The 67,416-nt window shown below is 44.6% G+C and overlaps 2 protein-coding genes and 2 long non-coding RNA genes across 6 annotated transcripts; 2 read left to right on the top strand and 2 right to left on the bottom strand.

The window, feature by feature from the left end:
• Positions 1–13,109: 13,109 nt before the first annotated feature.
• LOC306925272 lies at positions 13,110–15,396 on the top strand. The gene is made up of 4 exons (XR_013790233.1): positions 13,110–13,318; positions 14,155–14,316; positions 14,520–14,620; positions 15,174–15,396. It is a non-coding gene; the product is annotated as an uncharacterized lncRNA (long non-coding RNA).
• Positions 15,397–17,660: 2,264 nt separating this feature from the next.
• rab13 (RAB13, member RAS oncogene family) lies at positions 17,661–38,127 on the bottom strand. Of its 3 annotated transcripts, none has more exons than XR_013790215.1 (9): positions 37,466–38,127; positions 32,805–32,865; positions 29,790–29,850; positions 29,344–29,421; positions 25,105–25,194; positions 23,905–23,970; positions 21,954–22,004; positions 18,912–21,190; positions 17,661–18,811 (listed from the first exon to the last, which is right to left on the bottom strand). XR_013790215.1 is itself a non-coding variant. In XM_079503489.1 (8 exons), the coding sequence occupies exons 1-8, from the start codon at positions 37,587–37,589 to the stop codon at positions 21,119–21,121; spliced, it is 603 nt and encodes a 200-aa protein (XP_079359615.1). In that variant the 5' UTR covers positions 37,590–38,127; the 3' UTR covers positions 17,661–21,118. The 3 variants fall into 3 exon arrangements, 1 of the variants encoding a protein (XP_079359615.1); XR_013790216.1 differs by having other exon boundaries at positions 17,661–18,777; positions 18,947–21,190; XM_079503489.1 differs by having other exon boundaries at positions 17,661–21,190.
• Positions 38,128–41,859: 3,732 nt separating this feature from the next.
• On the bottom strand, positions 41,860–44,757 carry LOC306924279 (coatomer subunit beta-like; the record flags this gene model as incomplete). Its single annotated transcript, XM_079502729.1, has 1 exon — positions 41,860–44,757. One exon carries the CDS (start codon positions 44,755–44,757, stop codon positions 41,860–41,862), a length of 2,898 nt encoding a protein of 965 aa, XP_079358855.1.
• Positions 44,758–46,001: 1,244 nt separating this feature from the next.
• On the top strand, positions 46,002–46,800 carry LOC306924601. The gene is made up of 3 exons (XR_013790188.1): positions 46,002–46,164; positions 46,275–46,345; positions 46,438–46,800. It is a non-coding gene; the product is annotated as an uncharacterized lncRNA (long non-coding RNA).
• Positions 46,801–67,416: the final 20,616 nt, after the last annotated feature.

Here is a 67,416-nt window from a genome sequence, read left to right as displayed (position 1 = left end):
TAGGGAAAGTGATAATGTGAGAGAGACAATACAGCTGTAAAAGATACAAAAATTCCAGCTGTAAAAAAAATAATATATCCTACAGGTATATAGTTGACGACTTGACTCTATCTCTCATGTCATGTCTATCAGATTCATGCCGTTTACATTTAACATATCAGCACTGTGTGTTTCAAGTTTCAATTCAAGGGTCCAATGTGTGGCCCTCCATTCACATATAATCAAGTCAGTATGGCCCCCTGGGGAAAACAATGCTGACGACCACTAACTTAAAACCCAGCGGACAGCATCCATATTCGGAGAAAAAAAGGTAGCAGATCGGCACGACGCGGTGAGCGTGTCGATCGGATGTACATTAGATCGAAAACAAACGAGACACTAGCATAGATCCCTGAGGGACACCGCTTAACAATGTGTGGCGTCTAAGTGGTTAAAGGTGGATGAAATCCTATGGACTGATTTAGTAGTATCAGTAGTAAAAACTACAGCAGGGTAAAAACATGGCAGCCTGCACGAGGCAGACCAAAGATCGTCAATTTAGGAAGATATACAGTCCTATTATGCGTGTCTTAAGTACCAGGTCTTATTACTTAACTTAAGACCTGGAGGCGTGATCAATGCCATTTGGCTATTCTGAGTGGCCAAACAGCATTGACCACGCCTCCAGGTCTTAAGTTAAGTCATAAGACCTGGTACTTAAGACACGCAAAATAGGGCCAGTATCTCTAACTGGAAAAGCAATTAGAACATCAGACTATAGGGTTTCATCATGAGATGATGTCAGAGAGAGAAGAGTTGACTCACCACCAAGGTCAGAGGTCGTCTCCAGGAAATGATCCCGACAATGCCGGATGCCACGACCTAGCAAACAGCAGCACACATTAATGTACACACACCAACACCACCTAGCAAACAGCATTAATGTACACACACCAACACCACCTAGCAATCAGCAGCACACATTAATGTACACACACACCAACACCACCTAGCAAACAGCAGCACACATTAATGTACACACACACCAACACCACCTAGCAATCAGCAGCACACATTAATGTACACACACACCAACACCACCTAGCAAACAGCAGCACACATTAATGTACACACACCGTCTTCTTTTATATTCCTGAACCGATTATATGACAAAGGTCTCAATTGTTCATAAATAATGTTTGTTATGAGCTGGTCCAGCCGGCTCCATTCACTGCCATGTACTCATGGAACTTCCGGTGCGAGATTTGGCTCCCATGAAAGTGTCCATGAAAGTGCCCAGTCACGTGACCATGACCTTTCCTTCTCTAAGCTTCCTTGATTAACCTTAGGAAGTATTAAGTTGTTTTTATCAGCCTATGCATTCCATGCATTCCATAGGGCTAGACCACGCATGGACATATGACATCATCAACCTGTGACGGGAGCAGTCCCTATGAAAGATTCTCTATTTATGAAATAAATAAAATATAAATGTTGTAATAGAGGGCAAGTATAATGTTTTAAGGCATATTTATCATGTGTCATGTGTCTTTAGTCATGTGTGTACAGATGTGTGGACAAACGTCCACACATCTGTACACACATGAACACACAGTGACACATCAACATAACCGAACAAACATCACTCGACCCACTGAAAGGCGGGTACGGCGTTCTCACTCCCAACTCGTAAAAGGTTGACACGTGCACCACGCAACACTTAAAACAAGGCATTGATGGCAGGTGTTCCACCATGGCCACTTGCTCAGCTACCGGCCTCGCTCAGGGGTGCCTCGCTCAGGGGTGCCTCGCTCAGGGGTGCCTCGCGGGGCTCGAGTCCGCTTCTTCCATTGACTCAGAGCTGTTCAAGTCGCTGTTCAAGTCACACATGTGTCTCATGATTGACCTGGGGGGGAGGAGGTGGCGAGACAGCTTCAATTCATTTTATATGGAAGTCACATGGTTTTGAAGAGGCTGACTTGGCTCTAGGCTGCGCTTCTTCCCTCCCCCCATAAGACAAGGCTGTCTCTTCAAAACCATGTGACTTCCATAGGAAATGTTATGTAGACAGCACTATAATTGCATTGTATGTAGTCATAGCACATCATAGTACATGTGTATAGCATAGTATAGTATATATGTATAGTTTATATGTATAGTTTCATTATATATTCCACTGTTACGTTCTTAGCTTGTTCTTAGCATGTTTCATGATAAATGCTTTTTTATGTGATGTATTCCCATGCTTTTTTGTTCTTGCTTAATGTAAATCGCTCTGGATTAAGAGCGTCTGCTAAATGCCTAAATTGTAAATTGTAAATTGTAGGAAATGAATGGAAGTTGTCTCGTCCCCTCTCTCTCCCCCCTCAGGTCAATCATGACTCAAGAGACAATTGTCTTCCATGTGTGAGTCCTAGAAATCATAACTTCATGCGTCCTCATCAGCGCATCAGGACATCCCTTGTCCGTTTTTGATGTCTGACGCAGGGGATCAAGTCCCGTCAAGCTGGTGCTGCGCGGTGAAATCTGTCTTGCGTGTTTGACGCAAACGGGTGTGAGACTGGACTGGCATCACGTGACTCGTAAGATCTTTTCCACTACGAAGGGTAACCAGGAAGGAACCATCCAGAACCTGAAACATTCCGGAACCTGTGAAGTTCTCTGATCGTGTTATTTTTGTTTATGTACATTTTTACCCCCCTGAAGCTATGTGCTTTGAGCTTGTAAATCGGATGTTTTCACTATTTTAGAAACATTTTGAAATTTTAGTTGTGCGGTTCTGGGTTCCCAGAACTCCTTCCTGAGCAGGGCTTATCTTTAAACCGAGCCGTAGCGCGTGGAAACGGTTCACTTTAGTTCTTGTAGTCGAAAAGACCCATGCATTAAACGCTGAAAAGTGACGTGGAAGCGGTATATAGCCCACCTGTCACGCCACTTTTCAACGTCACGTGACACATTTGCAGTCGAGTGAGTCAAACTCTTTTCGGGAGAGAGAGAGTTGGAACTTTTTTCTTTCTACTTACGAAGAAGCCGGCCCAGAACGGACAGGACTGCCGGACGCGGGCGGAGGAGGTGAAGGCCATGCTGGTGAAGGAGAAGGCCAGGACCATGGCTCCCAGGCCCAGGTGACACAGACCCAGGTACAGCAACAGCCGAGCTCCGCTCTGCCCGCGGCCCGACATCCCTCTCCGGCTGTCGGACCAGCCGCGTGACCCTGAGGCGGAGGCCACGCTGCTGGAGTCTGACGGCGAAGGCATGTCTCTGTGCGTGTGTGTGTGTATGTGTGTGTGTGTGTGTGTGTGTGTGTGTGTGTGTGTGTGTGTGTGTGTGTGTGTGTGTGTGCGCGTGTGCGTTGGCGGTGAAGGTGAAGGTGATGTTTTTGACTGGCGCACTCGGGTCAAGACCTGAGTAGATCCCCTGGCCTTCTGGCCGCGAGAGAATGAATGTTTACTTTCTAAAAAAAAACGTCCTTCAAGGCGTAAACTTCAGTCGGTGTTGTTGGAGGCCATCGACGTCTGAAGGTTCCAGGAGAGATGGATGGATGGATGGATGGATGGATGGATGGATGGATGGATGGTTGCAGCAGGAAGAGGCAGCGGGGCGCTTCTCAGAATCCGCTGCTCGTGCCAACCAAGCCGCTACCGCCGGTGCCGGTGCGCGCGGTGACCACCGCTAATGTCCACGCATCGCTGCCCCACAAACACCGGCTCAGCACAGTGGGTGAAACGGTCAATAATAGTAGCTATATTAACACACACACCCCCACAGAGAAACACACACTAACAGCTAACCCACACGGTACGCTATTCCGTTATCACATGATGTTAAGTAGACGCTATTCTAACTAGTGCACTTGTATGTAAATAATCATGTCGTGCTCTAATGTGTTTATTATGAACATCAGCTCATCTATGTTGTTGTCCTCGTCCAGTATAGCCTGCTACTACTACACACGTACAGGCCCTCTCTCTACAGCAGTCACCAGGTTACCTTTGAAACAGCAACTCTGCTCCACCGATGGAGGAATGAAATATAAAATGTGAAACATTTTAAAAACGGCAAACCGGGGGGGAATTATTTCCCGCAGGAGCAGCAGCAGCAGCCTCGGAACGAGCGTCTCCTCCTCTCCGGTCCTCCCATCTTCCTCCTCCTCCTCCCGACATCACCAACTCCTCCACCTCCACCTCCACTATCACTCCTCCTCCTCTCTCTCCGCCTCCGGTTCGTAGCATTGCGGTAACGGAGCCCCGGTGTGGTGTGTGTGAGATGCTCTGTGCGCAGGCAGGCAGGCAGGCAGGCAGGCAGCAGGGCCTGCTGTATGTATATATGATGGCTGCTACAGCATCATGATCCGCTCTGTGAAGCTGAAACAGGCACAGCCGTTCCGGTCTGCATCTCTCTCTTCTTCTTCTCTCTCTCTTCTACAGGATCGGGATGGATCATCATCATCATCACACACACACACACACACACACACACACACACACACACACACACACACACACACACACACACACACACACACACCGTCCGGATGTGATTTAAACCTCCGCAGCCACCGTCATCATCACCCTCATCATCACCACCAAATACCAATGGAACTATATAAATATTCTTTGTGTATTGTATGAATTATAATAGGATCAATTTCAAATGATCCGTTAATATTGATTCTAAATAAAACATGTTCCAGATATATTAATAGGCCTGGCTATATAAACCAGCTTTATTTTAGCTAGGGTTTTTTCCGTCAAAGCATCATCTCTCTTCATCATCAGATCAAACATCATCATCATCATCATCATCATATCACCGGAGGTTTTTGCGGTGGTCCCTCCTCGCTCACGCGCCTCCTCCTTCCTTCCTCCTCCCCGCAGTCACGCGGGCATCCCGTATAGCGCGCGTGCGTGCGACGTGTGTGCGTCAGTGCGTGTGTGTGTGAGAGAGAGAGAGAGAATGATGTTTTCCGCTCGTCACTAGCCTCGCTGTCGTCCTCCTCTGTTGTGCTTCTACGTCACATCATGAACATTACAGCTAACTAGCTGACGTTAAGGTGTTACACCGTCTACTGTCAGAGTAATCTAGTAAGAGAGTGGTGACACGCTTTGATCTCGCCGCAAAGCGGGTGCCTATGGGCGATAGTTCCAAACATTGCTCCTATGGCTGGAACTATTCCATTGAGATAGAATGAGCAGTTGAGCACTTCCGCATTCCATTGTTACAATGAGAGTCAACGGGAGTGACATTACTCTCTTACTAGATTACTCTGTCTACTGTGACCCTAGAATTTAGCATAGCAGTGGGCGTTGTTTTCTGGACCAATTGGGTCTTTGATTGATTGATTGAAAATGTTATTAACAGTTTGCAGAATTACAGTACATTTCAAGCACAAACTCAATACAAAGGCTGTTAACTGTGAGTGGACGACCCATTACGACGCATTACACTTGTTTACAACAGGGTCCACCATGTTCAATTCATCAAAACATTTAGAGACGTACAAATAGACACTTCTATATAGACAAAGAACAGTACAGGAATTCATCATAATAGAGGTAAAAGGGAAAATAAACATATACAGTGAGGGGAAAAGGGGTGGGGGGGGGGGGGGGGATTCAGATTTTACGGGGGCCAGTTTAGAATTGCAGCCATCCGTAGGTGCCCTTTGAGAGCGGTTTTGAAGGAGTCAAGGGATTCACATGTCTTAATGACTGTTGGTCAATTATGTTAAGCCTAGAATCATGACCATAAAACAACAAAAAGGTTTGAATAATTCATGATATGATTGCTATACTACATTTAATAAATACCCTTTAGCAGTTTTCATTTTTCTTTCTTCACAGAATCAAAGGTTTTATGGTCATGAATGATTCACCATCCTGGATGGCTTTGATTCTATAGGCTTAAAATAATTTATATAAATGCAAATCTCTATCTCAGACCAGTCCAGAAAACCACGCCCACTGCTATGCTAGTCTAGTCTATTAGCTCTTTCACGAGTAAGTAGGCCTAGGCTATGAGTATAATAAGTATGCTAAGCAAGTATAAGTAAGTAAGTATAAGTAAGTAAGTAAGTAAGTAAGTAGGTATAGGCCTAAAGTAAAGTAGGTCTAAAGAAATACATTAACAAACAAACAAGACGATAAACGCCTCAGGTAAATTCTGTCGGTAAATTCTGTCAGATATATGCAGGGGGAGATCAGCAATTCAGCATTCTATTTCCTCTCAAATGTTTTCAGATAGGGCCTATAGGCATAGTGAATACAGGCATGCATGCAGCCCAATGAGAAATACAGTGAGGTGAGGAAACAGAATACACATAGGCCTACATGGTGAATGAATTTGTGATTCATTATTATCCTATTGGCTTTTCATGTAATCACAGCATGCTTTGACATTGACAATAATACTCTTTTTCACTTCATTGGCACTTCAGGCTCCTTGTCAATGCAGTGTCATGGTGCAGTGAGCAAGGACCAGCTTGTAGAACAGATCATCCACTTTATAGTCCTGTACCTGGCCCGTAGACCCGCTCGCTCACCTGGCCTGTAGACTGTGTTCGCACCCGTGTGTGCGTGTGTGCGTGCGTGCGTGCGTGCGTGTGTGTGTTTTGGCTGTAAAAGCTGTAAAACGCTTCTTGGCAATAGCTATTATACTATTGGAAAACCTGTTTATTTCCCTGTAAGGATCGACCTCCTGGGCTCTGTGGCTCCCCGTATAGGATCTATCTCAGTGTAGTAAAATGAAAACCAGTGGTAAAATGAAACCAAATGGACCCTTACAGGTCCATTTGGTTTTATTGTTCGCTCTCAAGAGTTAAATTATTGTTAAACATCGGCATTACTTAATTTACAAGAAGTTTACACAATTAGAGAATGTAGAAGAATTGTTATTTTGATCAACTTCTGCCTGTTATCTCTCCTGGTACCAACATCAATAAAGCATGGAATTGTGGACAAGATTTTATCCAACGATAACAACATTCTTTAGTTTTGGGTCTGCAAGGCTAAATCTCAATGGTGGTCCGTGGCCCCAAAAACAATGGGCCGATATGAAAAAGGTTGAGAACCATGTACTGGTCTATCTATAAAGGTTAAATAACTAATTGAGCCCCCATGCCCCATCACAAAAAAGTGGGAAAGGTTTGTGAAAACCCCAAATCCATGCAGCTATATGGTTTCTGTGACTTTTTGGGTTGATGAATTCATAATTGATGTGTTTTTTTAACCTTTTAAACTTCCAAGATGGCTGCCAATTATCAGCTCTGAAAGGTACTGTAGGCCTACATTTTACAATGTTGTTGTAGAACTTGTAACCTTCATGTTAGGTAGCAGCTATAGGGGATCCCAAACTGTGGTGTGTGCACCCAATGTGGTGCACGAGCGCCCTAATCGCCCTCTAGTAATGCAATGGTTTTCAACACTTTTCATGTCAAGGTCCATTATTTATTCAGCATTTGAGCCACAGACCACCATTTGATGAGATGTAGCCTCTCAGACCCAGACTCAGATGATGATAATACTAATTGTTGTGTATCTCAGCAAATGGAGCATGCACATCCACTATACCTAAACGCCAGGTGCCGGGCCGAGTTGAATAAAGAAAAAAGATAAGGTCCACACACTGAAGTAAGGTCCAAAGCTTAAAAGATTTATTAATGTTCCTTACACCATAGTGGACACGACCATAGTGGACATGACGTTTCTAGCCTATAACAATTCTACTGACCTTTCAGCAATGCATCCTGGGAAGGCTGGGATAGGTGATAAAATATCACGGATCACAGAAGTGAACTTTTCAGGCCCGATAGGCCTATCTCAACTCCCTGTATCTCTGCAAGACATTACTCTATAAGCCATATCTCCAAAACTGGTGGCTCAAACTGAACAACCAATATGTCAATTTGTAAATTTGTTAAAAAAAAGGAAAACAAATCCACAATGACAGTCCTAATAAAAGTAGTGACATTTAAAGGTTAGATTTGGAATTAGAGTAAAGATTTATGTAACAGTCATCCACCAACAAATATCTGATCTATAAGCTCAATGTGCATCGCAGAGTCACTCGTTGTGAGCTTGTACATCTGCTATTCATTTTATTTTATTTTTTAGGCTTACAGTTAAATATGGCAAATAAATCATAATGGCTGTCCTAAAATGTTGATGTCTTCACAAGTATTAATACAAACGTGCGAGTGTGCGTGTGTGTGCGTGCGTGCGTGCGTGCGTGCGTGCGTGCGTGCGTGCGTGCGTGCGCGCGTGCGTGCGTACGTGACTGCGTGCCTGCGTGCGTGCGTGTGTACGTGCGTGCGGTCATCTTTAGAGCAGTGGTTCTCAAAGTGCGGCCTGTGGAACCCCAGGGGTCCTTCATGGGGTCCTTCAGAGGTCCTCAGAAAAACAAGGAACAGTTTAACCACTTTAGCCCTATTTATACCTACAAGCTTGTGAGCATTGTGTGCTATTTTCACTAATTTGTTTTTGTGAAATAGGGCTTCAGTGATTCATTCAAATTCAAAATGTCTTTGTGTAAGTTTGGGGAAAACACTGAATGTCTCTTGTCTTTTTGGTGTTGAAATGAAAATAGTGAGTGAACCTTTGAGCCACGTCAGCACCATGTCAGCCCCTGAGATGACACATGTAGGTTTATATCAACTTACACACTGTCAGCACAGATCATGTGTTGGTCCAACGCAGTCCTATACTCTTTGACCCCAACACATGATATGGCCATGATATGGCCTCACATGATATGGCTTTCTTTTACTCCTATTTTCTTTCACTTTCACTTTTTTTTATTTTTTATGAAATAGCTCTTCAGTGATTCATTCATAATCATAATGTAGGCTATTTGTGTCCGTTTGGGGAAAACACTGAAGGTCTCTTTTTGGTGTAGAAATGAAATAGTGAGTGAACCTTTGAGCCACATGGATCACCAGGTGCTCAGCCCCTGAGATTACAGATGTAGATTTATTACGTCAGATCAATGTCATATCAACATGTTTACAGTGTCAGCACTGATCATGTGTTTTGATTGATTGATTGACAATTGTATTAGCCAATAGAAAATGCAAACAGTACAGGGTACATTGGTCCAAAAGGATAGCACAGACACATTGGTCCAAAAGGATAGCACAGACAACAGACCATGCACATTGTTTCCTTTCGGGTCCCATGCATTCATTCACAAACACAACAATGACAATAATTGAGAAAAAAACATGATAACTACAGTATGTACAGGTCGAAATAGAAATAAATACATCGGAGGGGGGGGGGGGGGGGGGGTACAGGCAATCACCTTCTCTCCTTTTGGTGGACCAGCAGTGCTTGTAATATACACTGTATAGGCTCCAGTAAGGCCTGCCACTAACCCAACATCCGGGGAATCCCTCCCCGGAGTCTCTTTTCATCCTCCACTTCGCAGTTCCGTGGACCTCTAATATTAACCCCCAACTGACTGCCGAGTGCGACTGTGGACCAGGCCACTTCATGGAGCCCACCGGAAGTGTGACCGTGGACCCGGCCTCACAGTGCACGACCTGGACCAGATGTGGACCAGGCCCATCCATGGAGCCCACCCTGTCTATCTGTCTTCTATTCTTTCTTCCTATTCCCCCCCCCCCCCCCCCCCTCTCCCCCGACACGGTCGAGGCAGATGGCCGCCCACCCTAGAGTCGGGTTCTGCCTGACGTTTCTTCCTAAAGGGGAGTTTTTCGTTACCATTGTCGCAATATTGCTTGCTCTGGGTGGATCTTTGTTGGTTGTAAAGTGTCTAGAGACAACTTGTTGTAATTTGACACTTAAAATGTGTCTTAAAATAAAATTGAATTGAATTGAATTGAATTGAATTGAATTGAATTGAATTGAATTGAATTTTGATCCGCTGACAATGACAATGTTCATACTGGTTTTAAAGGAAGCCAGTGATTTGCTTGTTTTGAAGGAAGGGGGCAGTGCTGTGGAAAGTGAACTTACTAACCTGTTCTAACCTGTAGGTGGCAGTGTGGCACCAGATCATTATTTATACTCCAACACAATGGCCCTCTTTTACTCCTGGAATTAATTGAAAACTTGAGTTACTATACTTTTTAGGTTTTGATTATTATTACAAAAAAAACACACTTCAGCCCTATTACAGTATATATACTTTCTTTGGCTATTTGAAAATACACATAACATAGAAATTAGGGATGTTATTGATATAATATTGATACTAGGGATGTCCCGATCACATTTTTTTGCTCCCGATGCGATTCCGATCATTTGGTTTTGAGTTACTGCCGATACTGATTTTTCCCGATCCGATATTTATATTTTTATAGAACACTTGCATATGCCATATCACAATAGTACAATATCCAAAATCACAGACAATTTCCAGTCTAATATCATGTTATTGATATAATATTGATACTAGGATGTCCCGATCCTAATAGAAATGGTCGGAAATACCGGTACGCTCAAAATAAGAGTGTAAATTGCTACGCATCATTTTTTAAATGTTCAGCCAAGCTTGTAGATCGGCTGTTTTGCAATAAACCAAATATAAAATGTGTTTAAATTGTTCCTCGTTTTGCGGGGGACCCTCGATCGAGGGCCCCTGGGGGTCCGCAGACCCCACTTTGAGAACCACTGCTCTTAGCTCTTAACACATTGCTAACTCCACCTCCCCGAAAAGTGTGCGTTCCGTGAAGGAACCAATCAGTTGGCTCTTTAAACAATGCTTCTCCAAATCTCCACGCCTACATCCAATGAGAAACAGGAATACAATATATCCGACTGTCACTCCCCCCCCCCTGAACGATCCAATGAATGTTTAGGGTCTGAACGTCCAATAAATACAGGCTGTCGTGCATGTTGGCCTCACAGTCTGGGCTTCACAATGAAGGTTGCTTTGCTTCTTCTCCTGTTCTCCTGTCTTGCTGAGGCGGATGACATCCGCTCGGAGGTCAAAGCTCTGTTCCAAAAGTTTAAGAGCCAACTGGAAGGACAACATGCAGGTCAGTATGTTTACCTTTCAAACACTCCTCGTCTCATTTTAACCTCTTTTATTTGTAACACTTTTTTGAAGTTGCTCACTTTGGTTGCACAGGTTTTCTGGCTCAAACAAGTGCTCTGATATTCCTGCTGTTTGTGACCAGCAAATCCCATATATGTCCATCGGATTTGCCAGCAGATGTCACTGTTTCCACTGTTTTGGCTGTTTTCATTGCAGCTCAAAAGGTTTCAAAACCCCAGAGAAAATCCACTGAATGTTCAAAGTTCAGGTTTTGTGGGTGTAATTGAGGTCCTAAAACCTAAAAGAACAATTCAAAATAAATAATGTCATGAAATCTTTAAGAAGTTGTAAACGTACAACGTGGAATGTGTCTCAAACTTCCTCACCAGTGGTGAAAAGTAACTATAAAGCACTGAACTTGCATACAGAGTCTTTTCTACTTTTGTACTTTAAGTTGTATTTTGGCTAATACTATTTCTACATAGCAGTAGTACTACTTTTATTTAAAGGAGCATTCAGTGATTTGGGTGATTTGGAAAAAACCCCGGTCCACCCCGGTAACAAGATGTGCACGTATACACGCTCTACAGTGGGGGAAGTACAACAGACCAACAGCACGTGCACCAAGGCCCGCCCCACTCAATCATGATTGGAGGAAGGCCCCTCTCATCCTGATTGGATGAAGGCTTTGCCACCCAAAGCCCAAACCGAAACTAGGGTTTTTTGACTCCAGGGGCTCACTGGGGACAGGGAGGAACTCCTTTTATGGTCAGCACACTTTATAGTAGGGAGGATTATCCAAAAAATAAGAAAAAATAAGTGATATTTGAATTAAGTGAAATCACTGAATATACCTTTAAGTAAATCATGTACAGTAGGCCTAAGTACTTTTGTCCACCACTGAATTTCACATATCAGTTTTCTGTGTGATTGTACATATTATTTTCAGATATGGCTTCCAGACTGTCTGCGAGTGAAACCAGACTGTCTGCGAGTGAAACCAAGATGGAAGAGTTCCAGACCAGACTAAGTGAGAGTGAAACCGAGATGGAAGAGTTCCAGACCAGACTAAGTAAGAGTGAGAAGCTAGTGGAGGAACTGCAGCAATACAAAGCAGGTATTGAAGTCTATATCCCCCCCCCCCTATATTCAGCTATTAGTGTAGATTTTAGTCTTACACAAACATTAAATTCCCATTGACAATGCATGGATAATTTACGTCATACGGTAAGCCTATGTGTCTGAGCAAATTGGTATTTTTGTCCTACACAAAGATTCAATTCCCATTGACAATGAATGGACAATTTACGTCTGAGTCAAATCGGCTTAGTGTCTATATGTTTGTCCTACGCAAATAGGCATAGTGTCTATTTTACGTCATGATGTATACGATGATAAGAGTGCCCCTCTCTTCACAGTTCACGCGGGTGTGATTGTTTGGTGTATTACTCTGCTTTTGTAAAAAAAAAAAGGAAGTGGCGTTAAGAAGTGATGCACATAAGAAAAGAATAACTTCAACCAGATGCTTGACGTCATCATGGACAGAAGTAACGACTGTTTATTGTCAACATTGTTTGTCCTTTGTAGCCAACAACCTGATCCCTGAGTGAAACATGACCGACTACAACATCCTGATCCTGGAGAATAGCCAACTGAAAAGTGAAATAAAGCAGCTGAAGAGTCAGGCAGCAGGTGAGAGAAGTAAACCAGCTGAAGAGTCAGACAGCAGGTGAGAGAAGTAAAACAATCAGCTGAAGAGTCAGACAGCAGGTGAGAGAAGTAAAACAACCAGCTGAAGAGTCAGACAGCAGGTGAGAGAAGTAAACCAGCTGAAGAGTCAGACAGCAGGTGAGAGAAGTAAACCAGCTGAAGAGTCAGACAGCAGGTGAGAGAAGTAAAACAATCAGCTGAAGAGTCAGGCAGCAGGTGAGAGAAGTAAACCAGCTGAAGAGTCAGACAGCAGGTGAGAGAAGTAAAACAATCAGCTGAAGAGTCAGGCAGCAGGTGAGAGAAGTAAACCAGCTGAAGAGTCAGACAGCAGGTGAGAGAAGTAAAACAATCAGCTGAAGAGTCAGGCAGCAGGTGAGAGAAGTAAACCAGCTGAAGAGTCAGACAGCAGGTGAGAGAAGTAAACCAGCTGAAGAGTCAGACAGCAGGTGAGAGAAGTAAATCAGCTGAAGAGTCAGACAGCAGGTGAGAGAAGTAAATCAGCTGAAGAGTCAGGCAGCAGGTGAGAGAAGTAAACCAGCTGAAGAGTCAGACAGCAGGTGAGAGAAGTAAACCAGCTGAAGAGTCAGACAGCAGGTGAGAGAAGTAAACCAGCTGAAGAGTCAGACAGCAGGTGAGAGAAGTAAAACAAAAAATAACTTTTAACGGACCGTGGGGTCCGTGGCCAAATGATTATCACTTTGGGGGTCGTTTGACACAAACAAGTTTGAGAAATACTGATTTAAAAGACATTTGTAGGGAAGCCCGGGGGCACGGTGGCACAGTCGGTAGTGCTGTCGCCTCACAGCTAGAAGGTCCTGGGTTCGATTCCCGCTCGGGACGCTGTGGGTGCTGGCGGCGTGTTTCCTCCTCCGCGTCATCAGTGCCCATACCCGAGGCGAGGTTGGCGAAAGGGCCTTTCTGTGTGGAGTTTGCATGTTCTCCCCGTGTCCCCTAGGGTAGGTACCCTCACAAAAAACATGCAGTAATCCTGGTCTCTAAACTGCTTCCCCCTGGCCAGCCGGGGCGCCTGATGGAGGGGAAAGGAACTGGTTGGAATAACGTGTTCCTTCCACGCGCTACGTCCAACCAGGGAAACTCCCCCCTGTCAGGTGTAAAGGAGCAACTTGGACACTCAGGCATGAAGGAACCATGAGTTCAAGTCCGTTGCTCTCCCCATGTCCCCCATATATGGGGACTAGGTTGGCGGAGGGTGTGTAGAGCCCAGGATCACATTAGATAATTGACACAGGGGTGAAAAAATGGGTTACAAAATCGTGGGATAAAAAATTATAAAAAAAACAAGACATTTGTAGGGAAGCCCGGGTTCGAACTGCATGGCAACGTTGTGGTTGCCACCCGGCCACTCTACCGCTGACCCACCGCTGGTGTGTTAGAAATAGAATGTGTTAGAATTGATTATCAGTACATTGAAAATCCATCAGTAAATCTCCTGTTTGATGTTTTTAGACAAGTCGTGTCCCAGTGGACAAGTCGTGTCCCAGTGGATGGAAGACGTTTGGATGCAGCTGTTACTACAGACCTACTGGACCGAAAACATGGCAGCAAGGAAGAGAAGAATGTCTGAATCAAGGAGCTGATCTGGTGGTCATTAACAGCAGAGAAGAACAGGTTAGAGTGTGTGTGTGTGTGTGTGCGCGCGCGTGCGTGTGTGTGTGTGTGTGTGTGCGCGCGTGTGTGTGCATCATGCATGTGTCCAGGTGTCCATCATCCACATATTTACATGTGATCTAATTCTATACTGAAGAAGTGAATCTATTGAAATATGAAATTAGCCTAATGATCATTCAATCATGTACAAATCAAATCATCAGGTATTCCTCAAAGGATTGAGCCCTGGGAGTTATTCATGGATTGGTCTGACCAGGACTGAAGGCAGATGGACGTGGCTGGATGGAACGCCACTGACAACACAGTGAGACATTTCACATGTTTTTATATATTGTAATTCTATCAAAGTCACTGTACTGTATGTATGTCAGTGGTTCCCAAACCTTTTCATGTCAAGGACCCCCAAATTGACACTAATTAGCCCCGCGGACCCCCAATTGAAGAGTTATGCTAGGGACCCCCATGAGAGAAGATTTGTACGGCTCTAGCAGTGATTCTCAACCCGTTTAATTTTAAGGACATGCATATTAGTCTACAGACTCCCATTTAACGGCATTTCTATCTCTGGGACCGCCAATTTATATTGTAAAATCAATGTTAATTTAACTCTTGGGAGTGTACAAATGGAACCAAATGGACCCATTAGGGTCTATTTGGTTCAATTTGTACACTCTCAGAGTTACAGACCCATAAGGGTCCATTTGGTTCCAAACTATCATTTAGCTGGGGACCCTCTGGAACTCTCTCAAGGACCCTTGGGGGTCCCCGGGACCACACTTTGGGAACCACTGGTGTATGTGAGTGAGTGAGTGAGTGGATGGATGTGGTTCAATACAGTGTTGTTTATTGTCGTGCAGGTACTGGGGCAGTGGATATCCTTATAGCCATCAAGACTGGAACTGTGCAGGCTACCATCACATGACTGACCCTGGAACGTGGGGTGATGGCTTGTGTTCATTTACATTGGCCTCAATCTGTGAGTTTTCACTGCATTGATGAAACTGCAGCTGTAATTAGTGGGGCTGTACCGATGAGACATTTTGTCCGATATCGATATCCGATATACCGTAATGAATTGCTGTTATGGCCGATAACCGATGTCGATATGATCTCCTTCTGTATTCAAAATATATAATAATTTTGGCCATCCTGAAAAAAGCCTTATAAACACTGGATTTGAAAAAAAAGCAATGCCTCTTTTTTTTGAGTGGTGCAAACCACTCCAACAACCAGCTTTGTCTGTGTCTATGTATGTGTGTACCTGTACGTGTGTGTACTTGTACGTGGGACCCAAAAAAATGAGCATGGTTACTATGGTCACTGACATTACGTCAGACCACAGCTGATCAGGCTATATAAGACCTTTCACCACTCAGTTCACACGGGTGTGATTTCTTCAAAACTACGTTATTAAAATGTTGGCCCATATCACAACATAAACACTGTTATTAAAATGTTGGCCCATATCACAACATAAACACTGTTATTAAAATGTTGGCCCATATCACAACATAAACACTGTTATTAAAATGTTGGCCCATATCACAACATAAACACTGTTATTAAAATGTTGGCCCATATCACAACATAAACACCGTTTGTAAAATGTTGGCCCATATCACAACATAAACACCGTTATTAAAATGTTGGCCCATATCACAACATAAACACCGTTATTAAAATGTTGGCCCATATCACAACATAAACACAGTTATTAAAATGTTGGCCCATATCACAACATAAACAGCTTGAATGTAGTGTTTTTTATTAAAAAATGTTCCAACTTGTTGACTCTTTTGAAAGCTTCCCACAAAAGGCTTTTTCAGGCTATTTTTTAAATGTATTTTTCAACATAATTATTATAAAATAAAATATCTGCTAAAACCGATATATTATTTTACAGATAGGCCCTACCTATTACCTATATTGGTTTAAGGCCAATATCGGCCGATACCGATGTGTTGACCGGTGAATTTCCCATTCCTATAGTAATTAGTATTGGAAATGTTAAAAACTCTAACATTTTATTGAACAGAAGTAGGCCTACAACCACTTTAATACAAACCACCAACTATGATGCTTTAGCAATGTTGTTAATTTTGCTTTCACAACTTGAACCCTAGTGAACCTACTCTGACTGGGGGAGGTTTAATTCTTTAAAAGGGCTCTTTTGGCCAAAATTGGTGAAAATAGTGGATCTACGTAAAAGCTCTCAAGCTTGTAGATCTGCTATTTTCAGGGTGCGACCCTGCAGAGGAACGGGGAGGCGGGGCAGTCACGGGAAAGACTTGTTCGCATTCCAGATCAAGAGGCCCAAGAAAAAAAGGAATATAGCATGTTTGTTAAATAAGCCCCCCCCATGGCCCCACAGACCTAATGGAATGATGGTGAACATCGACTGAGAGGTTTTCAGTCGACTGAGACCCGTTCCGATCGATTAGTCGACTATTCGACTAATCGAGGTCAGCACTAAACAAAAGTAGTAAAAATAAGAGATCTACATGATCACATCACCATGTGAAGCGCGGTGTATAGATTGTATAGATCTGCTATTTTCACAATCTCTTGAAATGTAGTATTTGTTTTAATAGTAGGAATTAAAACTCTCCAGGGCGTGGCGGGGTGGTAAACGGACAGCCCCTCGGCCCCGTACCTGCATGGGGGTGTGTTACGACAGGGGTTCTCAACGTTTTTGGCCGGGGACCCCCGAAAATGCTTTGGCAACGTCTCGGGACCCCCGCCCCGCCCCCTCCCGACCCCCAATATAAATTGACTGCTACAATAACCTTAAACCATTTTGGGCGGGAACCCCTTTTGGTGTTTTAAGCATTGTTATAATTTAGCTATTTAAAAATAGCAGATCTACAAGCTCGTAGCGCGCCACCGAGTGGCGCGCTACGAGCTTGTAGGTCTGCTATTTTAAAAAAATCGTGATTTTTTTTAATAATTTGGGGACCCCCTAAAATAATTTGGCGACCCCCCGAGGGGTCGCGACCCACGGGTTGAGAACCCCTGTGTTACGAGACCACAGGGGAGCGGAGAGAAATCACCTGACCCAAACGACACAGAGAGATCAGCTCAGATCATTTACATCTCAATGTACCAGACAGACAGACAGACAGACAGACAGACAGACAGGCAGGCAGGCAGACAGACAGACAGACAGACAGACAGACAGCTTTAGATATAGGCAGTAATGATTTGTGTGTAATTTACTGTTGCAGTTCAAATTGAAATTTTAAATGTAAGCACACACACACGCACACACACACACACACACACACACACACACACACACACACACACACACACACACATTTTTTTTAAAACTTAATTCCTTTTATTCAGGAAGCAGCATACTGTAAACAAACTATACACATGACAGATGTATTACAGACGTGTTCCATACAGGTTGGTTCCATACGGCGCGCACGCACACACACACACACACACGCACACACACACACACACACACACACACACACACACACACACACACACACACACACACACACACACACACACACGGAATGTTTCAACGGGTCGTGAAAGAAAAGCAGAGTGAAACATATTATACACTGAATCCACTCAGAGGTTCTTCTGAATGGGATTATATATTAGATCAATCAAAGTAAAGAAAACGAAAAAAAAACGAAAAACGAAAAAGGATCATTATATTTCTTCTTCCTCTCGTATCTTTCCTCTCCTCCTCCTCCCCTCTCGTCTCCTCCGGTTCTCCTCCCTTCATATCGACTCCTCCCTCACCATCTCTCTCTCTCTCTCTCCTTGCTTCAATGCTGTCTTAAAGGGCAGATTCACACTTGAGTCCGTTCGATTCAAACTGTTCCCGAATACGATTGACTGGTCCCCGCTGGCCATGATTCATGAGGCTTTAGTTTAGACATACTATTGGTCCGACTGTCATTAGACCGACAACCCACCTCAAACCCTAACCTAACTCTAACCTCGAAGCACGGGAGCAGCGCATGTCCGACCGCATGTTGCTGACCGTTGTTTGTTTCAGCAGGTCGGTCCGTTGGTGTGTCTAATCTGCGAGTGCATCCCCATCAAACTGTATTCAATGCGTTCATGCATTGCATCGATCCGTATCCGAGTACACTTCAATCGGTCCCGAGATGCCCTCCATGCGTTCCCGGGAACGGTTGGGTGACCACGGTATACGCATCATTCACACCAACACAACATCTGCCAAGTGTGCATCCGGGACCATAGTGTGAATCTGCCCTTATATTATACTCTCTCAGCTCCATCCATCCAGCCATCCGTCCGTCATTCTCTCTCTCATGTTTTCATATTGCACTTATCGGTTCCTCTCTTCCACATTCTCAGTCCTCCACGCAGACAAACAACAACAACACACGCCTTCTTCTACCAACACAGGTCCTACTGGGAGGGTTTACCAGGACCTGTAGTACTGATGGTTTTATCTCCTACCAGGACCTCTAGTACTGATGGTGTTATCTCCTACCAGGACCTCTAGTACTGATGGTGTTATCTCCTACCAGGACCTCTAGTACTGATGGTTTTATCTCCTACCAGGACCTCTAGTACTGATGGTTATCTCCTACCAGGACCTGTAGTACTGATGGTTTTATCTACCTACCAGGACCTGTAGTACTGATGGTTTTATCTACCTACCAGGACCTCTAGTACTGATGGTTTTATCTCCTACCAGGACCTCTAGTACTGATGGTTATCTCCTACCAGGACCTGTAGTACTGATTGTTCTATCTACCTGCCAGGACCTCTAGTACTGATGGTTTTATCTACCTACCAGGACCTCTAGTACTGATGGTTTTATCTACCTACCAGGACCTCTAGTACTGCTGGGTTTTATCTGAAACTCTAATACTGGTCTTTTACCAGGACCTCTGATACTGCTATGCTGGGTTTTTATCTCCTACCAGGACCTCTAATACTGCTGGTTTTCTATCTTATCAGGACCTCTAGTAGTTTTAAATAAGTTGTAAATAAAGTAAATCACATTTTGCATCCATGGAATGTCTGGTGAATAGCTGGACTAACTGGACGAATCATTTCAATCGAGGGATCATTCGTTGTAGAACTAATGCAGCTTCTTCGACAGGGGGACTCGTGCAATGTGCAGCATGACACACACACACACACACACACACACACACACACACACACACACACACACACACACACACACACACACACACACACACACACACACACACACACACACACACACACACACACACACACACACACACACACACACACACACACACACACACACACACACACACACAGGATAAAGGACCACTTCACCACTTTCCAACCCATCTTCATATAATTGGTCCTCACTCCTCAATAATGATCACGATAAAATAGCACCATTTCTTTCTACTTGACACTTGTCTGTGTCTCATAGGAGGGCTGTGGGCAGTTCAGAAACCCGTCCACCATTGACATCATCGATGGGAATCCAAGCTAATATAGAACTGCAGGCGTTCTATTCCTGAAAAGTTGCAATGCGAATATATATACAGTATATACTTATTTTTTTGATCTGCCTAACGATTATGTCACTGGTGGACGGGTTTCTGATCTGCCCACAGCCCTCCTATGAGACACAGACAGAAACAAATGGCGGTATTTTATCGTGAACATTAGTGAGGACCAATTATACGAAGATAGGTTGAAAAGTGGTGAAGTGGTTCTTTAATGATAACTGCATTGTATGCAGTGACGTACATCAGCTATATAACATTTGAAAGGACCAAGTTCGCTGAATTCTTGGTTTGCGAGAACTTAGGGTTATTAGTACTATACCTCCTGAGCAGGGCCCAAAATGAGATTCTGGAGAACCTTTTTGAAACAAAGCCGTAGCGCATGGAAACAAACCCAGCAGAACCTGTTAGAATAGATGACATGGCACGGTACACTATAGTTCTTCTTGTAGTTGGAAAATAGCCATTTGACGAGTCAGAATGCTAACAGCTAGCAGTAGCTTTGAACTCAGAGCGCTAACAGCTAATGGTAGCTTTGAACTCAGAGGGCTAACAGCTAATGGTAGCTTTGAACTCAGAGCGCTAACAGCTAGCAGTAGCTTTGAAATCAGAGCGCTAACAGCCAACGGTAGATTTGAACGGAGGAATGTTTTCATCATGTTTGGTCATAAAAATGTAACACAGGTTCTCAAACGTTTTATTTTCAAGGACCCCCATAACTCAGAGAGCGTACAAATGGAACTAAATGGACCATTTGTACGCTTTCAGTAGTTCCAGACCTGTAAAGGGTCCATTTGGAAGCGCCTCACAGAACCCCGAGGGTCCCTGGACCCTACTTTGACAACCACCGATGTGACAAACGACATAATTTGTGGTCCTCTTGGCCTAGTGTTTCACAACTAGTGGGTCAGCACCCAAGAGAGGGACGCCAGACATCGGGAAAAGATCAAAATATGATGACAAAAAATTATAATAATATTAAAAAAAAAAAAAAAAAAACAGTGTAGAAAGAGGTTTACAGGCAGTTTTCAAACTGGTCCACAATAACCAACAATATTCTGGCTTCAGAATGACCCAAAACCATCGCGGAGAAGAAGTTAATATCAAAGGAGATGAGTATTTTTAGCGATAGATTCCATGGGGAATACAAAAATATGATTGAGTGAATCTCAATGGAATACTGGGTTTAAAACGTTTGTTTTGGTTTTGTCTGTGGCCAGCAGATGGAGCCAGAGCACGTAGTTTGTTTTTGTCATTAATACTGCGGTGTTGCTTTAAGGCGGTGTAGCGGTGTGTGTGTGTTTCTACAAGAGCACACAGTTCGACCTCTTCTTCACCGTGGCGCTCGTGATCTTCACCTCTCGACCCGTAGGGCCCTGTGGACGACACAAAGGGTTAAAAATACACCCTGTTGACGACACAAAGGGTTAAAATTACACCCTGTTGATGACACAAAGGGTTAAAATTACACCCTGTCGACGACACAAAGGGTTAAAATTACACCCTGATGATGACACAAAGGGTTAAAATTACACCCTGTCGATGACACAAATGGTTAAAATTACACCCTGTCGACGACACAAAGGGTTAAAATTACACCCTGATGATGACACAAAGGGTTAAAAATACACCCTGTTGACGACACAAAGGGTTAAAATTACACCCTGTCGATGACACAAAGGGTTAAAGTTACACCCTGTTGACGACACAAAGGGTTAAAATTACACCCTGTTGATGACACAAAGGGTTAAAATTACACCCTGTCGACGACACAAAGGGTTAAAATTACACCCTGTCGACGACACAAAGGGTTAAAATTACACCCTGTTGACGACACAAAGGGTTAAAATTACACCCTGTCGATGACACAAAGGGTTAAAATTACACCCTGTTGACGACACAAAGGGTTAAAATTACACCCTGTCGACGACACAAAGGGTTAAAGTTACACCCTGTCGACGACACAAAGGGTTAAAGTTACACCCTGTTGACGACACAAAGGGTTACAAAGTGGTTTAGCTCAGGAGATATTGGCTGCATAATGATGCAGAAACGAAAGTGAAATAATGGCCGATAGGAGTGTTGAACACAGGAAAACTACAAACATTAGAAGACAGGTCAAAGGTCACAGCGACTCACCGGCTTCTTACTGGACTTGTGTAGAATGTCTCTCGCCAGGGACAGGAAGGACTGTAGTCACATGCCATGGTAGAGAGACAGAGAGAGAGAGAGAGAGACAGAGAGAGAGAGAGAGAGAGAGAGAGAGAGAGAGAGAGAGAGAGAGAGAGAGACAGAGAGAGGGTGAGGCAGAGAGACTGGGTTAAAGTGAGTGTAGTTTGGACATAGATAAGACATTTAAATCTGGGTTTAATTGCATATATGAGTGTCAATGTGTCAGACAGACAGACAGACAGACAGACAGACAGACAGACAGACAGACAGACAGACAGACAGACAGACAGTCATGTCATTTTGTCGAGTCATGTGTGCTGACCATTCCTCTTATCTGTTCAACGCTCTTATATGAGCCGTGAACGATGTGATGTTTGAGATGTTTGTTCACACACAGGCTTTCTGTGTGGCGTAGAGGGGGCGACTTTTAATCCCCTGACCTGTGGCCCCTTTAACAAGGAGGAATGCATGCACTTTCCCTTTTAAAATGTACTTGGTGGGTGATTTGTCGCGCTTGTCACGTTAGTCACTTCAAACGACGGGGAGTGTTTGCTGTTAATCAGTCACGGACTAAGAATTAAACTCCAGTGCATTACATATTGTGATGTCACTCCTGTCTGATTGGACAGGATTATATTGTCCAATCAGAAAACGGACAGAAAATAAAAGGGTTTAGGTGACACGACAGTTCTCTGCCCTAGAACAACAGTGTGTTGCCAAGTTTGCCAAAAGCAAGTAGCAACCACACTAATACATGCTACCGTTAACCCATTTAGGCCTGATGTCGAAATTAAAAAAAAAAATCTAAATCATGACAATTTTCTGAAAATGTTTCTATATCAGTGGTGCTCAATATTTCATGTCAAGGACCCCAAAAATATTATGTATTTGGCCGCCGACCCCCCCCCCCCCCATCTCAAAATATGTTGTTTCAAGGACCCCCCAGAAGCAAATATTTGAGTTAAAAACTTTCACATTCAAAGATTTGCTCCACATTTTCACGATTTTTCAAAAATAGCTAAAGTATAAAACACCAAATGGGGTTCCCCGCCCTAAATGGGTTAATCAAGTAATCAAGGCTATTAGCATGACGTATGTTTGATGATTATGCCTCTTGAGACACACAGCTGCGTTGAATAAGAGCCGCTGTTGTTCTTCTGCAGGACTCAAGAGTTATATTATCTCTGCTGCCGATCAGTCTCTGAATAAATCAGTTTATTCTGGAAAATCAACGCCTGCACGCTCGTCTGCACTTCCCACTGCTAACCCGACAGACAGGCAGACAGGCAGGCAGTTAGACAGGCAGACAGACAGGCAGACAGACAGACAGACAGACAGACAGACAGACAGACAGACAGACAGACAGACAGACAGACAGACAGACAGACAGACAGACAGACAAATAGCAGACCTATAAGCTCGTAGCGCGCCATAGGTCTGCTATTTTTGAAAAATCGAAGAACCACTGACATAGAAACATAGCTTTTTCAGAAAACTGTCAGGATGTAGAAGACATTTGTGACTAGATTTGATCGAAGGACTGCCATTGGATCTTTTTGAATTTTCGTTTTTTCATGTCATATGAAAGCAGGGAATCATAGCTTCAAATTGACATATTGGTTGTTCAGTTTGACCCACCAGTTTTGGAGATATGGCTTATAGAAAAATGTCTTGCAAGAGTAGTGGAAAAAAGACCAAGCAGAGAAAATGGACTTCTAAGCTTTAGTTCAGTGATCTGTGACTTTAGGGGGCGCTGTTTTCCCTTCATTTCTCCATTAGTCAACCAGCAGTGTTGCCATGTCTGCTTATTATAATTAGTTGGCCTTGTTTCTAAAGAAAAATAATGCATAGGCCTACTGTACGATTACAGCTAAACTAATTAAGAATAGGCGATTATGTAATAATTGTGACAGATCACCTCTTCCACATTGATGCTGGACTTTGCGCTGGTCTCAAAGAAGCGTATCCCATGATCCTTTGCGAGCTGTGAAGGAGAGAACACGCCAGTGATTATTATACAACATCCTGTTCCTTATCGCAGAAAAACCCCAGTGCTGATAGAGTGATAAGGTGTTTATGATACACTACACACACGCACGCACGCACGCACGCAGCCACGCACACACACACACACACACACGTCGCCAGACAACTATTCCACAATCTCTGAATGCCATATAGAGTCTGACTCTAGAACTACACCTCCAGAAATCCGAGTAACGGAAGCTGGCATTTCCGCTCACGATTTATTTGTATTTAAAAAAAAATATTTCCATTTCCGCTAAGCTTAGATGATTTTGATTTATATTAGGATAAATTTGTGGAAAGATTTTACTCATGATCAAAGCTTCCGTTGCTTGACCGGAAGCTTTTTAAATTTGTGGGAGCTTAACAGTCTGGCCGCACGAGACTACCTGATAATTTACATAACATAATTATGTTATGCTTTAGCTATTTAAAAATAGCAGATCTACAAGCTCATAGCGCGCCACTAGCTTGTAGGTCTGCTATTTTTTTTAAATCGTAAAAATGCGGCACAAATCTTTGAATATATATTCTTTCAGAAGACTTTTTTTTTAATTTATTTTTTACGTCAGGTCAAAATGGGTTAATCTGACTTTTAGCTGCTCTGCACTGACTTCTAGGATGATTTCAAATTAACTGAGCAAAAGGCCTAAGCAAGCTACATTGCTAAACTTGCCAGGTAGCCTACATGCCCTCAAAGTTGTGATCATCTGCTGCTGGTCTATTGGCAATATAACAGCCTTTATCATTTATGCCCCAAAGCAATGGAAGACAGTACCATTAGATAAAAGGGAAGACATGTCCCTAGACATTATACACAGGTTTAATGTTTATCTTTAGTTCAAAGTTTGTTAGTAAACGCAGTGAAAATAAAGGGAACATTCATAATGTGTTGTTTACGTCATATTGTCTCTTTATTGTTAATGGCGTTTAATGTTTGTGTTGGCACCGTTTGTTTCAGACTGTGGTTGTACTGGTCAGAACTTTGGGCCAGTGTGTTGCTCAAGGGCGCCTCTAGAGTCAGACATGTGTCCCTGCGGCCTCTAATGTGAACATTAAATCAAAATGAACCAGAATGGCTCTGTCACCTTACCTTCTCTCCTGTGTCCTTTGAAACCTTCCTCTTGGCTTCGATGTCACACTTGTTGCCTAGCAACATCCGACTGACACCCGCTGATGCATTCTGGGAAGAGAGGAGAGAGGATTGTAGTAAAGTGTTTAGAAAGTGTTTTAACCCATTTAGGCCTGAAATTTAGAAAATGTCTTCTAAATCATGACAATTTTCTGAAAAACCTCATCAGTGGTTCTCAATATTTCATGTAAAGGACCCCAAAAATGATATGTTATTGGCCGCTGACCCCCATCTGAAAATATGTTGTTCCAGGGACCCCCCCCAGAAGCAAAGATTTGAGTTAAAAACGTTATATAATGAATATAATTTTCACGATTTTTCAAAAATAGCAGATCTACAAGCTCATAGCGCGGCACTCGGTGCCGCGCTATGAGCTTGTAGATCTGCTATTTTTCAATAGCTAAAGTACCTAACGTAACATAACAATGCTTAAAACAGCAAAAGTGGTTCCCGTCCAGAATGGGTTGAAAGAGTGTGCATGCCGGGATCAGAGACTGTAGACATGTTATAACCAAGACCCCGGAAACCGAGAGAGAACAACGGACAACATGCTGGTCCTGGTTGATCATAATAGGTACTGCAGGGCATTACGTATCCAACGAGTGAAAATGGTTTCGTCCGAGACATTATACGGACATTCTGCATAATGATTACGTTCTAGTTTTGGGTACTTAAAGTACATTTTGAGACCAAAACCTTTGTACTTTTACGCAACTACATTTTGAATTCCGGACGTTTTCTACATTGACACTTTTACTTAAGTAAAACATGCGAGTACTTTTTTCCCCACCACCCGTGTTATACAATTTATAATGGGTCGCACACACCAAGACTTCAGTTGAACAGGTCCCTGTTCAAAAATGAAATAAATGTTTTGAACTGAAGTCTTGGTGTATGCGACTGCAACCCACTACCGTTATTTTGATATGTTTTGAACGGGTAGCGCCACCTACAGTCAGAGCGCTGTGGTCACATGAAGAGGAATACAATTTGTAATGCCATCTAAGCATTCAGCAGATGCTCTTATAGAGCAACTTACAAAGAGTCAGACAAAGTAAGCCTGGACAAACAACACAGTAAACAGTCACAAACACACGTGGAGTGCAAAGAGACAACAATCTGGTGCTTCAAAGTAACCGGCATACCAGGTAAACACCAAACCCATCCGTCTAAAAGAAAACCCACACGCTGTCTAAATAACATTCTTAACGCTTGAGGTCACGAAGAAACCAAATGTAAATGACAAAAACCATCGGAACAAAGTCACCAACGTACAGGCGCTGTATGTCTGCAAAGCAAACTAGCGACCGTCGAATGAAGGCAACAAGAGGGGATGTGAGGAGAGAGGAGTGCTAGGGCAGGGTGAGGAGAGAGGAGTGCTAGGGCAGGGTGAGGAGAGAGGAGTGCTAGGGCAGGGTGAGGAGAGAGGAGTGCTAGGGCAGGGTGAGGAGAGAGGAGTGCTAGGGCAGTGGTTCTCTGGGGACCCCCCCCCCCCCCCCCCCCCCACGCTGACAAGAGGGGATGTGAGGAGAGAGGAGTGCTAGGGCAGTGGTGCTCAAGCTTTTCAGGCCGTGACCCCCCGAAATAATTTGAACTGGGGACCCCCCCCCCACCACCCTGACAAGCACTTGGAAATGTAGGAGTTACATTGCATGTATAGTTTGACTCGGTTCCACAATCTACCCTCCAGAAGAACGTGATTACAGTATACGATCGCATAATTTACCGCATAATCAGCCAAATTAAGGTGTAGCCGTAGATTGTGCAGGGTTTATATTTCTTTCAAAAAGGCTGCATAATTGTGCAAACTTCCCGCATATTTCACCGCATAAAATCACAAAAAAAAACCACATATTTCACAACTGCCCATGCTTTTTTTTCTGGAGGGTCTAACTATGGCTAATATGATATCCAGATAGCAACATTAGGATTTATTTTTCTTTTTTTACACACACAACATGCTTCCTCATTTTTGTTTTGTTGGAGTGAAATGCAAACACAATTCTTCTCTCGATTTGATTTAGTGTGTGGCGCATGTGTTTGTGTGTGCGTGCGTGCATGAGGAACAGAGGGAGAGGGCAGAAAGAGAAGTCAGTTCAGATTTGATGCTACCGAGAGAGATCTGCCAGAGTTAAATTGGCCATTTGTTTCTGTTTAATTCCATATACACATGATATTTCAGCATCCTAAAATTCGTCTAACAATGGAACAGTTACAAGTTTTTTGTTCAAAGGTTAAAGCTCTATATTCTCATATAGCAATCATTGGTATATCAGTGTTTCTTCCGTAGCAGACCTACAGCAAAATCAGGAGAAAGTATACATTCATCAGCTTCAATCTTTATGATGTTCCAGTTCCATTTTTGTGTGCTCACTTCTTTGTGTCATTACTAACAATTTCACTTGTTCAATCTGTATCCTGGGCACAAATTAAATGCATTTAATTTGTGCCCAAGACGTCCTTAGAATTATCCCATGGTGTGACCAAGACGTCAGTACACAAAAAAATAAAAAATAATATATAAATAATTATATATATATATATTTATTTTTTCCAAAACTTTTTTTTTCTTTTGCGAAATCGGATGGGCACTCCACGTCACTAATGTTTAAAGAATACAAGGGCACACAATGTGTGGAGAGACATGGAGACTCCTGAACAAACACACACAGCAATGAGTACTATCAGAATATATACAGTAGAGCTACTTAACACTTCTTTTAACCAAAGAAAATACCTTAACCCTACTATACCTTTAAGGCTGTGGTTCTCAAAGTGTGGTCCAGGGACCCAAAAGTGGTTATAAGAATCAAAATAGGTTGAACCACTTTAACCTTACAGTACAACCTTAAAGATCGAAATAGCCGATCTACAAGCTCACACCGTTTTGCATGGTTCTCAAAGTGGGGTCCCAGGGGAGCTTGCCCAAATGGAGCCTTACGGGTCTATAACTCCAAGAGTGTACAAATGAAACCAAAATGGACACTTATACAGTAGGTCTCTAACTCAAGAGTGTAAAATCGTTGTACGCTCTCAGAGTTATCATGGGGGGGGGGGGGGGCCATGGTCTTAATGGCTGCAAAAACTGAGGGTCCTTGAAATGAGAAGGTTTGAGAATCATTGATGTAAAACAACAACAACAACACATGACTGGTTAGTGACAGTAAGCAGCATCATGTGACTGTAGAACCTGTCAGCTTTGTCACGTGACTGATCTGTCAGCTTTGTCACGTGACTGATCTGTCAGCTTTGTCACGTGACTGATCTGTCAGCTTTGTCACGTGACTGATCTGTCAGCTTTGTCACGTGACTGATCTGTCAGCTTTGTCACGTGACCTGTCAGGTTTGTCATGACGTCACCCAAGGCAAATGGGCCCAATTCCAAAGTCTTCCCTGCACCCTCAAGCCCAGGCCAGGCCTGCACCCTCAAGCCCAGGCCAGGCCTGCACCCTCACTACTGTAAGTGCTTGAGGGTGAGAGGCTGTGAGGGCTCCAATGACATAACGTTTTATTCACGGTCAGTACAGACAAGCCCTCGCAGACTTCACGTGAACGAGCGTCTATAAGTCGGAAAGGGAGGGGATTGGAATTGGGCCATAGTAGAAGAGCAAGACAACAGCTGAACTTTAGAACAGTTGTTCTCTAACTTTTTCATGTCAAGGACCCCTAAATTAATTTTGGCCGCGGACCCCCATCTGAAAAGATTGTGTGCCCCAAAGACCCCATACAAGATTTGTGGTGTTAAAAATATAAAAAAACAGTCTAACATTTTCATGAATGTCAACATTTTTTGACAATAGCTGATGGGCCCTGGGGGTCCCCGGACCCCAGTTTGAGAACCTCTGCTTTAGACCACATACCACCATAACTCTGAAAGTCCATTTGTACACTCTCAGAGTTACAGCCACATCGGTGTCCATTTGGTTCCTATTCCTAACTATCCATCGTTTATCTGGGGACCCAGCCCTGGAACCCACTCAAGGACCCCTGAGGGGTCCCCGGACCCTACTTTGAGAAGCACTGCTTTAGGAGACGGGACGCAGGTTGGAGTCTATTCATTCCAGTGGGAGAAGTGAACGTGAACCATTCTTGAGCCTCACCATGGTCACTCTTCACTGGTCACACGATCTCACGACATCAAACCAACTTAATAAACAATATTTACACACATCATGCGACCTGTCAGGTTGTCTGTCTCACCTCTTTGATGCTCTTCATCCAGTTCTGAATGTTCTCATACGACTTCTCATCTGTGATGTCATACACCAGGATGATTCCCTACACAGTGTGTACACACACACACACACACACACACACACACACACACACACACACACACACACACACACACACACACACACACACACACACACACACACACACACACACACACACACACACACACACACACACACACACACACACACACACACAGACATTTAGATGGCATTTTATGTAGACATGCTGTAGCTTTACTGTACAGATCATCTACTCATTCTACTGTTAGACAGATGCTAGGTTCTTAGCTTCCTTATGATTCTTTATGACAATTTTTGATGTATTTGATGTATTACCTTGTGTTGTTCTTGCTTACTGTAAATCGCTCTGAATTTTGTGTGTGTGTGTGTGTGTGTGTGTGGTCTCACCATGGCTCCTCTGTAGTACGCTGTGGTAATGGTCTTAAACCTCTCCTGTCCTGCTGTGTCCCTGCACACGCACGCACACACGCACACGCACACACACAAGAGAACAAGAGAAGAAGTGAACGTGAACACATGTTTGTATCCTGAACCATTCTTGAGCCCCACCATCGTCAGTCTTCACTGGCCACACAATCTAACGACATCAAACCAAACCATCATGTGACCTGTCAGGTTGTCTGTCTCACCTCTTTGATGCTCTTCATCCAGTTCTGAATGGACAAGGTTTCCACCAGACAGCAATGTTGTTAAACAGTGCAATTAATATATGCTATAGACCAGTGGTTTTGCGTGCGTGCGTGCATGTGCGTGCGTGCATGTGCGTGCGTGCGTGCAACGTGTACATTATGTGGTGCACGGACAATGCAGACCGTCGTAAACAACAGGGAGGTTCCTCTTTCCTCAGGAAAACATTTCAACAACAAAAAGGCAGAGAAAGCAACAAGTCAAATGTACCCAGAGTTGAGGAGCAATAGGGATATTTCGCGCTAATTCGTCTAAAAGCGCCAAATGTTGCACAGACGTAGCCCAGGGCGTGCTCTGATGATTTAGTTATAGGGCGCCCGAGCCGGCGACCTTTGGGGTCACCATTGACTACCTATATAAGCAGAGGCAACATTTTCATGCTTTAAAAACCCATTTTGACCCGAGATCAGATTCTAAAAAATGTCTTCTACATCCTGACAGTTTTCTGAAAAAGCTATGTTTCTATGTCAGTCGTTCTTCGATTTCTCAAAAATAGCAGACCTATAAGCTCGTAGCGCGCCACTCGGTGGCGTGCTATGAGCTTGTAGATCTGCTATTTTAATAGCTAAAGCATAACATAATGCTAACACCAAAAGGGGTTCCCGCCCAGAATGGGTTAAGTATCATGTGACGTGTCAAACTAGGGCGTTTTCATGATTCTGAATCCATTTCCAAGCATTAGTTTTGCATGAAGAACACTCCTGGTATTGGCTACATTCAGCCATAGCCACTTGCCCAAATGTGCTGACCTCATCACATTTGTGTGTTGACGGCTATGGCCGTTTTTTAGCCCAAGGAGTGTTTTTCATGCAAGACTAAAGGTCCCCACACACCGAGCGCGTTTTTCAGATTTTTAGCGGCGTTTCTCCATCGGTTTTCCGAAAATCGCGTCCAGTGTGCAACCACCTTTATGCTTGGAATGGATTCAGAATGCAACCACCTTTATGCTTGGAATGGATTCAGAATGCAACCACCTTTATGCTTGGAATGGATTCAGAATGCAACCACCTTTATGCTTGGAATGGATTCAGAATGCAACCACCTTTATGCTTGGAATGGATTCAGAATGCAACCACCTTTATGCTTGGAATGGATTCAGAATGCAACCACCTTTATGCTTGGAATGGATTCAGAATGCAACCACCTTTATGCTTGGATCTACAAGCTCATAGCGCGCCACCGAGTGGCACGCTACAAGCTTGTAGGTCTGCTATTTTTGAAAAATCGAAGAAGGCCATATGGATTTGGCCGCTGTGGCGACCCCGAAGGTCGCCTGGCTCGGGCGCCCTAGTTAAATCATTAGAGCATGCCATGGGCTACATACTGTATGATTAGAGCATGCCATGGGCTACATACTGTATGATTAGAGCATGCCATGGGCTACATACTGTATGATTAGAGCATCCCATGGGCTACATACTGTATGATTAGAGCATGCCATGGGCTACATACTGTATGATTAGAGCATGCCATGGGCTACATACTGTATGATTAGAGCATGCCATGGGCTACATACTGTATGATTAGAGCATGCCATGGGCTACATACTGTATGATTAGAGCATGCCATGGGCTACATACTGTATGATTAGAGCATGCCATGGGCTACATACTGTATGATTAGAGCATGCCATGGGCTACATACTGTATGATTAGAGCATGCCATGGGCTACATACTGTATGATTAGAGCATGCCATGGGCTACATACTGTATGATTAGAGCATGCCATGGGCTACATACTGTATTATTAGAGCATGCCATGGGCTACATACTGTATGATTAGAGCATGCCATGGGCTACATACTGTATGATTAGAGCATGCCATGGGCTACATACTGTATGATTAGAGCATGCCATGGGCTACATACTGTATGATTAGAGCATGCCATGGGCTACATACTGTATGATTAGAGCATGCCATGGGCTACATACTGTATGATTAGAGCATGCCATGGGCTACATACTGTATTATTAGAGCATGCCATGGGCTACATACTGTATTATTAGAGCATTCCATGGGCTACATACTGTATGGCTCGGGCGCCCTAGCTAAATCATTAGAGCATGCCATGGGCTACATACTGTATGATTAGAGCATGCCATGGGCTACATACTGTATGATTAGAGCATGCCATGGGCTACATACATACTGTATGTGCAAAATGTGGCACTTTTAGACAAAGATGCAAAATGATATTATACTATATAATATATATCTGATTGACATTTATACCACCTAAATGGTATGAGACGGTTTCTCCAGAAAGGGTAAATTGCCGATCACAGATGGAGTGAATATCGGCCGATCACAGATGGAGTGAATATCGGCCGATCACAGATGGAGTGAATATCGGCCGATCACAGATGGAGTGAATATCGGCCGATCACAGATGGAGTGAATATCGGCCGATCACAGATGGAGTGAATATCGGCCGATCACAGATGGAGTGAATATCGGCCGATCGATCGGAGCATCTCTAGCCCATTTAGGCCTGACCTCAACATTTTTAAAAGAATCTTCTAAATCCTCCAGTTTTCTGAAATAAATATTTTCACGATTTTTCAAAAATAGCAGATCTACAAGCTCATAGCGCGCCACTCGGTGGCGCGCTATGAGTCAGGATGTAGAAGACAGTTTTAGAACCTGATCTCAGGTCAAAATGGGTTAAAACAGCAAACAAAACAAGGGTCCATTCCTCGCCTGCCTTTTCTTACCAGACTTGTAGTTTGATTTTCTTGCCGTCGACGTCGATGGTCTTAACTTTAAAGTCGATGCCTGGGAGGGGGGGGGGGGGGGGGGGGAGAGATGGTGAGAGGGGGGGCAAGCAGGAAGGAAGGAAGGGCAAACAATGACGTAAGTCCCTCAGATATGAGCTTAATGACACACACACACACTCTCTCTCTCTCTCTCTCTCTCACCCCCCAGCATATATGGGTCACGCCAATTGAAAACACAAGACAAATTCCGATGTCATTTCATTGTAATGTTGACTTCCCTGTCTGTCTGTCTGTCTGTCTGTCTGTCTGTCTGAACAGTTGAATACAGTACAGACTGTAAAAATCACACTCATGTGAAGTGAGGCAGAGCCATACAGAGTTACGCCATTTGAGGGGTCAGAAAACTGAGGGCTCGAGCGCTGTCCATGCAGCCTGGAGAGGGACAAGCTGGAGTTTGAAATACATTGTTTACAACTGTTTTAAAGTATTGCACAGTCAGTGACAACTAAAGTCTCTGTAATATTTTTGTTGCACCATTACTAAACCAGTGAGACGCCCTGAGGGCCTATTATCTAAAATAAAGGGATTTAAGATCATTAAAGCTGGGCTGTTGCCAGAGTCTAGTGCATTCTGCCAACTTCCGGTCCAGGACTTTGTCACTCTTCGCAATGCTCTTCGCCAACAGAAGTCTATGTAGAAGAGCCGCCATTGGACTGGCCCCATGACGTGACCAATAGAAGTCTATGTAGAAGAGCCGCCATTGGACTGGCCCCATGAAGTGGCCAATAGAAGTCTATGTAGAAGAGCCGCCATTGGACTGGCCCCATGACGTGACCAATAGAAGTCTATGTAGAAGAGCCGCCATTGGACTGAAGCCCCATGAAGTGACCAATAGAAGTCTATGTAGAAGAGCCGCCATTGGACTGGCCCCATGAAGTGACCAATAGAAGTCTATGTAGAAGAGCCGCCATTGGACTGGCCCCATGAAGTGACCAATAGAAGTCTATGTAGAAGAGCCGCCATTGGACTGGCCCCATGAAGTGACCAATAGAAGTCTATGTAGAAGAGCCGCCATTGGACTGAAGCCCCATGAAGTGACCAATAGAAGTCTATGTAGAAGAGCCTCCATTGGACTGGCCCCATGAAGTGACCAATAGAAGTCTATGTAGAAGAGCCGCCATTGGACTGAAGCCCCATGAAGTGACCAATAGAAGTCTATGTAGAAGAGCCTCCATTGGACTGGCCCCATGAAGTGACCAATAGAAGTCTATGTAGAAGAGCCGCCATTGGACTGGCCCCATGAAGTGAACGGACATGTCGTAACTCTGTCGTACTTCAATGGCTCTGAAGTGAGGGGCGCTCTAATCATCATACATCACATTCCGTGCTCAGCCAATCAAATCATCACAAACGTCATTCGGACCAATCACTTTTGGCGTCCTCACTTTTTATCCTCAATACGTACTTTGCTCAGCCAATCAAATCATCGTGTTTGTGTTCACACAAAGAGTCAAAGCTGGGCATAGGAGGGGCTAGTGGTGCCCCACAAAAATGACATGTACTGTACACAACCTGTGTCTACTGTTTTGTTCTGGGCTCAGTTTCCTGCAACACAGACAGACAGACAAACTGAGAGAGAGAGAGAGACAGAGCGAGAGCAAGACAGAGAGAGAATGAAAGTGAAGGGGGCAGACAGAGAACGAGAGAAACAAATAGAGAGAGGGAGAGAGAGAGAGAGAGAGAGAGAGAGAGAGAAGGGGCGAGGGGGAGATAGGGGGAGAGAGAGAGGAATGAGGGTGGGTGGAACTTGTACAGACAAGAGGAATGAGATGAGATGTGACAGAGAGATGAAGTGAGCATGAAGAGAGTGGAGAACAAACGCACGCTTTATACGAAACACGGCAAGCGAAACGCCACAACGAAGAAGACAACGAGAGAGATACGAAGAGAAGAGAACGAAAAAGTACATATTCAAAATACATGAAACACGCGAGAGAGAGCTCATCAGAGAGAGCTCTTCAGACCAGCTGCCTGCCTGCCAGGGACATGGAATGATGTTACTTCTTCTGTTGTTGGAATTCTGAACATTTTGATTGGTCATTAGAATGATGATGTCACGTTGTGTGCATTCCGGAGTTCTACGTTCCAACAGACAGACAGACAGACAGACAGACAGACAGGCAGACAGGCAGGCAGGCAGGCAGGCAGGCAGGCAGGCATATGGCAACTACAGTATGAGCAAAACTCTTTTACTTGTAAATCTGTGATGTAACAATAATAGCTGATTCTGATCGGGCCGAAACCTCTCACTATTTCATCTTTTTTTTTTTTTTGTGGAAATGATCAGTACTAACAGTGTCACCATCAGCTATTCATTTTGATTTTGGTGTGTGTAACCCACATTTTGTCCTAACACAAACATTAAAAGCCATTGACAATGAATGGAGCATTTTGAGTGTCTGTGTAAAAACACAAACATCGCATAAACACAAACATTGAAGACGAAGGTGAGGACGCAAATTCTGATTGGCCAGAATGAGATGATGCATGCATGATGATGTGCGATGATAGAAGCGCCCCTCACTTCACACGGGTGTGATTTGTATCATTTTTTTTAAAGTGAAAGTGGTGCATGTCTGTGGGTTTTCTTGAACCAACAAATGACAAATTTAAACAAGAGCTTGTGGCTAAAACAGCAACAACATTGGGTCCATTCATTGGAACACATGGTTAGGCGATTTCTTCACATTCATTTCCTGAACCATATATTTGTCCGAGGCAGTGTTGTTTTTGGCAGCAAATTTCTATTTTAGTTTAGTCATCGTCTTTGGAAATAATGAAACTTCATTTAGTTTTAGTCACATTTTAGTCACCTGGAATGTTTTAGTGTTAGTGTAGTTTTAGTCGACTAAATGTCAAGCGATTTTAGTCGACTAAATCTACAGTTGATTTAGTCAACTAAAATGCATTTGTGGGCCTTGATGCCGTCGTAATGGCAGATTTTACACTTGCTGAAAATAGCCGATCTACAAGCTCACAATGCGTCGTGCTGCTATTTTCAGCATGCAACCAAGTGTAAAATGACTACTGGATCTCTTGTCCATTAGTCCCTTCCTAACATTTTAGTCTAGTTTTTATTTGTTGACGAAATTGTCAATATATTTATTCTTAGTTTTAGTCATCATAGCTTAGTGTCGTTCATCAGTGAAAAAGGTAGGGGACGAACATTTTTCGTCTTAGTTTTAGTCGACGAAATCAACACTGGTCCGAGGACAAGTAAATGTTCTATATGTGTTATTTTCCACCTAGACAATGATATGTTCTATGTTAGAATAGACATAGACAAGCACAAATAGAACACATCCTGTTAGGTTCTGTATATGACAGCACATAGAAGTTAGAATAGACATATAGATATATAGCCATGCACAAATAGAACACATCCTGTTAGGTTCTGTATATGACAGCACATAGAATGTGATGATAGGTATACTGTAGGTCTTAGGTGTCTGTCTGTCACTCTATGTTCTACAAACTCTATGCTCACATTCAGTCAAGAATAAGTGTCAACTGGCCAAAACACTGTTGTTATGAAATGTAACATAATGGCCTATAATACGGCACATTCCTCACATTCCTCATACATTTATAAAAGGTACATGTTTCTGTACGTAACTACAGTATAATTTAACCTCTGGTGTAAAAATATAATAATGTATAATATAATGTGTAAAGGCCAGTCATTCTCAAACTTTTCTGTCCTTAACACAAATCAATTTGAGGGTCATCGGACAGATTTATAGGCTACCTATCGATTTGGGGGTCCCCAAATCGATAGGTAGCCTATAAATCTGTCCGACGACCCCCTCATCTGAAAATGTTTTGTGTCAGGGACCCCTACAACAGAGGACGTGTTTACAAAAAATACAAAATACAAAAATCTAAAAATTATTCAACGATTTTCCAAAAATGTTCAAAAATAGCATAGGCTACAAGCTTGTAAATCTGCTATTTTTTAATAGACAACGAAGTATAAATAAAGTGGTTAAAATGATTGTGATGCAGTGTTAAGCAGGGGCTTCCAGGGTGGGACCTCCCCATGGACCCCTGGGGGGGGGGGGGACCCCACTTTGAGAACCAATATGGGCTACCTTATAATTATCAACCATATTATGGTTGATAATGATTCAACCAGTGGTCCGGGGACCACCAGTGGTCCTGGAGGGGGTTCCTTCCAGGTGGTCCCCTATAGCAAAATGATGGAGAGTTGGTAACCAAATGGACTTTATTTAATTAGATCTTTAACTCTTGAGAGTGTAAAATGAAATCAAATTGGCTTCATTTTAGCTCTCAGGAGACAGGAGTTACATTATTGTTAAACATCAGCATTACTTAATTTACGAAGTCTACACAATTAGAGAATGTAGAAGAATTGTTATTCTGATCAACGTTGGCCTCCTAGCATGAAATTGTGGACAGAATCCTCTCAACAATAAGACAATTATTCTTTAGTTTTGGGTCTGAGAGGCTAAATGTCATCAAATGGTAAGTAAGGTCAACGTGGCCCAAATGCCGAATAAATAATGGGCCTTTGAATGAAAAGGGCTGAAAGCCTCTGCTATACGTGTACAGTGTGTAGTTCTAGTGTCCATACATACCTATGGTAGAGATATACGTGGAGTTGAAGTTGTCCTCTGCTAAGCGGATAATGAGACAAGTCTTCCCCACTCCGCTGTCTCCGATCAGCAGCAACTTGAACAGAAAGTCGTACTTTTTCGCCATAGTTTAAAAAAAAAATAGTTTAGTTTGTTCTGCTGTTGTTGAAGCAACTTTTAAAACGTCCAAAACAAGAACAGCGGTAATTTATTTCTTTGCAAGTTGTGTGTGTTCCTGGAGTGGAGGAGGAGGAGGCAGATGATTACTGTATGTCCTGTTCAAATCTGCTTTTTTTTAGTGTTGTTTTGAAAACCTCACAGACTTGTTTGTTTGTTCCAAAAAAACAAGTTTTTTTTCTCTCCCCTTTTCTCCTGTGTTGTGTTGTTTTCTTCTCTTTTCCTGTACTGTCACCACCCGGGGGTTAAACTCCCAATAAATTCCTCTCGATGTGTATCTTCTCTTCTTTCTGATGTTTTTTTTCCTGCTCGGTCTGTTTTTCTGCTTCTTATTTTCTTAGTTTCGGGAGAAAGAAAACATATCCACTTGCAGTAAAAAAAAAAATCCAAAAGTCGCTTAAACCCGATGTAGACAAACATCCACTTTTGTGCCCCGTTCTTCTCCTCCTAGTCCTGCCTGTCCTGTCCTAGTGCTGCTGAAATCACTATGTCCATTATTCCATGAGAGAGAGAGCTAGAGAGAGAGAGAGAGAGAGAGAGACTGCATAACGCTACAAAGTTTTATTTTGGTCAAACACTGCCATCTAGTGTTCACACTGGATAGAAACAAACTTTAGTTTCAACGTCATCATTATGTAGGCCTAACTATCCGCTGTTGGAGACAAAACAAACATTAAACTCTGTCCATTGTCAATGGCGTTTTTAATGTTTGTCTAGACAAGACAAAGTAGAGTAGATCGATTTCAACATGTTTTCATATAGTTCAAAATGGTGGATCGAGATCTAAGGGTCACAGGTCATATCGGTCCCCCATACCACCTGTGTTTCCTACCGTATGTGTATTGAAGTTTTATTGCTGGCGGTCAAACATGAGCTATGCTGTTCAAAGTTAGCATTTTCAATTGATCGCTATAGTGCCACCCTTTGGCTAATATTGTGAGTTTCCTGTCTAAGCAAGTTGACATATAGTCCTCTATACCCTATCGCCGCATTTAATAAAAAAATCACACCCGTGTGAACTGAGTGGTGTAAGGTTTTATATAGCATGATCAGCTGTGGTCTGACGTAATGTCTGACGTAATGAAGGTATTATATAGCCTGATCAGCTCTGATCTGACGTAATGAAATCACACCCGGATGTGATTTCACAACTGGCTTTTTTTGTGCAGAAAAAATGACCATGGTTGCTACGGTCATCCAGTTCACCCGGGTGTGATTTAATTACGTCAGAAATTATTTTGAACATAGCAACCATGCTCATTTTTTTCTGCACACAAAAGCCAGTTGTAGGAGTGGTTTACACCACTCAAAAACGACGGTTTGGCCTGGAGCGCCGATAGACGAAAACTAAGAATTGTTTATATTATTAAAAATCACACCCGTGTGAAATGAGGGGCGCTCTTGTCATCGTACATCAATTTATGTTAGCGCTCCCACCAACATGTGATTGGTTAGCTGATTTGCTCGTTTTCATATGACATAAGTAAGTTATCCCTTCATTGTCAATGACGTTTAATGTTTTGATGTTTAATTTACGTTTATTTTTGAGACGTGTGGGGACAAGATTTAGCGGACAGTTGACCTGAATTCCCCTTTCATTTAGCGGACAGTTGACCTGAATTCCCCTTTCATTTAGCGGACAGTTGACCTGAATTCCCCTTTCATTTAGCGGACAGTTGACCTGAATTCCCCTTTCATTTAGCGGACAGTTGACCTGAATTCCCCTTTCATTTAGCGGACAGTTGACCTGAATTCCCCTTTCATTTAGCGGACAGTTGACCTGAATTCCCCTTTCATTTAGCGGACAGTTGACCTGAATTCCCCTTTCATTTAGCGGACAGTTGACCTGAATTCCCCTTTCATTTAGCGGACAGTTGACCTGAATTCCCCTTTCATTTAGCGGACAGTTGACCTGAATTCCCCTTTCATTTAGCGGACAGTTGACCTGAATTCCCCTTTCATTTAGCGGACAGTTGACCTGAATTCCCCTTTCATTTGGCGGACAGTTGACCTGAATTCCCCTTTCATTTAGCGGACAGTTGACCTGAATTCCCCTTTCATTTAGCGGACAGTTGACCTGAATTCCCCTTTCATTTAGCGGACAGTTGACCTGAATTCCCCTTTCATTTAGCGGACAGTTGACCTGAATTCCCCTTTCATTTTCAACGGCAAATCTTGAGACGTGTGGGCCCTGGGGACAGAAGCTGTTTATAGAAGGGGCGCTAGTAGTAGATCTAAAGGTCTGATGTCAATAGTCAGAGCATGAGGAGACGCATATGTGTATTAAAGTTTTATTGCTGGCGGTCAAACGGTCGGTCCAGACTCCACTGCAGCAGGGTCCAGACTCCACACAATAATGAATGGAAATGTGATTTCAATGGGGAGTAAATCTTTGACATCACTTTTTTTTACATCATAAGAGTGGATAGAGCTCTAATCATATAATTAATTCATTGGGAGATCTAAAGGTCAGAGGTCCTTTGACGAATGACTGTGGGCTTCAGTTCTCGGCCATGACCCTCTCTCTACTATATTGTAGAGTTTCGTGGAAAACGACAGCACAGAAATGCCAAAAATGGCGGAATCAGAAAAAAACCTTACAAAAACAATAAGGGGTCTTTTCCCTTCGGAATTCATCCCGTAAAATAGTCCATACCCGTCGGGTAATATGACATACCAATCCCTACTATGACATACCAATCCCTACATCTCTCCCCCCCCCCCCCCCCCCCTCTGCCACTTATACTGTATATAACGGGTGTTCCCCAGTGGAGAAAGCCTCCGTATTAGCAACGATCCATCCATCTGGAGATAAATATTCTATGACTAAAAGTTAAGGATAAACGAAAAATTTCTGGCAGTGGGTGGTAATTCGTCTAAAAGCACCACATTTTGAACATACTGTATGTAGTCCAGGGCATGCTCTAATGATTTAGCTAGGGCGCCCGAGCCAGGAGACCTTCGGGGTCGCCACAGCGGCCAAATCCATATGGCCACCATTAACAGCCTATATACAGTAAGGCAACATTTTCTAATTTTCATTATGCTTTAAGTATCATGTGACATGTCAAACTATTCCATTCCAAGCATTAGTTTTGCACAAAAAACACTCCTTGGGCTAAATTCGGCCATAGCAACTTGCCCAAATGTGACGATGTGCTGACCTCATCACATCTGTGATGACGGCTATGGACGTTTTTAGCCCAAGGAGTTTTTTTCATGCAAAACTAATGCTTAATGGAATCAGAATCATGACAACCCCCTAGTTTGACACGTCACATGTTACTTAAAGCATAATGAAATTTAGAAAATGTTGCCTTTATAGGTTGTTAATGGTGGCCATATGGATTTGGCCGCTGCTGGCGTGCCCTACCTAAATCATTAGAGCATGCCCTGGACTACATCTGTGCAAAGTGTGGCGCTTTTAGACGAATTAGTGTGAAACATCCCTCAATAAATGATGCCTTAAAGTGAGGAAGGCACTTGAACGCATGGCATGATCAGTGTATATAGAACTCCAACTTCCCCCGTCAAATCAAACTCAGCTATATATATATGTATATATATATGTATATCTATGCAACGGTATAGAGTCTGTTCTCCTATACTGCAGTGAATGCTGGACCCTGAAGCCAACCCTGCAGAAGTCTCTAGGTGGGTGCTACACCAGAATGTTAGGTACAGTAGGCCTATACTTAACATCAGCAACTTAGCAAGAGTACGAATGTTACCAACAAGAATCTGTATGATGGAATGTCAAGGGTGAGTGAGGAAAATAGCAGCCAGGAGAATGAGACTAGCAGGACACTGCATGCCAAAAACACCAAGAGCTGCCAGCCAGCAGGTTGGTGCTGTGGGAACCTGCAGTCCCATACACTAACACATGTGGACGTATACTCAACAAAGATGCAGGAGAGCAAAGCACAGACAAACCGGCCAGATGTATGGAGAGCCTGGATTGACTGGGCTGGGTGGGAGAGGGTGGGCAAGCTGCCTGTGTGTATCATGTATGTGTGTGTGTTGTACAGGTCCCTCTTGAAAATGATGCTTGCAAGGGGCTATTCCTTCAATACAATCTGAAATCTGAAGCGACGGCTCGTCTGAGGGAGAAATGAGTCAACAATGACAATAATAATGTGTGGTTGTCCGTCTTGTCAGAAAAAGCCGAGGAAGGCCTGGCCAGTGTTTCTCGTTACGCCGTTTGGGGAAGCATTGTGCCATCAAACCGCCACCTTCTTCTGGGAGAAGCTGATCTTGTCGCCCAGACTCAGGGCCATCGCCTTGTTTTTGGCTCTGATGCGAATGTGGCCCCTGACGGGAGCCTCGGGCCCCGTCGGGTGCTGGCGGAGGGGCTTCTCGATGCTGACATTAGCCAGGACGTCCTCTCCGAAGACGGAGCGCATGTACAGGTTGGCCGCCATGAAGCCGCACGCCGGGGCCTCGTCGGGGGGGGTCAGGCAGTGCATGTTGCTCACGGCCAGGACGTGGCCGAGGTAGGCCTTCATGTCAGTGAGCTCCGTGTCCACCGTCACCTTGTTCTCCCACTCAAACTCCGCCCACATGCGTCGGAACTGGCCGTCCGTGCAGGAGGCGGCGGGCTGCACGTGGTCCGTGATGTCGATGCGCACCTCGCTCAGCACGATGCACTTCCTGTCGCCGCTGGCCCCCGACGCTCCCCCCGACACGTCGTAGACCACGTTGCCGAAGATGACCCGGCCGCTCTCGGTGGACACCACCTTCAGGCCGGCCTTGACCTCGGCGAAGCCGTGCGGGCCGAGCGTCAGCGGAGCGGGCGCCTCCACCAGCTTCAGGTCGCCCGAGGCGGCCAGCTCCAGGGTGACGTTCTGCAGGGTGTCGCTGGTCCGGTTGACCAGCAGCACGTCCAGCACCACGTCGTAGCGCTCCGCGTGCACGTAGGCCTCGGCGTACACGGGGTCCGAGAAGCCCGTCAGCTGGGTCACCGTGCTGAGCTTGTTGGAGGAGGCCTCAGTCGTCCGGCCGGCATCATGGCCGCCCACGGCTGCCGACAGAGCCAGCTCGAACTGGTCCTCCTCCGCGCGGGTCGCGTCGCCGTCCTTGGCGGTCAGCTGCGCGAAGCGGATCGGCTCGTCGACCTGCACGGTCGCGTCGCGGCGCCCCTTCTCGGACTCTTTGGCTGGCGACAGCCTCTTCTCCTCCTCCAGTCTGGCGCTGAGCACGCGCGACAGGGACTCTCGGCACTCCGTGTTGAAGATGCGCTTCATGAGCGGCGAGCCCTCGGACAGCACGCGGAGGCACAGCGAGATGCGCTCGGCGTCGTCCTCCGTGATCGGCTTTCGGGGCAAGGCGGACCTGCCCAGGCGAAGCACGGCAGCCATGACCAGCATGGCTTCCGCCACGAAGGAGTTCTGTGTCTTCCTGTCCGGTACGATGGCGACGTATCGCAACGCCACTTTGGTCAGCATGGTCGCCAGCGACGCGGCCACGTAGAAGTCACCGTCCATGAGGAACGCTCTGAGCGGAGGCGTGTCCCGTTCCCTGGAAGGCGGTGAGGAGCAGAGTGCGCTCTGTGTCGCGTACGTGCCCATCTCCGTCAACAGCTTCTGAGCTGTGCTCGCCGTCCCTCCTCCTCCAGCCTCTTCCTTTGTCGCGCCGTCGACCACGGGGATCTCTCCCAACGACCTAGACACTTCTCCCATCGCACGTTGGATATCCTCCGCCGTGCTGCAGTACTCCCCCAGGATCCACAGCGCTCCCCTGTAGGTCTTGGCGCTTCTGATGCTGTGGAAAACCTCCAGCATGGTCCTGACGACCAGCGGCCTCAGGTGGTCCAGCCTCTGCGCGGCCTCTCGCACAAACTCCAGCACGTCCGCCGCGGCCGCCTCGTCGTCGGAGTCGCCCAGCAACGCCATCAGCACGGGAAGGACGAGGGCGGCCATGTCCGGGAAGCGCACGGCGCAGGAGTGCAGCGTCCGCACCAGCAGCCGCCGGTACTCGTCCGCGGCGTCCTCCGCGTACTCCGTCGCGCGGCGCCTGGTCTTGGTGACCTCCTTCGTCAGCACGCTCACCAGCTCCTCTGCGTTGCGGGACGAGACGAGGTCCAGGGTCAGCCGCAGCGTCTTCTTCCTCACCTCCAGGTCGGAGGAGGTGCTCAGCACACGTAGGATGTCCATCACCAGGTCTTGGAGCACGCGCTCGTGAGCGGGCCGCTCCTTCAGCGCGACCAGGCGGTCGAGGACGATCAGCTTGACGTTGTTGTCGCTCTCCTTGACAATCAGGTCGACGTAGCACTGGGCGGCGGCCCTGATGGCCGTGGGCGCGCCCGACAGCGTGACCAGCGTCCCAGCGGCCTCGTAGCGGACGGCCGGGCTGGACGACTGCAGCAGGCCGTAGACGCAGCGGATGAAGCGGGCTCGCTCCGACGGCTCGGCGTGGCACACCTTGTGGATCAGCTCCACCACCGCCATCTGGAGGACGTCGGCGAACGCTGGCACCTGGTCCACGCACGTGCTCAGGTAGTCCGTGGCCCGGCGCTGGTCGGCACGGATCAGCATCACGAAGGCGTTCCTCTTGCAGCCGGCGTCCTTCTCGTTGACGAGGAAGTCGCGGACGAGCTCCCGGGCGTCCGGGATGAGGTGCTCCTGGCGCCTGCTGATGGCGTCCACGGCCAGGACGGCGTTGCGGCGGACGTAGCTGTGCGGGTGCTCCAGGCAGGCGCGGATGGCCGGCACTAGGGGCTCCAGGAGGTCGGGCTCCCGCAGCTTGCTCAGGAAGCGCAACGCCGAGCCTCGCACAAAGTGGTTGGGGTGCTGCAGGTCCTTGCGGTAGGCGTCGCACACCAGGATCATCTCCTGGAGGGGCTCGCCGTCCGCCCCGGTCCTCGGAGCCACCTCCCAGAAGAGCAGCAGCAGCTTCTTGATGCCGTGGTCCTGCAGGGGCAGGACGAAGCGGATCACGCTCATGATCAGCCCGGGGAGCTTCTCGCCGTTCAGCATCCGGACGATGGCCTTCTTCAGGGCCTCCGTCTTGGCTTTGAGCTCGCCTCTCTCCAGGACGGATTTGAGGCTGGCCTCGGACGGGCAGTCGGAGTCGCTCGGAGCGTTGATGAGAGTGTAACAAACATGTTCTGCAGCCGTCATCGTGATGTTGTGGTTGTCGTTGAGGAGATGCTGTGTTGCCCGTCTCCGATGCTGAGCTATAAATGACTGGGCCCGTCATTTATACTGCTGCATGATGTCAGCATGATGTCAGTGGGCTTTGATGCCCATATTTGGCCATAAACCAGCCATATGCTCACGTGACATCAGCGATGAACCAGGGATCTCCATATATGGGCACCTCGACAGAATGCATTTCTAGTTGGCTCTTGTGATCAGAATAAGAACATATATACAGTAGTAAGAACAAAATCTAACATTTACCACCAAGGGTCTTGCCATGGACACATATTTGTCTGTGTAAAAAAGTTGTGTGAACTGAGTGGTGCAAGGTCTTATATAGCCTGATCAGCTGTGGTCTGACGTAATGTCAGTGACCATAGTAACCATGCTCATTTTTTTTTAAATCACACCTGTGTGAACTGAGTGACCATAGTAACCATGCTAATTTTTTTGGTACGAACACGGGTACACGGGTACAAAGCCAGTTGTTGGAGTGGTTTACAGTGTAAACCACAGGAAGTCATTTCCAGATTTTCTTTTTCTTTTTTTGAGTGGTGTAAACTTTACACCACTCAAAAAAAGAAAAAGAAAATCTGGGAATGACTTCCTTGAATATTTTTGCATTCAAAAGACTGATGGATTTAGTGGTTTGCAAGATTACCACAGACACACACGCAATTTTGAAGATATCTCACCAATATTTGAATTGGAGTTAGGCCTACATATGGGAAGGTAACTTCAAACCCCTCTGAATTAAAGCAAAGCATGCCAAAAGCAACCATGAATACCTTGAATTAGAAAAGCAGATCTAATATTCATAGTGCAGGATCTGGGGCAGGGATGACAAATCGGATTATTTCTATACTTTTTTGAGTGGTGTAAACCACTCCTACAACTGGCTTTGTTAGTTTACGTGTCTGTCTGTTCGTACCAAAAAATGAGCATGGTTGCTATGGTCACCCAGTTCACCCGGGTGTGATTTCAGCTTTGTTAGTTTACGTGTCTGTTCGTACCAAAAAAATTAGCATGGTTGCTATGGTCACCCAGTTCACACGGGTGTGACACAGTTGATCAGTCTATATAAGACCTTACACCACTCAGTTCACACGGGTGTGATTTTTTAATTACCGTTGTCAAACATGTTTGAAGCATCAAATGTTAGTTTAGCTGCCAGAATTATGTTTTTGGCAGTATTTTTGTTATTTCTTATTTTCTATTTTGCTATTTGGTTTGTTGGTCATGTATTTGTTGCGGAGTTTAATTTCGTCATTTCCGGTTTTATGACCATATATGGTGTCTAGTTATCATGCCTGACGAGCCTTGTAGGCTTCCGTCTGAAGTGGGCAGACGGAGGTTTGTTTGACAACAGCGTGTCACCATGTTAAGGTTCGTTTGTTTGTTTGTTTCTGTGTCAATATTTTCTGTTTGCTTGTCAAGATTTAAGTTGTGTGTTGTATTTGGTTATGAGTCTAATTTATCAATTTGTTTCTTTTCAGTCTGGGTTGCTTTTGATGTTATTGTGGGTTCACTCCTTCATTCCCTTTGATCCCTATGTGCAGCCAGTGAGGTGAATATTTGTTGTGTATTTTCGTATGTTTATGTGCTTTATGCTTCATTTATTGTTGTTCTGAATCTGATCACTGTTTGTCTCTTTGTCAGTTTTACGTTGGCTTTGGAGAAAGAAAGTTGCTCGAAATAAAGCCACCAGTACAAAGAAACAGCTGACTCGTTTTTAAGACATCACTGGGAGTGACAGTTAGGTTATCTCCTGTCCTGTATAAATTCAGAACTCGGACGTAAGGAAACTTTCACATACATTTGTGCCACCCAGTGGAACAGCCTGGACACTGCAACCAACCTGACTGGAGAGCTCTTAAAAACAGTGGACAAGTTGGACTGATGGAAAATGTTGTGTATTTTATGTAAAGTGTAAGGTATGTTTTGTTTTTATGTTGTGTTCTGATATGTGATGTCATTTGTTATGAAAAGTGTTCATTTAACATACTTAAATAAATAATAATACATCCGGTTTATATAGCAATTTTTCTAGGTACTCAAAGTCGCTTTACAGGACAAATAGAATAAAAACAACTTTATTAGGGAAAGAAACCTAGTTTTAAAGTTTAAATAGGTTATAAACTAAAACCTAAGAACGGTGCTTTGTATTGTTTTTATGCAAGGACCACAATAGGAATAAGTCCTGGAATGTGTTCTGTTTTATCCTCAATGGTTTTAAACCCATAGGCACTGGGTCCCATTTTTTTTGTATAATCAATAAATCAATCAATCAACCTTTATTTATATAGCACATTGACACAACCGAAATTGACCAAAGTGCTTCACAGTAGACAAAGTACAAGAACATAGTATAAGCACATGATAAAATAATTACATCGAGAAAGTACTAGAATAGCAGAAGAATACATAACTGTGGAAGCCAAACCACTGAGATAACATTTCTTATTGATATTTCATAATTCAGAATGAGTATTCAGTAAAATGTATAAAACATAAATGTTTGAAGATTGAATTGCTAAATGCATTGTTTATTTCATTATATGTACTACAAGTATATTGCCTATGCCTTTAAGAGGATCTTTGCATGGAGAGAACATTTTGTACCTGGTGTGCATTGAAATCAGGTGTAGCTTATACTGGTGATTAGGGAGCTGCTTTGATCAGAGTGACTGAGAGGCATGCAGTCAGTCAGTGGCAGAACAGTTTGGAGTTTGGAAGCACACAGTTTTCTTACCGTCGTCGTCATCACATCTCACAATGTAAACCTGTGGAACTTTCTTTTTGTGTTTTTTGAGAAGTAAACTTTGATGTACATTTTTACCACTGTTTGGATTGAATCATTTTACTACAAGAAGAGATTTGTTTTTGGGAATATTACAGTGAGTGAACGAGTAAGACACATGCTTCTAGTGGACAATTTTCAAGTGGATTTAAACCTCTACATTTAGTAAGAAAACTTGCTTGACAGTGGATAAGAAGCCTTTGAAGAGGTTTTATGGAACAAAAAGGAGCTTGCACTCGACGACACATGTAAGTGACAACTAAAGAAGACAATTGCTGTTAATTGTTTGTGAACAACTGAAACACAGCTAAAGAAGTGGAGTTGGATAATTTGCAAGTGAATTACAGTCTTGTCTGTGGTGCTTTGTGACTGTTGGTTAACAAGTGGAAAAGACTATAACTGTCTGAATTTTGGAACGACTAACTGAAGCAAATAATCATGGATGAGGATGTACATGAAAAACGGGTGATTAAACCAACACCTAAAGCAATGGAAGAAAACGTGAAAAAGAGAATGGGCTCAAGAAAAGCTAAATTGGGTCAACTTTCAGGGAAAAAGAAGGAAATGCAAGAATTAATGGATGATGATTCAAATGTGACAACTGTAAGTGAAGTATTGCTGCCTATGTACAGAAAGCTGCTATGTGAATTCACTGGAGTCAATGATAATGTCAAAGAAGCACTTTGCCAAGCGGGATGTGAGGATGATATGAGCAATGACCAAGAGAGCTGGTTTTTACCAAAGGCTAATTTGTACACAGACTACGTGCTGACTGTAGAGCAGTGGATAAATGCTGCCACTCTTCGCCAGGAAGAGGCTAGCAAGGCTAATGATGCTGTTTACCCAGAAGACAGTGTGTCAGTCACATCCAAAAAGTCTGGTAAATCTAAGTCCAGTGCTGCATCATCATCTGCAACTATACGTGCAAAGTTGGAAATGGAAAAAGCTGCACTGGCAGTAAAAGTAGCCACGTTTAAGCGCAAACAAGCTCTAGACGTGCAGGAATTGAAGCTCAAAACAGAAAGAGAGGAATTTGAGTTACACGCCCAGCTTGCTGTTAATGATGCACAATTGAATGTTTTGCAACAATATGAAGGCTCAAAGGTTTCAAGCAAATCCAAACGCAATGGAGTGAATGTGCCAACGTCTACTCCTATGAAGGGTAAAGTCAACCATGCTGATGGTAGTGTGGTCAGTGACGGCAGTCAGCGCAGCAGCCGCACTAGTGGAAGGAATGCAGGTAGCAATGTGGCACAAGTTGCCGGCATTTCAATGAATGATTCTGTGACAGATGCTCTGGTTACTGTCATGCAAAGACAAAATGACATTACTGAATGCCTAATGAAGCAACAAAAACATTCAACACTGCCACCACAGACCATTCCTATCTTTAAGGGAGACCCAATGGAGTATCATTCTTTCATGAAAGCGTTTGAACATGGTGTAGAGTCCAAGACTGAAAACAGCAAAGATCGGCTCTATTTTATGGAGCAACACACAAGTGGAAAACCCAGAGATTTAGTCCGCAGCTGTTTTCACATGAACCCAGATGAGGGTTACCGGGAAGCCAGGAGAATTCTGAAAGAGCGCTTTGGTGATAAATACAAAATCTCTGTGGCGTACATTGACAAGGCTTTGTCCTGGCCTAGCATTAAAGCAGATGACATCAATGCACTTGAATCATTTGCTCTCTTCTTAACAAGTTGCAGTAATGCAATGGCAGATCTGGATTATTTGGATGAAATGGAAAGTGCTGCCAGCATGCGAACAATCATCACAAAGCTGCCGTACAGGATGAGAGAGAAATTCAGAAGTGTTGCTTTGGACATTCAGCAAAAGCAAGACCGCAGGCCAAGATTCAAAGATGTCGTGACATTCATCAACAGGCAGGCTGAAATAGCTTCGCACCCTGTGTTTGGTGAACTGCTGAAGGATAAACCAAAAGTGCAGCTGCCAGATAAAAACGCAGACAAGCCAAGTGGCAGGAAAAGTTTCACTACTACAGCCACAGAAGTAAACACACAGAAAAGTGTTGCTGCTGGTACAAGTGAAAAGAAGAGAACACAAGGTAAAACAGACAAGGCGTTCAACAAACCTTGCATATTTTGTCAAGGAGACCATACAATGGAACAGTGCAAGAAACTGCAGAACATGCTGCATAAAGAGAAGCTGGAGTTCCTTAAAAGCAAAGGGCTTTGCTTCAGTTGTCTCTTATCTGGACACATGAGTAAAACTTGTGGAGAAAGGTTGAGCTGTCAGATCTGTTCAGCAACACACCCTACACTCCTACACATTAGGCAGAAAGACAAAGAACCTCCAAAAGAAGAGGCTCCGGCGGAGGCTCCAGCGGAGAAGCAATCATTTATCAGCGGATTTGTAGGCATGGAGGACACGTGCTCCCAAACTGGGGCCGGGTGCACTGATAGTATTCTCGCTATTGTTCCTGTGCAAGTAAAAGCAAAGAAAGGCAACAAAGTGCTGACTTGCTATGCATTCCTGGATCCTGGGAGTAATGCTTCCTTCTGCACTAACAAGCTCATGAATGACCTCAATCTGCAAGGAAGAAAGGTGAACATCCTTCTCACCACTATGGGAGAACAAAAGACAATCTCCTGCAATGCCGTAACAGATCTGGAAGTGAGTCATCTAGATGGAGATGACTTCATGGAGCTCACTGAAGTGTTTACACAAAAGGATATCCCTGTGAGCAAGGGCAATATCCCAACCCAGGAAGATGTTGATAAGTGGCCTCATCTGCGTGATGTGCAAATCCCATCAATTGAGGCAGACATAGGTCTATTGATTGGGACTGATGTTGCAAAGGCTTTGGAACCACATGAGGTAATCCGCAGTGTAAGGGATGGACCTTATGCAGTACGCACAGCTTTGGGATGGACCATAAACGGACCACTGCGTGAGAATACCCGAAGCCGGACAAAGACTGGATATCCACAGATCCTGACCAATCGGATCTCTGTCGCTAAACTGGAGGAATTGTGGACTCAGCAATTGAAGTATGATTTTCCTGAGACTGCTCAAGGAGAGCAGCTCGAAATGTCTAAGGAAGATCAGTTGTTTTTGGACAGAGTCTCTCAATCAACAAAACTGGAGAATGGCCACTATTCTATTGGCTTACCGTTGAAGAATACTGCGGTTAAAATGCCCAACAACAGAGCATTAGCAGAACAGCGTGTAATTAACATACAGAAGAAGCTTAAGAGGGATCAATCATTCCGAGATGACTATGTCAGATTCATGGAAGATATGATCAACAAGGGCTACGCTGTTAAAGTCCCAGATGAAGAGTTAAGCCGCTGTGATGGAAAGGTGTGGTTTATCCCACACCACGGCGTATACCACCCCAAGAAACACAAAATACGTGTGGTATTCGACTGTGGAGCTTCGTATCAGGGAACCACGCTTAACGAAGAACTGCTACAGGGACCAGACTTAACAAGCAGTCTGATTGGGGTCCTAACAAGGTTCCGCCAAGAACAGGTGGCTATCATGGCAGATGTGGAGGCTATGTTCCACCAGGTCAAAGTCCCTCCTGAAGATGCTGACCTTCTTAGGTTCTTGTGGTGGCCAGAAGGTGATGTCTCACAGCCACTGCAGGAGTACAGGATGGAGGTACACTTGTTTGGTGCCACTTCGTCGCCAAGCTGTGCTAACTATGCCTTGAGAAGATGTGCAGCAGACAACGGACACCTTTTTGATGCTGCTGTGGTGGATACAGTCTTGCATAATTTTTATGTTGATGACTGTCTTCGATCAGTTGCCTCTGAACAAGATGCAGTCAAGTTATATCATGACGTGAAGTCCATTTGTCAGAAAGGAGGCTTCAAGCTGACGAAGTGGATGAGTAACAACGTGGGAGTGTTGGAAAACATTCCACAAGAGGATCGGGCAAAGGAAGTCAAAGACCTCGACCTGGACCAGGATTCGCTTCCTGTTGAGAGAGTTCTAGGGGTACAGTGGTGTATCCAATCTGATCAGTTCAAGTTCCGAGTGAACATACAAGAGAAGCCCCTCACAAGAAGAGGAATCTTGTCAATGATGAGTTCTGTATACGACCCACTAGGGATGTTGGCAACAATCATACTACCTGCCAGATGCATCCTTCAAGAATTGTGTAGACTGAGAACCAGCTGGGATGATGCTGTGCCAGAACATCTTGCACAACAATGGTGCACGTGGGTGGACGAGCTTCAGCAACTCAGCAACTTTGGAGTGGATCGATGCTTCAGGCCACCAGAGTTTGGAGAAGTAGTGAAAGCTCAGCTGCATCATTTTTGCGATGCGAGCGAAACAGGCTATGGGACCGTCACATACCTAGTCCAACAGAACAAGAGCAATGAAATACATTGCGCATTCGTCTTGGGGAAGGCGAGAGTTGCCCCACTCAAACCTACGACTATCCCAAGATTGGAGCTGACAGCAGCGACTCTCGCTGTGAAAGTGGATCTCATGCTGAAAAGGGAACTGCAGCTCTCGCTGTCAGACTCTATGTTTTGGACAGACAGCACTGCGGTGCTCAAGTACATAGCCAATGAGAATACCAGATTCAAGACATTCGTGGCGAACAGGGTTTCCACAATCCTGCAAGCATCAAAAGTGCAGCAATGGAACTACATAAACACTCTACTGAATCCTGCTGATTACGCTTCCAGGGGTCAAAAGGTGAGCACCCTCATGAAGAACAAAGTCTGGATTGCAGGGCCTGATTTTCTCAGCAAACCAAGAGAAGAGTGGCCAGAGAAATGTGATCACCTTGAATGCCTTACAGCAGCTGATCCTGAAGTGAAGAAAGGCGTTGTGGTGAATGCTGTTACAGCAAAAGAAAGCACTGATGCGGTGCAACAGTTGATTGAATACTTCTCTTCATGGACACGTCTAAAAAAAGCAGTGGCATGGCTCAGCCGAGTCAGAAGTACCCTGAGAATCCTGTCACAAAAGAGAAAGGAATTGAATGGTATACACCAAGATCAACAATCAGTTAACAAGGAAATGTTGACCTACAAAAAGAGTCTCAAACAGACCTACCTTACTGTGGATGAAATGCGACAAGCTGAACTGATCGTCATCAGTCACTGTCAGCAGAAGAAGTTTCCGGAGGAAATAACTGCTCTTCAGAAGCATGAGCTTGTAAAAAGAAGTAGTCAGATCTTCAGACTAAATCCTGTTCTACAAGATGGCATCCTTCGTGTTGGAGGGAGGCTTAGTCGAGCAGCGATGCCAGCTGAGGCCAAGCACCCAGCAATCCTGCCTAAAGACCATCGTGTGGCTGATCTGATTCTTCAAGATGTTCATGAGAGGCTGGGACACAGTGGGCGTAATCACATCCTGTCTCATTTACGCCAACGATACTGGATTCCCAGCGCCTACTCATTGATCAGGAAAATACTGTCTCGATGTACAACCTGTCGTAGACAACATGGTGCATTGGGCAAACAGATGATGGCAGATTTGCCAAGGAACAGAGTCTTGCCAGACGACCCACCCTTTACCAGAACTGGAGTGGATCTGTTTGGGCCATTTGATGTTAAACGGGGAAGATCATCTGTTAAAAGGTACGGTGTTATCTTTACCTGCCTTGCCTGTCGTGCAGTCCATATAGAAATGGCAACTTCACTGGAAACAGATTCATTTATCAATGCTCTGCGTCGATTTATCGCAAGAAGAGGTCAGGTGAAGGAGATGCGATCAGACAATGGTACCAACCTGGTTGGAGCTGATCGTGAGCTCAGAAAAGCTATGCAGGAGTGGAATACTGCACAAATAGAGAACAGCTTGCTCCAAGATGACATCAAATGGATGTTCAATCCACCAACAGGGTCCCACCATGGTGGAGTGTGGGAGAGGATCATCCGCTCCATCAGAAAAATCATGAATGTTACTCTGAGGGAACAGAGCCTAGCTGATGAGGAAAGCCTACAAACATTCTTCTGTGAATGTGAAGCCATTCTGAACAGTAGGCCCATTACCACACCTTCAAATGACATGAATGATCTGGAAGCTCTCACCCCGCAGCACTTGCTGTTGCTGAAGACCAATCCCTACTTGCCACCAGGACTATTCCAAAGAGATGACCTGTACTCTCGTAAGCGATGGAAGCAAGTACAGTACATGAGTGATCTTTTCTGGAAACGCTGGACCAGGGAGTACTTGCCTGAACTCCAGAAACGTCAGAAGTGGTTCAGTCCTTCACGTAATTTTGTCTCAGGGGACGTAGTCCTGATTGCAGATGATTCAGCCCCTAGAGGTTCGTGGCTAATGGGAAGGATTGTCAAGACAGTAGAAGATGAGAATGGATTGGTCCGAAAGGTTCGGGTCAAGACGAAGACAAGTGAACTTGAGAGGCCTATAACTAAAGTCTGCCTACTCCAAGAAGCTGTGTGAAGCCCCCCACACATGCACAGACACACACAAGAACCCCCCCACACATTCTTTCTCTCTTTTTCTCTCTCTTTCTTTCTCTCTTGCTCTCACTCTCTTCTAGAATGTTGCTGGCCCTTGGATGGAGCAAAGAAGATGTTCGGCTGAAATCTTTATATTCTTAAGTTGTAATTGTTTCCAAGATAGAAAGCAATTAGGGGCCGGGTATGTGGAAGCCAAACCACTGAGATAACATTTCTTATTGATATTTCATAATTCAGAATGAGTATTCAGTAAAATGTATAAAACATAAATGTTTGAAGATTGAATTGCTAAATGCATTGTTTATTTCATTATATGTACTACAAGTATATTGCCTATGCCTTTAAGAGGATCTTTGCATGGAGAGAACATTTTGTACCTGGTGTGCATTGTAATCAGGTGTAGCTTATACTGGTGATTAGGGAGCTGCTTTGATCAGAGTGACTGAGAGGCATGCAGTCAGTCAGTGGCAGAACAGTTTGGAGTTTGGAAGCACACAGTTTTCTTACCGTCGTCGTCATCACATCTCACAATGTAAACCTGTGGAACTTTCTTTTTGTGTTTTTTGAGAAGTAAACTTTGATGTACATTTTTACCACTGTTTGGACTGAATCATTTTACTACAAGAAGAGATTTGTTTTTGGGAATATTACAGTGAGTGAACGAGTAAGACACATGCTTCTAGTGGACAATTTTCAAGTGGATTTAAACCTCTACAATAACCAAACAAATACGTATCTATCTAGATCAGGCAACATTAAAGGCGAGAGAGAAAAGGTGGGTTTTGAGAAGGGACTTACAAATCTCTACGGATTGGGCAGTTCTAATGACCCGGCCCGGGGATCAAACCCCGACCTCCCAGTCTCAGGGCGGACACTCTAACCACAAGGCCTCCCGTGGACACTGTAACCACAAGGCCTCCCGTGGACACTAACCACAAGGCCTCCCGTGGACACTCTAACCACAAGGCTTCCCGTGGACACTCTAACCACAAGGCCTCCCGTGGACACTGTAACCACAAGGCCTCCCGTGGACACTGTAAGCACAAGGCCTCCCGTGGACACTGTAACCACAAGGCCTCCTGTGGACACTGTAACCACAAGGCCTCCCGTGGACACTGTAACCACAAGGCCTCCTGTGGACACTGTAACCACAAGGCCTCCCGTGGACACTAACCACAAGGCCTCCCGTGGACACTGTAACCACAAGGCCTCCCGTGGACACTGTAACCACAAGGCCTCCCGTGGACACTGTAACCACAAGGCCTCCCGTGGACACTGTAACCACAAGGCCTCCCGTGGACACTGTAACCACAAGGCCTCCCATGGACACTGTAACCACAAGGCCTCCCGTGGACACTGTAACCACAAGGCCTCCCGTGGACACTGTAACCACAAGGCCTCCCGTGGACACTGTAACCACAAGGCCTCCTGTGGACACTGTAACCACAAGGCCTCCCGTGGACACTAACCACAAGGCCTCCCGTGGACACTGTAACCACAAGGCCTCCCGTGGACACTGTAACCACAAGGCCTCCCGTGGACACTGTAACCACAAGGCCTCCCGTGGACACTCTAACCACAAGGCCTCCCATGGACACTGTAACCACAAGGCCTCCCGTGGACACTCTAACCACAAGGCCTCCTGTGGACACTCTAACCACAAGGAGAAAAAAAAGACTAAGCTAAAGCTTTGTTAAAAAGGTATTTTTTTAGTATTTTTTTAAACAAGCTTGTGTAGACCGACTGTGGGGCTGTCAAATGGTCACGGGACGGGGGGTATTCCGCACAGACGTGGGGCAGTGGAGCAGAATGCCCGGTCGCCTGTGGTGCGGAGCTTGGTCATGGGTGTAATATTACACACAGGTCTGGTAAGAGATCTTTCTTGCTCTCAGAGGCCCCTTAATTGAAGCATGGCATTTTCCCAGCTTTGTGGATGTAGAGCAAAGGATGAACAAACCCTGACAGCTTGACTACTGTATATGTGATAAACACAGCAACTGGGCTGAAGAGTTTGTTAGTCGCCGGGAGCAGGTAAAGAATATAGGGAATATAGCTCATCATAGTCGCTACCATTACTACCAAGCTGATGAGAATAATCCTAAAAGCCCTTCTCTTCATGTCTTTGCCACCCTCCCTCTGTCCTTCTCCTGGTCCAGGCTGTTTCAGAGCTCTGAGGACCGAGAGGCAGCAGAAAGACAGCACAGAAATGCACACAATGCAAAAGCCCGGAAAGACGTATTGCTTCACTGGTAACCAAGAACAAATAAAGCTGAGTGGAATCACCGTCAGCCAGACAACGCAGCAACAGGACACTCTGTACCGGAGAGCTTTGTACCTGAGAAACACCACAGGGTGAACCACCGCTATGTAACGCTCCACACAGATACAACACTGGAACGATGGGACAGAGAACCAGAAAAACAAAAGATACATAAAGAATGACACCATTCCCAAAGAGTTGAGTGTGAAGAAGAGCCATGCAAAGTGAAAGATAGGGGCCAGGGTAGAGATGATCAGAGATGCAGTCAGGTTGACATAAAAGAACTCGGAGGCTAGTGTCCCACCAGCTCCACTCAGTATCAGCCACAGACCGTAGATGTTGCTGGGGAGAACCAGGATGAGGCCGATGCCCAGATTGGTGATGATTGAGGACCTGAAGGTGACGGGGACCGAGTAGTCGGTGCCGTTTTCCAGGGTGTCGTTCATCTTGAGGCTCTGCGTGTGTGTGTGCTGCTGCTGGTTCAGAAGAGAGAGACACAATGGATGGATTGGAGTGCAGTTGCCAGAATAATGACACAACTAAACATTTGAACCCATTTAGACCTGATACAAGATTTTACTATTGTCTTCTAAATCATGACAGTTTCTTGAAAAACCTATTAATGTCAGTCAGTGGTTTTTCATGTCAAGGACCCCAACAATTTTAATATGTTGTTCGCCCCCAGAAGCAAAGATATGAGTTAAAAATGTTTGCTCTGAAAGAATATATAATTCAAAGATTTGCGCAACATTTTCACAGTTGAAAAGAAAATAGCAGATCTACATGCTCGTATAGCACGGCATCGGTGCCGTGCTACGAGCATGTAGATCTGCAATTTTTCAATAGCTAAAACACCAAAAGGGGTTCCCGTCCTGAATGGGCAAACAAACTCTTCTCAAAACAACAACTATTTTAATGAACGATGAACGGTTAAAGGTTAAAGTGATCTCACGTTTTGGACGCCAGCAGAGTGTCTCAGATCTCTGAGTCGGGTGTTGTGGTGAAGTGAACACGTGTTGGATGCCAGCAGAGTGTCTCAGATCTCTGAGTCGGGTGTTGGATGCCAGCAGAGTGTCTCAGATCTCTGAGTCGGGTGTTGGATGCCAGCAGAGGGTCTCAGATCTCTGAGTCGGGTGTTGTGGTGAAGTGAACACGTGTTGGATGCCAGCAGAGGGTCTCAGATCTCTGAGTCGGGTGTTGTGGTGAAGTGAACACGTGTTGGATGCCAGCAGAGGGTCTCAGATCTCTGAGTCGGGTGTTGTGGTGAAGTGAACACGTGTTGGATGCCAGCAGAGTGTCTCAGATCGCTGAGTCGGGTGTTGTGGTGAAGTGAACACGTGTTGGATGCCAGCAGAGTGTCTCAGATCTCTGAGTCGGGTGTTGTGGTGAAGTGAACACGTTTTGGACGCCAGCAGAGGGTCTCAGATCTCTGAGTCGGGTGTTGTGGTGAAGTGAACACGTTTTGGACGCCAGCAGAGTGTCTCAGATCGCTGAGTCGGGTGTTGTGGTGAAGTGAACACGTTTTGGACGCCAGCAGAGTGTCTCAGATCGCTGAGTCGGGTGTTGTGGTGAAGTGAACACGTTTTGGACGCCAGCAGAGTGTCTCAGATCTCTGAGTCGGGTGCTGTGGTGAAGTGAACACGTTTTGGACGCCAGCAGAGTGTCTCAGATCTCTGAGTCGGGTGTTGTGGTGAAGTGAACACGTTTTGGACGCCAGCAGAGTGTCTCAGATCGCTGAGTCGGGTGTTGTGGTGAAGTGAACACGTTTTGGACGCCAGCAGAGTGTCTCAGATCTCTGAGTCGGGTGTTGTGGTGAAGTGAACACGTTTTGGACGCCAGCAGAGTGTCTCAGATCTCTGAGTCGGGTGTTGTGGTGAAGTGAACACGTTTTGGACGCCAGCAGAGTGTCTCAGATCTCTGAGTCGGGTGCTGTGGTGAAGTGAACACGTTTTGGACGCCAGCAGAGTGTCTCAGATCTCTGAGTCGGGTGTTGGATGCCAGCAGAGTGTCTCAGATCTCTGAGTCGGGTGTTGGACGCCAGCAGAGTGTCTCAGATCTCTGAGTCGGGTGTTGTGGTGAAGTGAACACGTTTTGGACGCCAGCAGAGTGTCTCAGATCGCTGAGTCGGGTGTTGTGGTGAAGTGAACACGTTTTGGACGCCAGCAGAGTGTCTCAGATCGCTGAGTCGGGTGTTGTGGTGAAGTGAACACGTTTTGGACGCCAGCAGAGTGTCTCAGATCGCTGAGTCGGGTGTTGTGGTGAAGTGAAGTGAAGTGAAGTGAAGTGAAGTGAAGTGAAGTCTGTCTCTTCTTCAGACAGCCACTGTCTTCCCGACAGGCGACATGCAGCACAGCATCCTTCACATGATGTATACTCTGCACTCTACAAACTCTAACCATTCCCTTCCCTATGCTTCGATCTCCTTCCACTGTATTGCTTGTTGTACAGCTGCACATACTGTATAAGTATTTATTTTGATGGTCATTCCATGGAAATCTATTTTAATCACCCGGACAGTCAAACATTGCCCTTGGTTGGATAACCCTGCAGGGCAACAACGATGTGGCGATGATTTGGTTATGACACACCCAGCCTTATTTGCCCTGACTTAACCTGAACACCAGCATCCCTATTTGGCACCTGTTCTTGTATAAAGCCATGCTTGGAGATTGTCCTAAATACGTCTCATCATTTCTGAAATGGGACTCTGAACCCTACCACACCAGATCAAGTCATTTCCCCAAATTCAAGGTACCAAAAGTTAACTCTGAACATTTAGCTTCTGTGGCCCTAATACATGGAATGACCTGCAAACTACATTAAAATTGACCACATTAGTACCCCTGAGTCGTTTTAAAACCTTGGTGAGCACACAGACCCCCACAATATGTAACTGCTCTTTAGAAATGTGTCTTTAGCTTTTATTTGTAACCTGTTATTCACATGTATACACCTTTTGTTTTCCTTTTCCTGATCTTCTGAAGTATTGTGATGTTTTTTATATGATATTGTATTACTCGACGACACTGGAAATTAGTTGAATTACTCAGTGTAATTTCGAGAATAAATAAAACTTGATGAATGAATGAATGAATGAATGAAAAGAGTGTACCACGTACAGTTGCAACTCTGTGAATTGGGTGGAAAGTTCACTGGCTAGCACATTTAACTCCTACAGCAGCATGCCTGCCAGAGCATATAGGCTACCAAGGGTTTCAGGGTTCATAAGATGTTTTTTTTTTTGCGAACACAGGTCGCATTTACTTTGAAATCATACATTTCTTTGTCCGTCAGTCAGTCAGTCAGTGTATTACTCAAAATCCCCATACATGGGGAAAGCCCCCATAATTATATGGTGCCCAGGTATTGTGACCTCACGTGACATCATCAGTGATGTAGATCCCTGATGTCATAGTAAATCGCAACCTGCTGTCGCAATTAAGCCCATATATGGAGATCCCTGATGTCTGACCTCCCTGACCTCAAACCCTTGGATCTCCATATATGGATATGCTGTATGTCAGAACCTGTTCTGACATTCCATATCTTGATCCTTACCCATCCATCCTTCCTCTTCGATGTCTCCCTTTTACCTGTCCATTTAAACTCTAGACGGGCCTGTTGACTGATACCTGTCCATTCAAACTCTAGACGGGCCTGTTGACTGATACCTGTCCATTCAAACTCTAGACGGGCCTGTTGACTGATACCTGTCCATTCAAACTCTAGACGGGCCTGTTGACTGATACCTGTCCATTCAAACTCTAGACGGGCCTGTTGACTGATACCTGTCCATTTAAACTCTAGACGGGCCTGTTGACTGATACCTGTCCATTTAAACTCTAGACGGGCCTGTTGACTGATACCTGTCCATTCAAACTCTAGACGGGCCTGTTGACTGATACCTGTCCATTCAAACTCTAGACGGGCCTGTTGACTGATACCTGTCCATTCAAACTCTAGACGGGCCTGTTGACTGATACCTGTCCATTTAAACTCTAGACGGGCCTGTTGACTGATACCTGTCCATTCAAACTCTAGACGGGCCTGTTGACCGATACCTGTCCATTCAAACTCTAGACGGGCCTGTTGACTGATACCTGTCCATTTAAACTCTAGACGGGCCTGTTGACTGATACCCGTCCATTCAAACTCTAGACGGGCCTGTTGACTGATACCCGTCCATTTAAACTCTAGACGGGCCTGTTGACTGATACCTGTCCATTTAAACTCTAGACGGGCCTGTTGACTGATACCCGTCCATTTAAACTCTAGACGGGCCTGTTGACTGATACCTGTCCATTTAAACTCTAGACGGGCCTGTTGACTGATACCCGTCCATTCAAACTCTAGACGGGCCTGTTGACTGATACCTGTCCATTCAAACTCTAGACGGGCCTGTTGACTGATACCTGTCCATTTAAACTCTAGACGGGCCTGTTGACTGATACCTGTCCATTCAAACTCTAGACGGGCCTGTTGACTGATACCTGTCCATTTAAACTCTAGACGGGCCTGTTGACTGATACCCTAACCCGTCCATTCAAACTCTAGACGGGCCTGTTGACTGATACCTGTCCATTTAAACTCTAGACGGGCCTGTTGACTGATACCCGTCCATTCAAACTCTAGACGGGCCTGTTGACTGATACCTGTCCATTCAAACTCTAGACGGGCCTGTTGACTGATACCTGTCCATTTAAACTCTAGACGGGCCTGTTGACTGATACCTGTCCATTCAAACTCTAGACGGGCCTGTTGACTGATACCTGTCCATTTAAACTCTAGACGGGCCTGTTGACTGATACCTGTCCATTCAAACTCTAGACGGGCCTGTTGACCGATACCTGTCCATTCAAACTCTAGACGGGCCTGTTGACTGATACCTGTCCATTTAAACTCCAGACGGGCCTGTTGACTGATACCCGTCCATTCAAACTCTAGACGGGCCTGTTGACTGATACCCGTCCATTTAAACTCTAGACGGGCCTGTTGACTGATACCTGTCCATTTAAACTCTAGACGGGCCTGTTGACTGATACCCGTCCATTTAAACTCTAGACGGGCCTGTTGACTGATACCTGTCCATTTAAACTCTAGACGGACCTGTTGACTGATACCTGTCCATTCAAACTCTAGACGGGCCTGTTGACTGATACCTGTCCATTTAAACTCTAGACGGGCCTTCCCCAGTTAGTTATTATAGTGCAGCCGCGCCCGGCAGCCGGTGAAAACTAGAGTTTTCAACAGGCCCGAAAATTAAGGCCCGGCCCTACCTGGGCCCTCATCAAACTAACCAGCTTGCACTGGTTAATCAATAATGTCACTGACAAGAAATACAACCAATACAAGAGACCGTTAATGTCTCACTGATTACATTGATGTGTTAAAGGACCACTTCACCCCTTTTCAAACTATCTTCATATAATAGGTACTCACTAATAATCATGAAAAAATGGCACAATGTTTTTTATACTCTGTCTGTGTCTCATAGAAGGGCTGTGGGCAGTTCAGAAACCGTCCTCCAGTGACATCACCGATGGGGAATACAAGCTAATAGAAACTGCAGGCTTTCTAGTCCTGAAAAGTTGCAATGCGAAAATGGAAGCCATCGTTCTCATGATAATGAAAATCTAAACATTATTGTAAAAAAATCTTGTTTAAAAGAAAAATCTGCCTAATGATGATGTCACTGGAGGACGGTTTCTAAACTGCCCACAGCCCTCCTATGAGACACAGACTGAGTAGAAAAAGATTGTGCCATTTTATCATGATTATTAGTGAGGACCTATTATATGAAGATAGGTTGAAAAGTGCTTAATGTTGTATGTAAAACACTTTGAATGGCCTTGTTGTTGAAATGTGTTATACAAATAAACTTGCCTCGCCTTGTGTTTTCCTTCCATCCTCCAGTAAAATGAGGCCTCTGTGTGACATTCAAATGAATGACTGGCGTTGTGCTCCATGATGCAGAATTAAACGCCATTATTCACCAACATGGCTTTTCAATGCAAAACGGTGTTCCCGACATCAACATGATTGAACTGAAGCAAGACTCCATATTGTCATTGTTGACACCCACATCCCTCTCACGTTAAAGTGGCAGAACCAACACACCAAGCCACGGTTAAATTATAATAAAAATTGCCCGTAATAATAATTACCCGTGGCTTCGGCATGCGGTTAGGGTTAGGTTGGGGTTTGGGGTAGGGGGTGTCGGAGTACTGCGTGATGGTTAGGGTTAGGTTGGGGTTTGGGGTAGGGGGTGTCGGAGTACTGCGTGATGGATTGTTAGTACGTCAGACCAAAGATATGCTATATACCTATTTTTGAGTGGTGTAAACCACTCCTACAACTGGCTTTGTTAGTTTACGTGTCTGTCTGTTTGTCTGTCTGTCTGTTCGTACCAAACAATGAGCATGGTTGCTATGGTCACCCAGTTCACACGGGTGTGATTTCATTACGTCAGACATTACGTCAGACCACAACTGATCAGTCTATATAAGACCTTACACCACTCAGTTCACACGGGTGTGATTTTTTAATTATTTTTAATTTACTTTATATTGAATTTTAATCAACCATACATAAAAACAAAACAACAATACATACAACAAAAACAAAACAAAACAAGACAATATACATATCTGCCTCTCTTCTCTATTGATGATCCTTATACATAAGTACCTCGAACAGGTGCATCTGTTAAATAGATTTAACTGAATTTAAACAAAAGTCAGGTCTTATGGTAGAGACATGAGTAATCCACCTAAACCAGTTATCTATTTCATTCCACACCTTCAATGAACCTGTTATCGATATATGCACCTATTTTTGCCATGGATATACAGATGGCTGCCTATATTTTTCAAGAACATTGTGTAAACATTTTGTAGCCTACAGAGTAGCAGACAGTCCGATGCTCACCATGGCAGTTTTGTTTGTGATATTGAATACTTTATTTGTCTCGATGCTAAGAGCAGTGATTTTGTACTACACACCAAGGCATTGTACTTTGTAGGCTAGCCCTAGCAGTTTTACTAACAGAAGTATTGTAGGCCTACTTGCTGTATTTAGCCTACTGTAGGTACCATATGCAACAGCATTATTACAGCCAAGATGGTGGTTTATTTATTCTTTTGAGAATTGCATTAATTCTTTTTGATTTGTTTTGCACGGACAGTAGAAGACAATAACTTGTTCACTTGTTCAGACTTCAGAGTTACAGTATGTGTTCTGTGGTTCTATTTTGAAAGAACATTGTACTTCAGCTTGCCTTGAATGAATGTCATAATCTGCCGTATATGCACTGCATACCTTTTCAGGGAGAGCAATTTACAATTTTACAATTTAGGCATTTAGCAGACGCTCTTAATCCAGAGCGACTTACATTAAGCAAGAACAAAAAAGCATGGGAATTAATACATCACATATATAAAATGCATTTATCAAGAAACATGCGTAAGCTAAGAACGTAACTAGAACATATCTATATAATGACACTGTACATGTAAACTATGTATATATACTACTATACTATGCTGTACATATATACTATGACGTGCTATGACTAGGCTACATACAATGCAATTATTGTGCTGTCTACATGACATGCTATAAGTCTGTTTCAAATGCTATCTAAGTCTAAAAAGTGCTGTAGGGGGTAGGGTAAGTGCTATGGGCCATGATGGAGTCTGAAAAGGTGGGTTTTCACGTTTTCATGGTACAATAGGCATGTCCCTCAGTCAGTACTCTATGGGTACTGAATTCATGAAAACAACAATGTCAGCCTGAACAGGGCGATGCACAGGGCGCAGTTCCCAGGCCAGACAGTAGGGGTCACACTTCCCCTGTCCTCTCTGCGGGCAACAGCAGGACAGACATGAGCGCACACAACTCATTTCTCTTGTCTTCTTCGTCTCTTGCTTGTCAGGGTGGGGGGGGGTCCCCAGTTCAAATATGATTATTCTGGGGGTCCCCAGTTCAAATATGATTATTCTGGGGGTTCCCAGTTCACATTATGGTTATTTGAAGTAGCCTACCCCACCCTGACAAGAACTTTGGAATTGTAGGAGTGAGGTATTACATTGCAGATGTGACTTATATGCCTTGGAATGTGTTCTGAGGGCAGGTATTACATTTATAGTTTGACTCGATTCCACGTACAGAGCTCTGCAAGGCGTTTGCGAGCTTGTAGAATGGTTGTTTTCACAGTATTTGACAATTTGGCCAATTAGTATATTGGTCTTAAAAGTCATTAATTTGTAACTTGCTGCTGTGTATACTTATACTGTATGCTGACTGTACATTAGGATAACCATCTGCGGACCCCCCCCACACACACACACACACACACACACACACACACACACACACACACACACACACACACACACACACACACACACTGCTAGAGTATTTGTTGTTGTATATCCCTGACTCTGCAGCTCTTTAGTAAACAGAACATACTGTACATGTATTTTCCAGGTCAAACAGAGAACATCAGTAAGAGTCATTATCCAATTAACTATCCAATTAATTGGTCAATGAACCGAATTTATACTGAGAAAGGTCATTGATCTCAATCAAGTCTCTCTCTCTCTCTCTATCTCTCTCTCTCTCGCTCTCTCGCTCTCTCTCTGTGTCTCGCACTCTCTCCTCCTTTCCCCTCCTTCTCTCTCGTTAATTCAGTTTTTGTTAATGAGATCTTGAAGACAATTATCTATCAGCCGTCCAATTAAGCATGTATAGTATCGACCCATGCACCATCCACTATATCTAACATCCGCACCTCCCAATTAAAATATATTGGCTGCATGCATGCATTCAGGGTTGTGTGTGTGTGTGTGCGTGTGTGTGTGTGTGTGTGTGTGTGTGTGTGTGTGTGTGTGTGTGTGTGTGTGTGTGTCTGCGTGCGTGCGTGCGTGTGTGCGTGCATGTGTGACAAAAAACGGTTAAGACACATACGCATTTCAATATATCATATTGAAATATGATGTCCAATTAAGGTGACCTGCTTGTTCTCAAAAAAAAAAAGTACCCTATATAAATATACTAGAATTTCGCGGGCCTTCGGCCCGCTCATCCTAACGCGATGCGTCGCAAATGGGAAGAAGGCAATGGCAACCCATGATGTTTTCATTTATGCATTTGCTTGGAAAGCGCAAAGTTGCCAAGCTGGCTGAGTGGCCCTGTTTGGTTTTGTGTATGTGCGTATGAAAGCGAGCATGGCAAGGCGCAGGAACAGTATACTGTACTGTACTGTACTGTAAGTGTTTGTACTGTACTGTAGTCATGTGTACTGTACTGTACTGTTCTCTGTACTGTTGTATTAGTGTTTTTTTATTATTATTATTATTACATGGATTAATATTCTGATGTACTGTACTGTACTGTTCTCTGTACTGTTGATATTATAGTTAGTAGTGTTGTGTTATTATTTATTATTATTATTATTATATGGATTAATATTCTGATGTGAGCTTTCTTTCTGTACTGTACTGTACTCATGTGTACTGTAGTGTTCGCTGTATTGTTGATATTATTGTTGTTATTAGTGTAGTGTTGTTATTTATTATTATTATTATGATTGAAAGAGAGCATGGCAAGGCGCAGGAACAGTATACTGTACTGTACTGTACTCATGTGTACTGTACTGTTCTCTGTACTGTTATTAGTGTTGTGTGCTTATTTATTGTTATTATTATTATTACATGGATTAATATTCTGATGTACTGTACTGTTCTCTGTACTGTTGATATTATAGTTATTAGTGTTGTGTTATTATGTTTTATTATTATGATTATTATTACATGGATTAATATTCTGATGTGAGCTTTCTTTCTGTACTGTACTCATGTGTACTGTACTGTGCTGTACTGTTGTTATGATTAGTGTAGTGTTGTAATTGTGTATTATTATTATTATTATTAGCGTTTTGTGGCGTGTGTGTGTGTGTGTGTGTGCCATTTCAGCTGCATCGCGAGGCGATCCAAAATCCCCCCCCCCCGCGCACGCACGCACGCACACACCACACACACACACGTGTCTGCAGTGACACTGCGTTGTACACAGCTGTTCTATTTCAGCCTTACTGACTGCCAGAGTCAGTGCTTAACACTGGACGCCAATCATCCAGTGTTAAGCAGTCATCCAGGATTCATAGAACCATAGTTACATACGTGACTTACGTGTTGTGTTGCAGCGCGTTGTTGCTGCGTGTAGTGTTGTTGTTGTTATCCATATATATGCGCGTCGGTTCGTCCCGATTGTACCACGCCAGGTGTCGACGCGGTCGTGTTTGCATGAGTGTAACTGTGTATGTAATCGCGGCGCTCTCCATCCAAGTTAGAATCAGTGTAGAACCTGTGTTGTTGTTCTTCGTCTTCTTCTACGTTTGGTTTCCGGCAGGCTGTACACTGTGTGTGTGTGTGTGTGTGTGTGTGTGTGTGCGCGCGCACGCACGTGTGTGCGTGTGTGCGTGTGTGTGTGTGTGTGTGTGTACCGTGTAACTTCCGGTATTGTTTCCGGAAGTGTGAAAGGTAACACGAAACACACGTGGGTCACGTGGTGGGGTTTTGAGCCATTGGGAAGGGCTGATGTAGTGTTGCCAGGTCCACGTATTGTAAGCGAGTGGTAGTGTGTGAAAGTATAGGCTGTAGGCTGTAGGAAGTCAGGGTTTGCGGCCTTGTTTACATAGACGTGGCAACAATGTTTGACAATGTTGGCGGCGCAGCCAATGAAAAGAGTGGAATCACGGGATGCAGTGTTGCCAGGTCCGCGAATTGTAAGCGAGTTGTAAGTAGCGTGTTGAATGGCATTTTTTCTGGGCTTGTTTTCATAGACGTGGCAACAAATTAGGCGGGGGTGTCGGTGCTTGTGGCGTGTTTGTGTTTATTATTTATATTGATATTGTTTGCGAGTGTGGACGGGAGCCGGCTTTAGTGGCAGTGCAATGACAATTTTTACGCGCGTGATGTGGAGTGTGGCCGTGCTGCGCGACATTAGGAGATAGCCGTGGATCGACGCGGAGGGTAAGTCTGTGACGTGTTAGTGTGTTGTTGCAGTGTGTGTTGCAGTGTGTCAGACACTCTTGGAGTGACGTAGTAGCTGGTGCCTTTTTTTCCTGGGTTGGGAACAGCGTTTTGGGCACACCTTTT

This window comes from Electrona antarctica, assembly GCF_951216825.1.
Source record: "Electrona antarctica genome assembly, chromosome: 6".
Taxonomy (NCBI): Eukaryota; Metazoa; Chordata; class Actinopteri; order Myctophiformes; family Myctophidae; genus Electrona; species Electrona antarctica.
This window is presented reverse-complemented; position numbering and strand designations above follow the sequence as displayed.

What these genes read in the sequence shown, in the direction of transcription:
- rab13 (XM_079503489.1), bottom strand. Translation starts at nt 37,589, where the DNA reads ATGGCGAAAAAGTACGACTTTCTGTTCAAGTTGCTGCTGATCGGAGAC. An exon ending in CACGTATATCTCTACCATAG is followed by an intron (nt 32,866 to 37,465) that starts GTATGTATGGAC and finishes CCCCCCTCCCAG; the next exon opens with GCATCGACTTTAAAGTTAAG. An exon ending in ACAAGTCCAGTAAGAAGCCG is followed by an intron (nt 21,191 to 21,953) that starts GTGAGTCGCTGT and finishes TGTCGTCCACAG; the next exon opens with GGCCCTACGGGTCGAGAGGT.